The following is a 72,089-nucleotide window of genomic DNA, read 5'->3' as shown; positions in this document are numbered from 1 at the left end:
ACTGAAATCTGCTCTGACATGAGCACCTTCAAGTGTCTGAAAGAATTTCCTTACATATTAAAAGTGTTCTATTTTGCTTTAAAAAAGCTTTGACTTTTGGCTCTTGTTTACTGTAGGTGCTTTAAATCCATTAGGATAAAAACACACCGTGATCTCAGCCCAGGCAATGAGATTTTCATTGCAAGAAGTTATTTAATAGATGTAGTTATTTAATGGTATGAATAAGGAATTTGCAGGCTTGCAATTAATTTGATGAATTGTGGTATTTAAGCTATGAAGAACTGCACAACAAAATTCTAGTAGTGGTTGACAATAGTCTGCTCTGTTCAATCAGGGGATTTTTTAAAAATAAATTTCTAATCTTTTTGCATTTTTTTTTTCTTTTTAAACTTATATTTTTATTAATGTATTTAAGGTTTATTATCCAGTCATCAACACTGATTTTGCTTTCAAATTCACTTGAAATTGCTTATGGGATAATACATCTGCTCGAGCTGTTCTGAGTCTGGTGACAGTTTCTGGTATTTATAATCTTTTTTTCACTGTGACCCTTGGTTTTTCTTCAACACTTTTGTGCGTCTCTCATACCTGCTGCTGTAACTGCAACCACATGAAAATGCACAGACTGCTATCATAAATTCAGATTAGTTTCTCATTTATAACTGCTTAAATATTAAGAACAAATTAATTTAAGCCAGTAGGCAAAGTGATAACAGTTTATCCTCTGGCCATTGCAGCCCTATTAGTGAGAGCAGAACTAAATCTATTCCAATAACCAAAGAAGGTCAACAATTTAAGTGACAAAATTATTTTGAAAAGAAAGGCCAGCAAAACCAGGATTTTTTTCCTTTAGTATCTGCATTTAAAAGGTTGAACAATGAAAAGAATGTTTAATTTAAAAAATTTGCATTCTTTTGAGAGATATTCATTCTTAGTTGTAGCTTTGTTGTAAGCTAGAAATCTCTGTAGTTCATAGAGGATTTTAGAAGAACCTCTTGTATTGAAACTGTAAAGCTCTGTGCTGATTTTAAAAGTGAAAAGTGCTCTCTAAAATACATGAGCAAATAATGGGAAGCTCTATTCCTAACATAGCCAGATTGGTTTGTTCTCTGATGTCAGCTCTGTGCTTATCTCAGTCTTTCTTGAACAAAGATCTTTTTTCTTGTTTATCTGACTGTTTACACTAATCTGTTTTGCAAGCTTTGAATGCCTGTGTCCTTAATGCCATTAATATATTTCTCTAGGTGTCTTTACTGAATTTTTCTCCCATTATTAATTAGAAGTGGGAACAAATCACACTCCAGCTCTGATAAAACACTCGGCCCCACAGTCACTCCTTTTTCTTTTGGTGAGCATTAAGTGATCTGGGAAGAGCCTGCTCAAACCCCCCTGTACCCTGAGACCTTGGATTAACCAGTTATCACATCTGGATTTTGCTGAAGTTAGTTGGATAACCATGAGATCTTGTCACTGCAAAGTTCAGGGGTTAATTGAAATCAGAGAGGCATAACCCATTCGATTGTCCCGTTAATTACACCCGGCTCCTGCCTCCCTCCTGCAGCCACAGGGGACAGCTGCCACCACTCCTGTCACCCAGCTGGATGGCTGGGAGGGAGAGCTGCAATGCCTGAGATGCTGGAACCCATAAAAAATGCCTGTGGGAGGGGAAAGGGGCATGTGCAGGAGGGGAGGGAGCTGGTGGCATGGCCCTACATCCCCCCCAGCACAGGGTTAGCAGTTGGTGCTGAGAGCTGGCAATGCCCTGGGATTTATGGCAGGTGGGCTTTGCCCAGGGCACAGCTTTGGTGGGAGAAAATGGGCAGGCCTTGGCTGGGATCCTGGGAGAATGGCAGGGATTTCTAGCAATGGTTTGCCAGGATGGTCTTTATGCTGCAGAAGTTCATTTTGCATTGGATGAGTAATAATTGATGGTTAAAATATATCAGTTTCCCTTCTTCTGTCACCAAAGGGATATAGAACGGTGGAATTTTTGCTAGTAGCTATTAATTATCAAATGTTGTGATGGTATTGCCCTGGAATTTATGGCAGGTGTGCTTTGCTCAGGGTAGAACTTTTCTTGGGGAAAATGGGCAGGCCTTGCCTGGGATCCTGGGAGACTGGCAGTGGTTTGCCAGGATGGTCTTTATGCTGCAGAAGTTCATATGGCATTGGATGAGTAATAATTGATGGTTAAAATATATCAATTTCCCCTCTTCTATCACCAAAGTGATATGAGCAGTGGAATTTTTGCTAGTAACTATTAATTACCCAGTGTTGTGGAGGAAACTTTCCCCAGGGTTTCTGCAGTCAGCTGTTGTGTACTATTTACCTTACAGTCACCAGAGAAGCAGATTTCCAAAGGGACATTAAAATGTTAAAATAGATCTGAATCTTGTAAATCTAAACCTTGGGGAGGGGGGGAGGGTGGGAAATCGCTGCCCTCAGAGGGAGCTGGTGTGGGTATGGACAAAAAAAAGTTTTCCCACTTGGAGTAATTTTGAAGTTTTGAGAGTAAGGAAAACAGGTTTGAGGCAGATTGGTTAGAGGTGAGTGGAATGCAGGTGCCCTAAAAACTGGGATACTCAGATAAAGAATCTAAAAATCTCACCTTGTATGTTTGTCCATATTTAGCTGATCTAAACCCCAATTTTAATGAATATTAAGCATAGGCCTGCAAGGTCCTTTCTTCCCTTTTCTCCTCACAGCTGCCATTCCCAGCCTCAGCCTGGCTCTCCAGAGTGTCCCAGCCAGCCCAGAGACCCTGCTCCAGTTCCTCATGTTTGCTGTACAATTCCCAAAGCTGTGTCCTTGGGAAATGCAATCTGCAATCAGGACCCTGCTGTCATGTGCTGCACAAACCTGAGCCAAACCCTTGCCTTTATTCCCTGATTTTAATCCCAATTCTTTTTAATCTGGGTTCAGGTGGCTCTTCTCAATCCTAAAGGGTGGCAGTGTGAGTGTTGCAGTCTGGAATTAGGGCAGTGTTCCAATCACAGTGAAGTGTGTAAATCACCAAAATGAGTCTTAGGAGCAGTTCTCCAATCTCTTGTTACTCAGCCCCCAGAAATAACAATATAACAGTCCTGGTAGAAATGTCTTCTTTTTTTTTTTTTTTTTCTGCAAACACATTAAAATGAAACATCTTTTTATGTTCTTTCAACAAGGCAAAAGCAACCCCCAAACTGTTGAAATTTTTTAATGAAAACTAAAAAATTTTGAATTTCACAGCTCTTATTAGTTTTCAAAAAAACAAACAAAAAATCTTCTAAAATTTCTCATTTTTTACAACCAGCAGCAGCATTTTCTGCTTGTTTCTTTAACTAAAAAAAGAAAAAATCAAAGTTACTTGGTTCTACTTGTTTTTAACACACGAATATTACTTTGAAATGTGACTTAGCTTCTGACAAGCAAATAAAAATTATCATTTCTATTCTGTATACACTTAGAGCTAATACTTCATAAAAGCTTCTCCTCTGATGGGGTGACAACATATATAGACTATACACAACCACAAAAGGTTTTTTCTCTGTAATTTATGTGCCCCAGCCACACACTGAGCCCATACACTGCCGAGGAGGAGAAGGTAAATCAATCAAGGGTGATTTCCAGTGAACAGCCATATCACATCTACCACCCATTTGCTCTTGGCTGGCTGAGAAATGAAGCAATTTAAACCTATTGGGTCACGCTGAAATGGGGGCCAAAATCTTATCAATGTGCTGCACACAATGGAGCCTCATTTCATCTTCATTTCCAGAGGTCCATGGGCTGCAGCGTGTCCCTGCAGTCCATCAGTGTCTCTGGCATTGCAGCCAGCCCCTGGCAGCTCAGCTGGTGCCAGAGGTGGGAAAAAAAACTCTTTGGTATGAAAGGGGAGGGTCTAGGTTGGAACTTTTTTTTGATCTACAGAAAAAAATACAGAGGGAAACACAATTAGTGGTCAGTTATAATGCAGATATGAAGATAAGCCAGAGAAATCCGGTACTGGGGTGGGAAAAGAAATGTTCTCCATTCACTTGCTTAATGTTTCATATAATCTTGGAGGTGTTCCACTGCCTGACCCTCATGTTTTCAGATTATTTCCACATCTGTCTCAAAGCTGTACCCTCCTCAAATGGACCAAGAACTAGTTTCTTAGTTAAAATAATGAAAATAAAATGTAAGAGCACCCCAAGCGTGCTGAAGCTCCCCACAGCTCCTGCTCTGTGCAGAGGAGAGCACCTGGAAAGGCTCAGAGCCCGTCCCAAGCCCCAGGCAGGAGTAACCCATGGCATGTGTTCGCCCCTGGCTTTTCCTGTTCCTTGTTGCTTCGTATTAAAAATGAAATTCCACACAGACTTTCCAATGGTTGCTTGGAAATTGGATGTCTGGCACCCCGGAGGGAGGCATTGGAATTCTGCACCTGATTGCATTTCTCCCTTCTGCCCCACAGGAGGAGTCAAAGGTTATGGTCCAGAGGAGAGGGAGCTCCTCAGCAGCAGGTTCTCCTCAAGCTGAGAGGAAACTTCTTCCCTTTAGTACTGTGAGCAGGCTCTGTGTGGATGTAAATGGATTTAGGAATCTGATCCAAAATAAACTGACATGAACAAGAAAGCTGAGGCTGACCTCAAAATATATTGTTCTCATCCTAAACATCGACAAGAGGAGTAAAACAAAGCAAGCAGAAATAAAGAGGCAGTTCAGAGCTAGGCACAAATCTTCATCCAAATCTCTCTTGTTTTTTTAACCTGCTTAAGGAAGAATAAAAGGGCTTCTCTGAGCTATAACACTTCTAAGCAGCTTTTTGATAACTTCAGAAATAAGAATATTTTAGTGTTTCTTGCCATGTTGCTGTCTCCAGTGTGATGTTACCCTTCTCCCAGGGGACCTGGGCTGGTCTGTGCCAGGGTCACACAGGATAGTTCACAGCAAAATCTCTCTGCTGAATCTTCCCCAACACTTCACAGTGCCCTGGGATGCTCGGCCTTGTGATGCCTGCAGGGATGTCACACAGGATGGGCAGGGACAGCCAGTGGCAGCATCTGCTATTGAACCTGGCCTGCTGGAGGTGGCTCTGCACATTATTTCAATGAATCTTTTCTCTCCCATTTAGTTAGGGAGAGAGAAATCTGTCCTTGCACCTGGGTGCTACGTCAAACAATGACAAGCAGCTAACAGCAGTATTTGCAATTCCAACTATTTTGACATCATGAATCAGTTTTCCAAATCTTAGAAATAATGATTGTTTTAAAAAAAGAATATTTCAGGTTATGTCTAATTTCTGCCTTCTCAACTCTTTTGAGTGCAGTTGGTTTACTTGTGAAGTATTTAAACAGAAATACATGGGTTTGAAGCTTGCTTTTAAAAATGACACTCAGCTTCTGACATATTCCTGTCTTCTAGATCTGAGCTTTAACAGCAAGACCAAACATTCTTGGTATATTTATACGTGCTAATAAATGCAAACTCCTTGCCAAAACCATATCCCCCACAATACGCAGAGTGCATCAGAAGTGAAAAGTAAATTAAATCTGTGACTGTTTCCTAGTTCTGTACTAGAGGTTGCACAAATTTAAAGCAAGTGTGGGTTATAGCCAAATTCTGTTGCATGGGTTTCATTTACAGTAACACTGCTGTTGTCAGCTAGCCAGTAACCTCTATTCTAGCCAACAAACATCATCATTAAAAGTTCAAGATAGGTAAGAAATATTTAATACAATCATAATTTTAATTGTCTTCTGCTTTTCTGTAGGGTTTACCTTACATTTTTCCCTCTAAGCTTTGTTTTCATTATTTATTCAAATAGTGACAGCTAAAACTTTGAAAATGAAAGTTGAGATTCATGACAATCACCTAATGGCTGAGGCCAAGGTGGTAATGAAAGCATCAGTCATCTTGAGACCTGTAGTATATTCACAGGAATTAACAAAATCACTTGAGCTGGCAGTGAAGGAGAATTTGTCTTCTCATCAGGTCGTTCTGCCTGTATGTGATTTTATTTTAAGACTGTTGCTGCATTCTTAGGGTGATTAAAGACTGATAGACTCTATATAGATTTTTCTTTTAAAATATGCTCTTTGTAACATATAGGCAGGGTTGTTTGAAAGCAGACAAGCCCAGTCCAGCTCTAGCTTGGTGTTGTTAAAATATGAAAAGTCTTGGGGCTAATTCTCACCTGGCCAAAGGATTGCCCCAGCTGCCCTGTGCTGCAGCCTGGGACATCTGTGTCCCACTGCCCTCAGTGCAGCAGATTCTTCCAGCTCTGGTGGTGGCAAAAATTAAATTCCCTTGACTTCAGCTGTATTTGTAAAACTTTCCAGACACTGAAGCCTTCACCAGTTTTTCTGCATGTGAACTCCTCAGTTTGATGGAGTTTGCCTGCTCCAAGGAGCTGTGCTAATGTTGATAGGAGGGGTTTTAAAAAAGAGTATATTCCAATTGTTACCCTTAATTGACACATAATATTGTAAAAGTCTGTGTAGCTTATTGGCCTGACAGAGCAAACAGCTTTTTGGAAATCCCGATATGAAATATTCCAGCCCTTGTGTATTTCTTGTACACAGAATGCATGGAGAAAATAAGCAATAAAATAGCAGATGGATTTCCTTTGAAACGTAATTACTATCCAGGTGCAGTCTCCACCTTTCATAGCCAAAGATTTCCATCATTTTAAGAATATTCTTTTAAGTTATAGTATCAGCATCTCCTGACCTGAGCTATCAGTCAGTGGAAAAAAGAGAGGCTTCACCTCTCAGTTCTCTTTTATCCCTGGCTTTTTGTCCTGAGAATGGGAATTGAGATGCCAACTGGTGCCCACCTGGGCAGCTGCTTTCAGTGGGGGACACACCAGGCCTGGGAGCTGTACTGAAATTCGTTTCTCTTCACAGAGAGCCAAGCAAGAACATTTTTCCCCCTCCTCTTCTCCTTGCAAAGAAGCAGACCAATAAAATAATAATAACAATAAAAGGCATAACCAGTCTCCCCTCCCGTTCTGACATGTTGAGTGCCAAAACTCAGATCAAGTCTGTAAGGCAAGGTGAGAATGCAGTGAAAACAGGGCCTTTATTTTAATGGCAGAGCTGTGAAGGTTTTAACTCTCTCGGGGCTGCTGGATGTGCCTCCTCACACTGCACACAGCTGCTGAAGGCTTCCAGGGACTCTGGGTGGTGGGTGAGGAAAGGGGAAGTGGGAGTTTAGCTATGCACAATATTTCCCATAAGAAATAAAGCAACAGAGTCTCACCTCACTGCCTGTTTTTCCACATGTATTGAGACGGGAATGTATTTATATAACCCTATTAAAAGGGAACACTCAGTAGCGAGCTGGGTCTTTAAATAGCTACTGTTCTGCATATTCCTGTCTCCAAACTCCTCAATTTCAACTCACACCCACTTACATTCTTTTGACATATTCCTCAGGTTTGGGTTTTTTTTTGTGACTTTGGGGTCAAATCCAAAACTTATTGAAAGCAGTGGAAAGACACTCAGTGAATTCAGTGGAATTTGGATAATACTCTTAGAGCTCAGATACCATGGTGATAAATGCAATAAATTACACAGACAAAGGTGGCCCGTTTTGGGCTAGCTCTGTTTCGACAGAAACAAATTAAACTGCTGCAGGAATTGGTTCTGCCCCTTCCTTGGTGGCATTTAAGCAGCTCTCAAAACAGTTTGCAAACAAGGGGAATATCTTTATCTCCCATTTACAGAATGGAATAAACCGAGTCGCAGAGCCAGGGCTAAACCTGGAAGTAAGGCAGTGCGGAAGAGCTGGAATCAGACCCAAATACCAGTGCCTGGACCACCCAGTGGAAAAAGAGTCTGTTAGCTGCCAGCAGGCTGGCAGAGCCTCCTGGTGCTCCCAGATCCCAGTGGATCCCACAGGAGTGGAGAGGGCAACCAACATCGTCCCGTAAATCCTGGGTGTTAATGAACTGCGCAGCCCTGCAGAAGCCGTTTGTTTTTACCACCAAGATGCATTATTTCATCCTTCCCCACCTCAATGTTCATATTTTCCCTTTGAGTCCTGTTATTTTGGTTCCATTTAGCAAGTTCACTCTTGGGGTTTTTTTTTCCTGCGTCCCTCCAGCCACCTTAGTTTGTCTCTTTTTTTTTTTTCCTTCTTTCCCTTAAAATCTTTTTTTTTCCCCTCATTCAGTGCACTAAGTGGATTTACGACCCATTTAGGCAGCTTACAGTGGCATTGCTTTTACAGTTCAGAGGCAGAAGGGCCATAAAAAGATTTACAGTTACAGCAAGAGTCTGTTGCATGGAAGTTCGAGATCCAAATTAGACAAAGGGTGCGGGGCTGTGTGAGTGGCCAGTAAAAGAAGCTTGGAAACAAAAACAAATTAAACTGCTGTTAGAGGAGGAGACTGGGGTGGGGGCAGAGAAGGAGGAGGAAAAGTTGCCTGTTAACTTCACGTTACTATTGCAACAGCTCTGTTAATTCTGTTATATAAAGCCGTTTTTCCTCCTTTTTTCCTCTCTCCATGTTGTTGTTGGACAGATTTCCTTTGCAAACACAAATCTCAAACTGAAGAGCAGCAGCTTCACACAGTAGTTGAGATTCCAAGGCAGATATTCCCAGGATGTTGGCAGCTGCTTTTGCTGCTGCTGGGACTCCAGAATACAAACAGCAGAGAACAAGCCAAGTGGCTGAAGGAGCAGGACTGGTCAGAGTGGAAGCCTTCAGGTTGCATTGCATGAGGATAGTCAGGAGAGGCTGGAGACAGAGAAATAGATTTGATCCTCTCTGCACCAGATTCTTCCTGCTCATTTCAAAAGAAACAGAAGACCAGGCTTGGCCAGATCCATAACAAGTTGAGGTAGAAGGGAGATATTTGTCACTAAAGGAACAGGTCTGGGCACAGAGTGAGCCCATCACTGGAGTCTGCAGAAGGCTGGGGGCTGCACCTCTGTGGGACTCAGTCATGGGCCCTTCTGTCAGAGCTGTGGGTAGAAAAGGAAAGCAAAGTGTCCTTTTTGGGATCCCCCAGGTGTGTGTGGCTGTGTGGGTGTAGCCTCTGGGTTCTGCTGGGACCTGGGGGCTTTGGGGCAGGTCAGCCATGGGCCAGGGGCTCTGCAGGCTGTGCCATGCCCCTTTCTGAGGGCTCTGAGCCTCCCAGCTCAGGGGAGCTGCAGGGCTGGGCACTGGTTGGAACGCTGCTGGAGCCAGCACAGGTGGTCTGCACTCACCCACTGAGATCCCCTCCGCTGGAGTTCTTGGCACTGTTTGGTTCCTTGGACCTTGTTTTTTGGTGTCCTGCCTATTTACTCACTGTGGGCTCATAGCCCTCCAGTAAAATTAGTGTTAGTGGTGGTGGAGATGCCACTGGGATCCTCTGGATGAAAAACTCCATCAAGACAGACCTTTAATCCATGTTCTTTGCTCCCACGCATTCTCACATGGATGTTCACACTCAGGTTTCTGGATTTCTGTAAGAGGAGAAAAGAAATAATGATGCTTTCCCTAAACCCTTCTAGATCTTGATCTTCCTCCTTCAGAAGAAAAATCTCCTAAGAAGAATGGCCATATTTTAGAGAGTTTTGGCTAGGTTTTTGTTTTTTTTTCCCTAGAAGAAGAAGCAGCAAGAGGTAAGCTTCAGCCCAACCCAGCAGCAACGTATCACTCAGACCCCTATTAAAATCTAGCAGCTAATTGACAATTAATTGCCAGCTGGACATCTTCCCCCCCTTTTCCCCTGCCCAGCCCTGGGACTGATAAATCCAGAGGTGCAGCTGGCCCCTCTCAGGGCTGCACCCATGTGGTGCCTGCTGCTGGTTTTGTTTCCTGGGCCCAGCATCCCTGGGAGCTCTGCTGTGCTGCCAGGGGCTCCCTGCCCAGCTGCTGTCCGTGTGTCTGTCCGTGTGTCCCTAAACCCCAGCTGGCCAGGCACTCGGGACACTGATGGATTTTGGTGGCTCCTGCAGGAGATTTTCAGCAGGACACAGAACTGTTCCCAGTTCTGCTGTGTCAGGGCTGTTCTCTCTCCTCCTTTTTCAATCTCACTTGCTCTCGCTTCTGCCTCATTCCCTTTTTTCTTCTTCAGTGAGAAGGGCCTTGAACTTCTGGCAGAGATTTGACATATGAGAGAAAACACTGAAAAGGAGGAAAGACTGTATTTTATGAGTGATGGTTAAAATGTATTCTTGAAGTACAATTTTTTTTTAAGCTGAGTATAGTTGGGTGGACAATGCAGCAATTTCCATGAAAAATTCTTTGAGTAGCAAAAGGTTTCATTCTTCTGGGGAAAAAATATTTAAAATTAATATAGTCTTTTTACAGACCTACCATTTCTGTATTTCTTGTTGATTTTTCCTATACCCTCTTTTTATTCTTTTCATTTTTCTTTTATATTTATACAAGACATATAACTCCCAGTTATAAAGTTTAAAAAACTCAAACAACCAGTAAACCAGTAACTTTCAGACTTTATTATGATTGTATAAATTTTAAAACCAAATCAGTATTTTTAGTTTCAATCAAAATGGCAAAAACATGAAAGCCATTATGGATCTGTTTTGAAAAAATCTACTGTTCTTTATAGAAATGTGTATATATTTCTAGGGGAAGGTAGAGCAATTCTCTGTTTTTACAAGAAAATAGGAATTTGAAAGGTAAGTTGTAGTGGCCATTGATATCATAGGTCGAAACAGCCAGGATCCAACACTGGCTGGGTCTGAGATCATCAGAAAAGGCAAATTAATTTTTCCCCTGTTGAAATTGTTTTGACTCCTTCCCCTTTTGTTTTACCTTCCCCTCACCACCTGTTCCAGAACAGACAAAGGGCCAAGCAAGGGGCTCAGCTGCCCTCCCCACGCCCTGTGTGTCCCTGATGGATCCTGGGGAGCAGGGGGTTCTGCCATCCCTGCACACACAACCCCAGGGCAAATCCCACATCCCCAGCACTGCTCAGGCTGCTGAGGATCAGAAACTGCTTTTCCTCACTCGAGGAGGGGCCCCCACATCCCCTCTGAGCTGTTTTGGACTCAGAGAGCGCCATGTGCTCCGTAAACAAATAACCTGTGTTTTTTTAACTGGGTCATTATGAGCTGAGTCCCACCTCAGGCACGGGACGTGGGGAGGAAGTGGTGGGACAGGAGCAGGAGGGGAGACAGCAGCAGCCTCAGACCCAGAGGACTGTGAGGAAGCCAAATATGGATGGCTGCCAGAACAAATGCTGAGCCTTTTGGGAAACTGCTCTGAGGTCTGGTGGGAAAGCCAGAGAACAAAGAGGTGCAGGAAGGCACCAGTGATGCCAGACCTCCAGGAGAGCCCTTGGCCGTGGGCAGGTAGCTCCAATCTGTGCTCTCAGCTGGCACATTGCTGTGCTGCTCTGCTATCACAGCTCTGATGAGGCTGTCTGTGGACACTGAGGCCAGAGCCTCTGGACTTCTGGAGTCCCAGAGCATGCAGCATTGCAAAAAGGAATAGAAAAAAAAGGAAAAAGGAGCTTGAAAGTAGCAGCAACTCTCTGAGTCTCTCTGTATGTGGTCTGCCTTTTGGGGCTGGAATGAGTAGCCTACAAGGCACTGAAGTGGCTGAAAGTCAGTGAGGCCCCATCAAAGCACAGTGTTGTGTTAGAGAGAGCAGCATCTGGGGGTTTTCCTGGGTGTGTTTCCTCCCAGGCTTATCTCCTTGAGTTTATGGCTCTCTGTCTTGTTTATTAAATTTTATTTTTGGGTTTAAATTATTGTGAAGACTCATTGTGAGAATAAGGTGCCCATATCAGCTTCTGCTTACTCAAAACTGATTCACAAAACCTCGTATTTTCAGTCCTTGATTTCCCTAGAATTTTAATGCTATGAGTCCCCTTTTTATTCCACGAGTGACTACATTCAGTGAGGGTTTGGAACCTGAAGTTCCAAAGCCTGCAGGCGGCACCCAAGAGCATGGAATATGACTTCTCCAAGCTTTCTGTGTTCCTTGGCCAGACTCTGGTCTCTGTCACCTTACAAAACTTTGCTGGGGATCAGAGACAAGGATCTGACCCCACATTTTTAGTAAAATGAGGCTTCACTGATTTACAGCTGAAAAAAAAAATATCCACCTCAATTTCTTTCATCCTAGAGCTGATGACTTGGTTTTGTTGTTCACTGGTCCATGGAAGGCTTTTTGGGCTGGGATGGTAACAGGGAGTGGCCATAACGAGTGAGGAGCTGCAGAGCCTCAGTTCATTGACAGGAGCAGAAATGACTCACAAACACACCAAAGCAAAATGGGCAGCTGCAGGGATACAAGAGTGGCACAGTAAATAGGATATCCTGCCAAAATGCTGTCTAAGTGGCCATTAATGGACATCTGAGTTTTGCTAAATAATTAATGTGTCTGTTGTGTTTTTTTCCTTATAGATCTTTCAAGGAATTTAGTTTCTGTTCCTTTGCATTTAGGTTCTGTTCCCTGAAATGTTGCTTTTGAGCTGTCTTCTCAAGCATTTATAGTCATGGTCTGTGTCTAAGGCAGGTTTCTAATAGCAGTTCCTGTCTGTTTTGGTCAGAAAACATTTGGCCCCAGGTGTGTAAGGAGGCAAATAGCTCACTTTTGTTCTCCTGGGGTAGTTTGGGAACTGAGGTGCAACCTGCCAAAGTGGGATTGCCAAAGGCAAGCTATAGGTCTCTATGATAAGCAAGGACAAGTCTTGTCCTTTGACTATCACAAAGAAAAACAGTAATGGAGCTCTAAAAACTACTAAAATGAGCTGTTTGAATCCTAGGCCTCCAGGGGTTCTAAATAATACTCTTTTGTTCATCTCTACCCATAACAACATGTCTATTCTGTCGTTGTCTGGACTGAAAATATCAGTGTGTTGCACTGGCTTTGCAATCTCACTTTGCTGACTCCCACAATGCAGAAATATCATCGAACCACAGAAAGATTTGGGCTGGAAGGGACCTTAAAAATCATTTTGTTCCACCCACCTGGGGCAGGGACAGCTTCCACCATGCCAGGCTGCTCCCAGCCCTGTCCAATCTGGCCTTGGACACTTCCAGGGATCCAGGGGCAGCCACAGCTGCTCTGGGCACCCTGTGCCAGGGCCTGCCCACCCTCATAGGGAACAACTTCTTCCTTATATCTAATCTAAACCTACTCTCTTTTGTCCTGTCACTACAAATACCACATGAACTACAATATCATAAAAGTAGTTGGGGGGATAAATACTGGTAAGAACTGGTATCCTCTGCATATAAGTTTTTATGTCCTTTTTCAGATTTTCCTTTGTGTCTTTGTGGTTGGACTGGCTCCCCCAGAAGGCTGTAAGGGGCTTTGTTTCTTGTTTATCACAACACCTGAATATCTGGGGAGTTTGGCCACCTTCATCCCAAATCGTGGCTGTTGGTGGGAGGAGGATGTCAATGGTAACACAGCAACTTACTCTTCTTCTCACCAGCTGTTTTCCCTGAGTACCAATTGACCACTTTGGCTTCAGCTTGCAGTTCTTGAAGGAATGTAAACCAATATAATCAAACATAGCCCAATGCTGGGGGAGTCAGCAGGGCTGAGGTTTTGGGTTGGTCCTTGCTGAAGATGGGGGATGTTCACCAACATCCACTGCAGATGTGGATCCAGGGAGTTTTGAGGCAATTGTTGATTATTGACCACACCAGTCCTAAAAGGTGGATATGACACTGAGTGCTGTTGTCTGCTCTTAAAAATACCAGGTAAGTCACAAATGAAAGCATGAGCTTAGCTCCTGATGATGGTCAATTCCCTGAAACAACCCAAACCTTTCACCATATCCGCTTAGGACAAGGTGTTCTTCCTCTTCTGAAGCACAAAGGAAGGAAATGTATCTTCAGGAAATGTTTATTTTACCCATGGATTGTCTGAAGCAAGGTTTGACAATACCCGGAAAAAAAAAAGTCCCCATAAAATTAATATAAAAATAGGTGGGGTTATTGACAAAATGCAGGATTTTTATGAGCTAGAGGGAAGAAAATGTGCTGCAATGCTCTGTGCCAGCAGCTAAAGCGCAGCCGGGCGGCTGATGTGTGACCCATGGACCCTCCCGACTGCAGGCCAGGTGAGCCAGGGGACAGGTCCCTGTCCTTGTCCTCCAGATGGGCCATTTGCACGGCTGATCACAGCCATTTGAAAGGAGAACCACCGAGGTACTTAATAATAAACACTGGGAGCAGCGATGCTCCTTAACACCTAACCCTGAGGGGTAATTTAACCCTCCAAATCTGCAGGAAGCCTCTTTCTTTCTTCAGATCCCAGGAGAAGCGTTAGGCACATTTCTTCTGAACGCAGAGGCTCAACTGCCCCTCTCTTTTTTACCACATTTCTTTATCCTAGCCATGGAGAGCTGTAGCAGAAATCTTGAAGGCAGCTGGTCTCTGCAAATGAAACCTGTGAGATTTAATGCGAGGAGAGGAGAGGAGAGGAGAGGAGAGGAGAGGAGAGGAGAGGAGAGGAGAGGAGAGGAGAGGAGAGGAGAGGAGAGGAGAGGAGAGGAGAGGAGAGGAGAGGAGAGGAGAGGAGAGGAGAGGAGAGGAGAGGAGAGGAGAGGAGAGGAGAGGAGAGGAGAGGAGAGGAGAGGAGAGGAGAGGAGAGGAGAGGAGAGGAGAGGAGAGGAGAGGAGAGGAGAGGAGAGGAGAGGAGAGAAAAGAAAAGAAAAGAAAAGAAAAGAAAAGAAAAGAAAAGAAAAGAAAAGAAAAGAAAAGAAAAGAAAAGAAAAGAAAAGAAAAGAAAAGAAAAGAAAAGAAAAGAAAAGAAAAGAAAAAGAAAAATATTTAATTTAATTCCCTGCAAGAGTGATCTGCCCAGCGTGCTCCTCCCAGCCTTCCACAGAGACATCCCCCGGTGCTGCCTGCTCCCAGGCTGGCGTGTCCCTGCACCCGCCGCAGACCTGTGACCTCCTGCTCCTCCAGGCTGGCTCCAGCGAGCCACGCCGGGGCTGAGCTGCCTGAAATAGGCACGGAGAGAGCCTTCCACAGAAACCTCTAAATGGGTTTTAATGTCTCCCCGCCGTAGGATTCCCGGAATTAATTTGTGTCTGGCTTTTGAAATCAGGGATGTTGTGTTGAAGAAGATGGATGCTCCTAAGAAGTATTGGAAAGAATGAAGGGCTGACAGGGGTGGTTTATGCAGCGAGCCTGGCCATGGATGCAGAGTAGTAAATGTGGTTGGTTGATTGAGATCAGATTTTTATTTATTTTTTCCAGCGGCGACGCCCATGTAGTTTATTTATTTATTTTCCCCTTTCACTTCATGGCACATAACAACAACGCTGTATTTTATAAATCCCTGTGATTATAAATCTAGTAGGATGTCATTCTTGGTTTCCTCAGAGGCCAGGAGTCTATACCCACAAGAGACAGATGGGAGAAGTAGCTAGCAAACCTTCTATATTATTGCAGAGAATTGCAGGAACTGGTTTTGGTTTACACCGCATGGGGAACTCAGATCCTGCACAGGGCATCTCCATTTACTGCTTCCTCTGCAAGCAGCCAAGGCAGGATTGCTGACACTCCCTCCACACAGTTCCTGGGCAGGGAATGATGCCCTGCAAAAGATGCAAAGCCACAGATTTGCATCAACTCTTTCTGTTATCCTGCTTTGAGGATACAGCCTAAAAAACTTTAAAAGCGCTTCATGCAACTGTGCAAAGCTCGTGTGAAAGTCCAGGAAGGTTCAGCTCCTTTCTCCACTTCCACTCTGTGCCCTGTCCCAGCAGAATTGCTCCAAGAGCTGCATGGAAAAGCATCCCCTTGCTTTGTCTTGCAGGCAGCAGTGGCAGATGAGACTTTGAGTTCTGCAAGGTGTGGGTAGCAAAAAGAGATTGTTGCTGTAGGATGAGTCAGGTTGTGCTGCAATGTTAGGAAGTGTTTTTTCCCACAGTTTAGAAGATGATTTTTAAAAGTAGGGGATTTAGTTTACATTTTTTCATGAGCTACAAGGTCAGTTGTGGAGTGAGAGCTGGATTTAGCCTTAGAGTCATCTCTCAGCTTTGAAGAAAGAAAAAACAACAACAGGCATGTTTGATTTTGGTGCTTTGCTTCATTTTCTTGCTGCCTTGGCCATGGGGCTGCCTGTGGTGTTGTGGGGGCAGCCCCGCAAGGTCTCTGGTCCTTCCCTCCTCTTCCTATCATTCACCTCCTCCCCAGCCCTACCAGAGTAAAATATAAACCTTCTTAAAATGAACACAAGATTCATTCCACTTGACCAGGCCTGACTTCCCAGAAAATAAACAGAGAGAGCAGAGCCAGCCAGCCCCCTCTCCTGGAGCTGCCAGCCTCCAGAGAGCTGGTGGGTGACCAGAGCTGTTCTGGGCTTTTTGCAGTGCAGAAAAGGGTGGAAAGGAGAGAGAGCCCACCTAAAGGATTTCCAGGGTTTGCTGTATAATAGCAAAACTGCTAAGTGTCTTAAATTCACAGTTCTGATTTTATTCTTGTTTCAGTGTCAGTTGGATAGCTGGACACAACTGTTTCCCTGCCCTGGAAATGGACCCAAAGGAATCAGGTCAGTAGGATCTATTGGTGCTATTGATAGAAAAGGATTCTTCAAAACCCAGCACTTAAATCCAAACAGGTCAAAAGCCAATTTCCTTTATGACCATTTTTACCATTATCTTTTGTTTTCGAGGGGCAATGGTTTGAACTTAGAAGGAGAGATTTAGATCAAATGTTAGGAAACACTTCTCCCATGTGAGAGTGCTGAGGCCCTGGCACACAGAGAGTGCCCAGAGAAGCTGTGGCTGCCCCATCCCTGGAAATGTCCAAGACCAGGGTGGATGGGGCTTGGAGCAACCTGATCTACAGGGTGACATCCCTGGGGGGGAGCAAGACAATCTTTAAGGTCCCTTCCAACCCAAACCATTCTGTGATTATTTCTATAAAAATAAATAAATAAAAAAAACCCCAACTCAGAATAAAACCCCATCATCACAGAGGCTGTGTATATTCATTGAAAGAACGACTAAAAAATAGAGAAAAGAATATGCTGAGCAGTTTTCCAGCCCAGTTTTGCCTTCGAGTGGATTGTCTTAGTTTCTGCTAAGCAGAGGACACTCAAGGGTGACCTCTGGGGTGTGGGGAGTGCCAGTGCTGTGCCCTCTGCCCAGGACAATGGACAAGTGAGTGGACACTGGACAGGCTTCAGTTCCTGCTCTCCAGACTCTGGACTTCCCCTGGCCTCTGTGCCAGCTCTCAGCTGCTGGGACACTCTCTCCTTCAGTGCCTGGCAGTGCACTGGAGGCAGTGAAGCTCTGTGGTGCAGCTGCCCTAAAACCACAGGACCAGCCGTGACCTTTTGCACTTGAAGTTCTGTGATTTTTTCTTAGACTCCCAAGCCCGCAGGTGTTATCCCTGCAGTTCCCTGGGAGCAGCTGTGTGCAGGTGATTCTCTCTGAAACAGCATGGGAAAGAAACAAGTGTAGACAAAATAATAAATACACCTGTATAGGCCTCCCTTTCCTTGCAGACAGGGGATGTTTTGGGACCCAGGTCAGAGTTATCTGATACGTCCCGGATCCCCTCTCTCAGCACTCATCACCTCCTCTAAGTGACAATGTTTATCTGCCTTTCTTTTCCCAGGACAGGTATCTTTGATCTCATCTGGTCTCACTGTTAAACACTCTCTCTTGCAATGAGCTCAAAGCATGAGCTTCTGATCCTTTCTAATCCCAAAACATCCTGTGCGATTGAGTCTCTCGACTTTCTTCATCCTACGAGCAATACCTGAAGTTATTAAAAAAATTACCAAAACAAACAAAAAACCCCAAAACAAAACAAAACAAAAAAAGAAAAAAGCCAACAAAAGACCCCAACTAAGTAAGAGAGTCTTTACACTGCAGCAAACCTGCTCTTTATGGGGAAAACATCTTGAACACAGCCAGCTGCAGCATTCCCTCCTGAGAGCTGAGTGCAGAAAGCTGCAGTAGCCACAGTGAAAACTCAGGCACTTTCCTTTGTGGGTCTTCTGCTCTGCCTGTGCTGATACTTACAGGCAGCCTTAAGGAGGACAAATACAGCTAATGAGGATTGGACAATATTTCTGCAAATTACTTATGTGCTGCTAAGGATAGCATTCAAAGTTTAAAAATAAAAAATCAAGGGGAAAGGTTTATTTTTATGTTAGGTTTCAATTTGCTACAATTTTTGTGTCTTTACTATCTGCTGTTTTCCTCTATAAGCATTATCTATTCAAGACAGAACAGATTAAAGCTAATTGTTAGGCCCCTCTGTTTTTCCTTCTTACTGTTTTATCTCCCAAGCAACTTTATTTGGTACAAGACAAATAATCTGAATTCCTGAAGTCAGAAACAAGGAGTGGGAGTCCGGGAAACTGGCTGCTGATCTAATGCAGTTTTTTTGCAAGTGTGGTTATGGTCAGAAATTCTAATTATGGCACCATGTTACTGTACACACGGTGACTGCACCCTGTGTGTCAGGGGCTGAGTCACAGCACTGAAGTTTACTGACAAAAACATGTTTTACTACTCTGGGTACTGAGGAGTCTATAGAGCTGGGAGTGAAAGTGTTGAGCTGGTTGCATGGTCACCAGCTGAATCACAGAATCATGGAAAGCTTTGGGCTGGAAGGGATCTTAAAGACCATCTCCTGCTGCAGGAGAGGCTCCCTCCTGACCTGTTGCAAATGAACCAGCAACAGTTTGATTTTCTCAACTTTTGAAGTCAACTGGCTTGATCTGAATGTTAATGACAGAATCTACATTAATATAATATTTTTTTCTTTAACAAAGCCCCCCCCTTTTTTTAATCTTTTCAATAAGTATCCACCAAAGAACTCAGCTGACATTCCCAAACTATCCACATTCATCCTAACCTTCAGTATTGACTGACTCATGCAGTATGCATCTGCAAGAGTTGTTAATGGAAAGTATTAAAGAAATGTAGTTTAATATTTGGTAAATAGGAGGTGTCTTTATGCTTGAATTCATGTTTCAAATGTCTGTGTTTGTGTTATTTATATTAATATATTTCATGGGCTGCTTAATAATAGTAGCAATTAAGATAATAACAATAAATACTAATAATGCTGAGCTCTTCTGCTTTTCATCTAAGGAGGTCAAGACTCAAGGGTGTACCTCTGGGGCTGGTGTAATGTAGAGCTGATCTCCTCCTGCTATTTCTTCTTGTGGAAAGTTAGGAATATCATGTGAAGATCAGATCACCTCTATTTTGGCCTCTGGAATGTCTCTTAGGCATTATAAATGCCAGTAAGAAACAAAAATCTGGAAAGAAAACAAGGACCAGGACATTGAAAAATATAACCACAAATACTGACCTATTTGGGATTTTTTTTTCTGATTTAGCAGAATGCTATTAATACTGTAATTAAAGCTATTTTGTAGCCTGGGGGCTTGAGCACCTGGCTCTTATTAGAGCTGGATCCATATTGTATGGTGAAAAAAGCCAAGAGGACAAGAGAGAGGAGATGGCCCAAAGGAGAACACAAGAGGGCACAGTGGCACCTGTGGTGCACTTTTTGTTCTCTGGCTTTTTGAATTGTTGAGGGCAGGTTGAGCTCAGAGCTCTGTTTACATGACATAAATAATTACGGTAACAGGGTTCATTAGTGGGAACAGTAAAAATTTAATTTTGTCAACTTGGAGTGAATTATTTACTAGAATTATTTTTTTTTTTTTTTTTTTTTGGTGGCTGAAAGATAGATGTGATGACTGTGTCATATAAGGTCAATATGGCAATAAGCCCCACTGCAAGTTTGACAGAATTAATGTGGGCAGCCAGTAAGAATGTACTGATTGTATTAAATAAGGTACAAAATGCACATTCCAGGCAGGTGTTTCTGCACTTTCCTCATCAATTCCACTGTTCTTGTATTGTATTGTGCTGATGGAAATGAATTCTGTGATTTCAGAAACAAAGGACGCTGATGCTGCTTTTCATCCTTCTGCCCAAGGAGAATAAATGTTTGTGCAAACCTTTTTTCATGTGGCTGCCCAGAAATGACCCAAATGAAGCCAAGAAGTTGAACATTTAGCAACCTCCCCCTGGTGATGCTGCTGAAATGAGAGGTCAATGGTGAAAACTTTCTTCTGGAAGAGTTAATGGTGTAAATAGATATTTGTAAGGAAGCGACACAGAAATAAGCAGGACCCAATCTCAAATGTTGGGTTGGAGCTCAGAGGTCACAGATGTCCTTAGATGTCTCAGTGGGGCAAACAACCTCCCTGTGCCACAGTCACCTGCTGGGGTGGGATTTTGTGGAGCAAGAGCTGGGGAAATAAGCCCAGAAGAGGGTTGCAAACAGCCCTTTTTGGGTTTTTACAGTCACCATTTCTGACCCTGACAGGAGGTTACAGCCTGGGCCTTTACGATGGGAATTGTGGTTGAAAGCTCTGAAGGCTGCAATCCACGACATGGTATTATTTCACAATTACAAATTAACATCTCCCCTTAATTTTTTTTTTCAAAGAAGCCCTTGTCCTCAGCTCTGCCATACATATTATTTGTAAACCAAACTTGTCCTCCCATGCAAAGCAGCCTCTGGGGGTTTCTCTCCCTCCCAGAAGCCAACCAACGCGGCGCTGCGCGCGGAGCCGCGGAAGGAAGGCGCGATCCTACAGCGCGCGCAACAAAGTGCAGAAACAAGATCATTAACATCTTAATATCCTGCCCTGACATCTCACAAATTATTTTAGACTTCATAGCCAATGTAAACAGGTTTGTTTTCAACTCCCCTAATTGCCTGCTAATTGAGAGCAGATGCAGGCCTTAACTTTAGGCAGATAAAGAGCAGCCTCTTCTCTGGGGCTTCGCGTCTATCAGGAGGTCTCTGATGTGTGCTCTGAGCTTCCCTGCTCAGTGATGCCGAGGCAGAGGGGGATTGCAACGGCTCCTCTTGCCTGAACCTCAGTGAGACAGAAGGGAAGACAGAGCTGTGGGACTCATCAGTAACATCATCATCATTATTGTTTCATTTCGTACTCCAGTGCACTTTCTGCAACAGCGCAGGTCTTCTTCTGGGGGGGGAGTTCTCCGAATTATAGATGGGCTTCTCGTTATGATAGAAATCACTGGGTTTATGAAAAATGCATTGCTGTCATATTCCATTATCTACTTCCTCCCATGCTGCAATCCTGTAGCTTGCAAGTCATTAGATTCTTTTTCAGAGTTCCTTTGAAATAATCCTTTCAAAAAACACTATTCATTGGGTATGACCCCAGAGAGATACTGTCTGGTACTAAAGCTCTCTTTTAGTTCTGCGAGGGAGACCTGTAACAACAAGATAAGTGCATGTATATTCCAAGTAATGTCTGCAGTTTGCTGCCTCCCATTAAATGCAATAGGAGCTTGCAGTTCAAATGGTAGAATTTTGCTTTGTAAATGTAGGAGAAAATGGAGTTCAGATATATAGGTAAATTTGCATTTGGTAGTGATTTAATGTTCCATGGTCTGTTTTAGCTCCAACTTAAATATTACATTAAAACCATCAATAAAGAAAAAAAGGAAAGGGAAAAAAAAACCCTGAAAAAACGTGCTAACTGCTGGGTTCAGAAGGAGTGGATGTGATTTTGTTCTTGCTGTCAGTGTGGCAGTGAGCTGCCTTTTACTTTCTCCTCTTCATTTAGCAAGTCAGCAGCAGCAGTTAAATGATAGCCCTCCGGTCTTTCTTCAGGACTGTTTTTGCAAATGAAAGCAGGAACTTCAAATCCTTGTGTTTTTCATATCACTTACAAGGTGTTTTGTGAATTTTAACATTTTTGCATCTATCTGTGAAGGGGATGGAGGTATTTCTGAGTAAGAAGTGCCCTTTGTGCAGGGAGGCTGCATGGCTTTGTACCACTGGGTTCAGGAGCTCGTAAAGGGATATTGAAGAGAAAATAACAGCCAAAAATGAAAACCTTTGGTGGCTTGGGAATGATAAATGGGTTGAAAGAAAAAAAAAAAATGGGGGGGGAGAGTTAACATCTAACCAGTGTCTTTCAGAAATACCTAATATACCTAAAATACCTAATATACCTAAATATAATACCTAAAGCACCTGGTGTCTGGATTATGAAACATTATTCAGTCCCAGAACCACAAACTCTCCAGGTTTTCACTGTGATTTCTTCACGAAGCACTTTTTCTCTCCCAGGGCTGGCTCCAGGCCTCTCTGTGAACAGAGTCACCCCTGCTCACATTATCCCCCTCTGGAAAATTGCCACAGACCTTGCAGAATCCAGTCCTGATCTACCAGCACTGTGAGGGGTTTAATAGGAGGTCAGGGGGCTTGCAGTCAGTAGCACAAGGCATAACAGAATAGAGCAGTGGTCCATTAAATCAGTGTGCTGGGGCCCAGGCATTTACAGTCACACAGTCAGATGTTTCCAGTAATTATTTCCCCACAGCATTTTTATTAGGTGCTCCATAAATAATATTCACTTCCATGCTCTTCTCACGGTCTTTTATTAAAAAAAAAAAAAAATACAGTAGGAGAGAAAAGAAGGGGAATTCTCTTTACTTTCAGCTGGATTTTTCAGGTAATTCTGTCTTTGAGCCCTACTGAAGCAGATATGAACTTGGAATACATGAGCAAATTAGTTTCTGCTGACCAAACATTGTGGCCTACAACAATCATTGGACCACCTTAATGCAAGAATCATGGAACCATCACAGAATCACAGGATGCTTTGGGTTGGGAGAGACCTTAAAAGTCTTCCTGTTCCACCCCAGCCACGGGCAGAGACAGCTTCCACTATCCCAGGGTGCTCCAAGCCCCATCCAGCCTGGCTTTGGACACTTCCAGGGGCAGCCACAGCTGCTCTGGGCACCCTGTGCCAGGGCCTCAGCCCCCTCACAGGGAACAATTCCTTCCTTATAACTAATCTAAACCTGTTCCCTTTCAGTCTGAAGCCACCCCCCCTGTAAATGACCCACTGGTAGGTTTCTATTTCAGATTTACATTTGTCTTGTCATGGACCCTTGCAGACCTAGGATTGACAAGCAGCCAGCACTGGGGCTGGAGTGGGATCCTTTTTCTATGTACTGTTTGTTTGGTGTTCATTTTTTTGGTTGTATTTGCGCAGTTCAAATCCAGGGTCATCACACCAACAAAAGGCCCTGCTCTCTCCTCTGTGCAAGGACCTCCCTGACCAAGAGCTCAGCACTGTCACTGTGTGTTTCATCTGCTCTGTACATGCAGCCCCCATTGCCAGGCTTTTCCATGTAGCTACTGTGCAAAGGTTTTTTCCAGGAAATATCACTGCCTTGTCTCAGTTATAGCATTAACATTAAGCAATACAGCTTCTTTCCTGGCACCAGCACTTGTGTTTCGCAAAGGGTTTTATTCAGATATTTAATGTTCAGCATCAATTTTCTATCCAAAGTAAGATTCCTCAAACAAACTCAAGGATCTGGGGACTTATTTTTGGGCTTACTGGACTGCAATGTTGTAACCAACCCCAAGCAGAATTCAGAGGAGCAGCAGCAAAGGGAAGTAGAGTAAATATACATGGTTCAGGTTTGCTACAAGGGTCATAAACTCTTCCACCTGTGTGTGCAAACCCTCTGAGCAGCAGGAGGTGGGTATTTATATAGATCAACCTGCAAGTGCAACACTTCTGTCTCAGCTGAAAAGCTGATTCAGGGGAGGTTTAGGTTGGATATCAGGACAGAAATTTTCATGCAGAGGGTGAGGACTGGAATGGGCTCCCCAGGGCAGTGGTCACAGCCCTGAGCCTGTCTGAGTTCTAGAAGTGTTTGGACACTGCTCTCAGGCACAGGGTGGGATTGTTGGGGTGTCCTGTGCAGGGCCAGGTGTGAAAACCCAGGGCACTGGGAATATTTCTCTGTCTGCTCTGGGGTGCTCTCACCCCCAGGACAGCACTGACTTTGACCCTCATTCATGGAGAAAGTTTCCCAGACTTCAGGATAGACTGGAATCCACAAAAGTGTGCAATAGATTATAGAGAGCAGTGTGGGTACGGCACTGGGTGAGAAATTGAGGTTTGGGATTTTTGGTGTGTTGTGGATGGCAGCAAGATGGAGGGCACAGGATGTCATCCTGGGTTCCTTCTTCATGCTGCTTCTTCCTCCTTCTCCATGGGTTTGGGTGGCATTTTGCAATTGGGCAGAAAAGTCCCCATTGCAGCTCTGTGGGACCAGTTATTGGCTTAAAAGGGAAATAATCCAGGTGTCAGTTCTTAATTGGACAGTTTAGCCTTAAAAGACCTTGTTCCAAGAGATTGTTGGCCATTTTGTGCCTTCTAATGAAAAACTGCCCAACTCAGAGCAGTGAGACTGTTTTACTGATAAGAAACAATAAACACCTGAGTCCCAACATGAACTGCTGCCTCAAGTGCCTTCAGTCCAGACCCAGAGAAACCCACAACTGGTACTGCCCCAGGCAGGAGTTGGACTCCATGGTCCTGAGGGGTCCCTTCCAAGTGTTCCATCATTCTGTGACATGTGTGGGTGTGTGCACAGGGAGCACAGGAACTGTTCATGGCTGGGCAGAAGAGAGGGAGGGTGGGTTTGCTGCCAGTGCCTGCTCAGGTCAGACGGCCTCGTTCCATGGGTGTCCCCGTGAGGCTCCAGTGGCCCAAAGGAACAGGGCATTTACATCCAGGCTATTGTCAGCGGGCTGCAGGTTTCTCAGCAGCACTGGCTGATGGTTGAGATGTGTGGTGAAGACAGTGGCCCAAGGATAGAGCTAACAGAACCCTCAGACCTTGTCTAAAGAGCCAGGTGAGGCAGTTTCCTCCAGCCCTGGCACAGCTGGAAGCTGCTCTGCTCCATGTGGCAGTGTCAGGGACATGCTGGCAGGAGGATGTGAGTCCTCTGCCACTCAGAAAACCTCACCTCTGGATCATTTCTCAGTTCCTTTTGTTCTCTGTTTCATTTCTGGACTGGGGAAGTTGCAGCCTGAAATGAAATAAGAACCCACTCAATATAAATGTATGTATCTATTTTGTCTTTAGGAAGACTCAGTTCAGTGAACCCAGGCCATTGGCATTTCATAATTTTTTCTTGCTGCAGCAGGTAAGGGATTAACCCATTGTTATTCCTCTCCAAAGAAGACAGAAAAAGATATATTCTGCAAAGACCATGATTAAAAAAAATCCATTGGGTTTTTAAAGAAATATTTTATTGGAACCATAAGGTTTCTTTTTTTTTTTGAGAGAGAAAATTTGAAATCCGGAGTTTATTTTTCCTTCAGTGTCTCTCCTAAGAACCAACAGGAATTGAGATTTTTTTTTTCCTTCTCTCTTGTGTTTGTGCCTACTTATTAAACACACATGTGGCCTGGATTCCTTGCGTAGGTGCAAAAAGGTTCAGGAAAAAAAAAGGAAAAGAAAAAAAGGTGTAACCCAGTCCATTGACCTGTCTCTTTGCCCTTAGGACTCTTTCGAACAGCTGTGAGAAAAAGAAAGGGTGGGGGCAGAGAGGTAAAAAAAAGAGGCAGTTTAACAAGCCAAATCCAGATGTTCATTTCATACACACACCCTGAACAGCTTTTGCATGGTTTATTTCATTTTCTGAAACCATTTTTCACCAGCCTGTTTTCTCAGCTGGGAAACTTCTGGTGTAGTGTTTTCAAAAAAATATTGCATTTGGCATTACAAGAAAACAGAGCCTTTAAGACATTAAAAGGACAATATCCTTGTTTGACTTGGCCCAGGGAAGCAGGGCTATAGGAATTTTAGATTTTTATACCACCCAAAGAATAGGTAAAAGAAATTTTCCACTCTTAAACTCAGTTTACATGGGAATTTGAGAGTTGATTTAGCTTGATTTTTTTTTTCCTTTTAGAGACTTCTCTGTGGACTTTGTGTTGGTGTAGATAGATTTTGTCAGTGGCAAGGAATAAGCAAAGTGACAGCAATTTGCTTCTAGCCCATGGTGCATCATGGTTCAGAACTGATTCTGAATGAACTCTACTTTTATTTTGTGTTATTCACACTCATATCCACATAAGGTAGACAGACAAATCTGAAATTATTTTTCACTGGTACAGTTGCTTTTTATTTACCATTTATACCAAGTGTGTGGACAGCACTGATTGCAGGGAGCATAGTGACAGAACAGGGTGAAAACAGTAAAAATACTGAATTTAGAGATACCCAAAGGCTGGGGGTGATGAGGGACATTAGGGAAGATCAAGTGCAAACCAAATACTGCTCTCACTTGTGAGACCAGAGAATATATTTTGCTCTTCAGAACACTCAGTGCAATACCCCAACTCCACTGAAGCCAGTGGATGATTTGCAGTTTGCTGCCCTTTAGGGCAGTTTAGGTAAAAAAACCTATTTTTCCTAAGCCATGTGACCAGTGCCATTCACCATCACTTATTATTTTAGAGAGAGACTTGGTCTAGATTCCTCCCTGTAAAGAAAGCTCTGTATCTTTGCAACAGCTTTGAGAAATGCTTTGGTGATGTTTTTTTTTCACCTGTTCTAAATAATGAAAAATTGAATATATTCTTATCAGAAATGTCACCACTCTGTACAGACCTGAGACCCCACCAGCTCTGACATAAAGCAGATGATAAGAATTGTTAGTGAGAATTTGGAGACAGTTTAAATGAAATAGACAATGAAAAAGTAGCTCTTGAGCAATCCTGATTTATAAAGCTGAAACATTATTCAAACAAGCAAATAGAACTCTAGAACTAGAGTGGAAATCTGCTGAAAGTTTGGGGGTCCTTTTAAAGCCACTGATTTGGTGCACAGATTGAATAATCCTAGAGAAAACATGCATTGTCTGTCTGTTTCAGGAGACTGGAAATTTGTGATGTGAAACAGGGCCCTGATGTGCTTTTCCCTGCTCCTTTATCTGGAGTGTGCAGTACAAAAACATGTGGGTGTTTCTGGATGAATGTGCATGCAGATTTACCTGTACATTATTAGACACAGCTATAAGAAAGGTGACTAGTTGATTAAAAAGAGCAGTCTGTTTGTGTGAATATCAAATCTAGAACCCAGACATCTTCACATCTGACTTTGGGTTATTTGACCTCTTAATAGCTAATATTTGAGATTAATAAATCCACAAACTTCTGCATAGATATTGTCAAGACTCTGGAATTATTCTGTCAGCCAGTGCATTTACAATGAACTTAGAAAATGTCATTTTAGAGGCATCAGGCTGTAAATTTGTACAAATGCCACTGTCTACATCTCTTCTGGAAGGATGGCACCATGGAAGTGGTGTCAAGGTTGCATCCTGTGCTTGCACAGCATGTGGAGCCTTAGCCTGAGGAAAGACCAGTTTATGTACTGCTCTGAGACAAGTCCATAAAGATGATTCAGGAACTGAGAAGAAAAGGAGGAGGTAATGTTGTTGCATGAGGAAATTTGGGATAACACTGCTCTGTGCCGCCAGCCTGGGTCCTTCCAGTCATGAGAAGGGATAAGAGTAACTCTGGTGAAGTGTGAGGCTCTTATCTCTTTTTATCTTGCAGCAAAACAATGACCCAGGCCACCTGGCCTCCAGAAAATGCCTTATTTTTTTCAGACAAAAATTACACCCTGAAAACATTTCCAGTGACAGCACTGAAATGGTTGCAGTTATTATTATCACAGCCTGCCACAGACTGTGGTTCAGGAGTCTGTTCAGAGAGGGGCTAATACCTGCTCTGGGAACACCATGAGTCCCAGCAGCAGAGTCTGGGGTCTCATCTGGTGCCCCACAACACAGGACAAGCTCACTTGTTACTCCCCACACTCCATGCTCCATCTCCTTTGAGTTTCTCTACAGCTTTAACCCAGCTTTGCCTAATATTTGCCAAAATACAGGAAATATTTCCTCTTAAAATGATCAAGGGAAAATCAGGATATTCCTCTTTGTCTCTCCCTGATACATTTATTTTGATACCTCTTGTTGTCACTGCAGGAAAATTTTGAGTCACCCTTAGTGGTCTTCTCTCCAAACTCCTACCAGTATGGCTCTGCCAGTGAGAAGAAAAGCACTGTGTTTCAGGGGAATTTTTTGCCAATATTGCTGCACTGTTCTGGAGACCTCTTTGTCATAGATGGTAATGATGATGATGGTCACATGGAATTAAAAAACCCTGCCATGAAGGCACAAAGGGCAGGTGGTGCAGACTCTATTTCCAGCAAAGCTTTTCTGGTTTGTAGGAGTGAAAGAAAAAGTTTTCATTTAGAGGAGGACATTAGGGTTGAGGTAAGAGTTGGGGATTTCAGAAGGTGATTGTCTATATCAATGCAGAAATTATAATTGGTACTCTCAGAATCATGGACTAGTTCAGATTGAAACTGGCATTTGTAGATCAACTTGCCCCTGCTTAAAAGAGGGCCAGCTTCAAAGGTAGCTAAGGTTTCTCAGGGCCATGTTCTGTCAAGTTTTAAAAATCTGCAAGGTTAGGTGTTTTACCATCTTTTTGTGCAACCTGTTCCAGAACTTAACTGTCCTCCTTTCAATTTATTTTTTAATGAAGTAGGAATTTGTCTTTTTGCAACTTGTTATCATTGCCTTTCATCCTTTCACAGTATCTGAGAAAAGTTGGACTCAATCTCCTGTGTAGCCATCTATCAGTAGTAGCAGGCACCAGTTAAAGTCCCTTCTTTAACTTTTAGATTTTTCAGGCTGAACAAATTCACCTCCCTCATCCTTTCCTCATGTGTTTCACCATCTTGAGAGTCTACTGCTGGACTCAATTTAATTTGTTGATGTTGTTCTTGCAAGGTAAGCAAAGAAAACCATCCAAAAGTGGAACTGGGCCTCAGTTGTGGCTAATTTTTTGCATTAATTGTCTACTCTGTTGACATCAGATGCTGAAGCCTTGGCCATAACAGTAATAAAATGGCTCTGGTTCAAATGTTGGGAATATCAGGGAGTACCTGCTAGGCCTGCTTGGAAGAGCCTCTCCCCTAACACACTGTACCCAGGTCCTCCTGTCCCATTCCCTTGGCTCTCTGGGATAGCAGTAAAATGCCTTTTTCTCACTGCTGAACTGACTGCTTTGTCCTGGAGCTGCTGAGTTTGTTTTCTTCTTCCACAAAGTGCATGCACTCCTATGGACTTTTACAAAGGAATCAGAAACATCCAGGAAAAAAAGCAGAAGGAGCAGAAAGCCCTCAATTTCTTCCTCTATGAATAATTTAGTGCCAAGTTAACTGAAACATTTGAAAAAGAGATTTTTGGTGCCCAGCTTCATTAAACCCTCTATCCCCAAATGGATCCTCTATCAGTGTCAGCATCCAACACTTCATCTTGTCCCAATCACTGCAAAGGCCTTGTGGAAATAAAAGGCAGAGGAAGGGAGAGGCAAAGCAGATTATTGTTGCCATTAGGCATGTCTGTGTGTGTGCACATGTGCTCTATAAACTCCCAGTGAGGGCAAAAACAGGATCTGTACGAAAAGAAGGAATGAAACCCCAAACCACGTAATCCTTCCAAAACCTGTCTGCTTTTGGGGTGGGCCACACTGTGGCACACTCCAACCCCCTTTCTCTGGAGAAGGAGTTTAAATCAGAGGGTTCTGTTCTCTCTGTTCTCGTGCACTGAGCTTTTACCAGCACAGTGAGTGGGACCCCCTTCTCTTGGCAGAGGTTCCTGTCAGTGATCTGTCTTCTGCAGCTATTTCCGTGGGAAGGCCCTCCATCTGCTGCTTGGCAGGGAAGGGAACTTTCCTCTCAAATGTTTTCTCTCTCTCTCTCTCTCTCTCTCACCCTGTTTAAGGTATACCCTTTGGAAATCTTCAACGTCCAGGGTTTATTTTTGCACAGGGTACATACTTTGCTTTACGTGGTCTGGCTTTCTTTTCTCCTCTCAAAACGCCACCCCCGTGCCCTGCTTATCCTGGCAGAGGGAGAAGAATGCTGTTTGCTTTAACGTTACCTTGGGTCTCAGTATGCAACAGGTCAAAAGATGTGACAAGTACACATGCTAATCCCTTTCCCTTTCAGTTAATAGAATAACACAGATGGGAAAGTTTACATTGGGATCTGACGCTCGCTCTGAGCTGCAGCTGAAAAGGAGACGGGGTTGGACATCACATTTCAGATCAGAGCAGTTACTGCACACACTCACCTTCCCACTCAGCATCAATTGCTCCTGTTATCCTAAACTCCATTTGCTCTGCTGAGAATGTCCCCCTCAGCCTTCTACTCTCCTTTTGAGAGTATATGTGTAGAGTTGGCTGTGTCTCGGAAAGCTTTTGTAGAATAAAATATTCCCCAAGAATCAGTGATGTTCAAGTGAAAAAATGTCAACATTTTCCACTGAAACACCACCATTGGTGACTTTTTAAACATTTGGCATTTCTGAGCGCTGAAATATCACATTAGAAAATCATTCCCACCAGATACCAACCAAATACCTTCTTAGAAATATTAAACTTATTTCAATAAAATTCCATATTTCCAGTTTTGTCACATCTAATCTGACTGCTAATATTTCATTTGATTCTGTTTTCTGTTTCTTTGTGCCCTCCAGAATGCATCCTCTGACACTGTGTGACATAGTTTACCTGTACATTTTCTTGCCTGAACATTTGCCACTCTACATTATTCCTGCAGGGAACACACAGAAGAATAAAACCTAGGGCCACACCTCCACATCACACCAAATGCCACTTTCTTGCCACCAGGTAGGTACCATTTCACAGTGTCTTTCATGAGAACCTTCTGACAGCTCCCCATAATCCCTCAAGATCAAGGTTGTGATTGAGAACTCCTTAAAATAAGGGGTTTGAGGGTATCTGTAATGAGAAGAATATTCAGGATCTGTTCTCAGGTACATGTGGATAAACAAGAAATTGTATTTCCTACTATTTTTTTTTCTAAAAATCCCAACTCTATAAACAAGCCTATATGTTAATTATTGAAAATAAGATTAGATAGGCAATTAAAAACACATTTTAAACTGAAAAAAACACATGTATGCACTGAGCTTGCTAGCAATGACAGTACTCTCTTTGTATTAGGAACTGTGCCTGTACAGTTTGTATAACCACAAATATAATGTTCATGGGAAACACTCAGCGACCTGCTTTCTGATTAGAGAACTAACATTTGGGTTTGAGGATCACTGCCTGCCTGTTTCATCAGGTTTCTTTGGAAATGTGCAGTTTCAGAACTGCTTTTTCACACTTTGTTCACTTCTCCATAGATTTCATGGCAGAGAGGGCGCGTCCCTCTCTCAGCCTGGCAACTTCTGATAACTGTGATAACTCACTAATGATTCAGAAATCAAGAACTCAAACCCAAAATTCAAGATCTTCCTCTCCAACCTGGCAACAGCTCCGAGGTTCATTCACAGGCCAAGCACAGGAGAGAAAAGAGGAAGCTCTGTTTGAAGATGCTCCAAGCCTCAGATTTTGGTGACAGGTCCATCTGGGTCAGTGGAGAAGTGTTTCCCAACAGGGAGCAAGAGGAAGACCAGCTTAAACTGGACACTTATGTTTTAGGAAATAGGATGAGAGGTGAGAGAGATCCTACAATCAGGGCTGGTCTGCAGAGAGCTGTAGAAACACAGGGCAAGGTTCAGGACAGCTCACATTGGGCAGTTTTCTGAAGTTTTAGCACTTTCTTTCTATTGCCATTTGAAATGGGCACCTTCAGGGAAGCTGTGTGTCCCACAGAAGCTCTGATCTGATTTTGGAGGTGCCTTTCCTCCTAGTTTGTAGAAAAACTCTGAAACAGCAACTTATTGATTACCTACATTGGATTAAGTGTGGGTCAGGTGAGTCCAGGTGGCTTTTCCCACGCATGGACCAGCATTCCCACTGGCTCCTTATTTGGAGCAAGGCACCTAAATGCTTTTGTCACCCTGACCTTTACTCCGTTGTAATTTCACTTCTGACTTCTTGGCTGAGATCTCTCACAAGGGAGAGCAATTAGTGCCCATCACAAGGAAAGCTTTTGCAACATGGGTGACTGCCCACAAGAAACACAGTTGAGACCACCAACTGTTTTATTTGTTTTTCTTCCAATTTCTGCTGATTGAGAAGCTCATGAGATACATCTCATTTCCCTGGAGGTCCCCAGGGAAGCAGTGGTCAGACAGTTCTTTTCCATCCTGCTTTGGGCAATGCTGGTGGTACAGCTAAATTCTGCCTAATTGAGGTCTCATCAATGCAACTGGCAGCTTATTTCAGCCACCAAACTCTTATTATTTGATGGTAATTCACTGCTTTTCAGCAGTGAATTTTTTCACTGATTTGGACAAGCTACATGGAGGGAAATGGTTTAGTGTCTTGAGCTACAGATTATAGAGATTTAAACTAAAAACCCCTTTTGGTGCTAGAGGCTCCATTGTGGGTGGGAGCCACTGTCCTATTTGAAAATAGCCTTTGCTCACTGCAGTGGCAGGTGGAGATTCTCAGATCTGTATCTATCTGCAGAACTAAATTAAAAAGCTTGAGATGTCTTTGGATTTCTCTGCACTAAGTTATCATAACTCACAGAATCATAAAACACCCTGAGTTGGAAGGGACACATAAGCACCCTCAATATTCAGCTCCTGGCCCTGCACAGGACAGCCCAGAAACCCCACCCTGTCCCTGAGAGTGTTGTGTGTTGTGCCCACAGGTTTTGCAACAGGTAACATCTAAACTGCATCATCCTTTTGCTAATTTGGGCAGGAATTTCTGTATCCCTTCACATCCCTCTCCTTGCTGCTTCCTCCAGCTTGAGGGAGGCCAGTAATTTGCTGGTGGCTGTTTAACCTCAGGAGGCCTTTTTGCCTTCCCGTCTCCCACCCCACACAGCCTGGGATGCTCTTGGCAGCACGCTGAGCTGAGGCTTGCCTCATTTCCTCCCCTGTAATTCCACTCTTTGCTTGGATGAGAAAGGCACTGAAGAGATTAAATTTGCCTCTTCCTCTGTGGCTGGACTATCTGTGCTTCCTGTGTGTGGGAACAGAGCAAGTCACATTGAGTTCTAGGAGGGATTCAGGTAGAGACAGAGCCCTCACTTTCACTGGACCTTGCATAGGAATATCTCAAAGAATTTAAAAATTCTGTGTAAATGCAACATGCCAACACTTCTATTCTATAAAATTGTCTAGGCTATACTTAGGACTTGCCTCTGCTGATGTTACTTGAAATATTTCCACCAACTTTAGTTTGGGCTGGGTTATCTGAGAAATAATTTTTGATGGAATCATTTATGGTTCTTTGCTGATTTCCTTAATTCAGCCTATTTTCATCTAAGAAAGGTCTTTGCTTCCTAACACAGGAGGTGCAGCACAGGCCAGATCCCTGTAACCTCACAAGCCAGAAACTGCTAAAACATCATGTTCATTACAAGTCATAAAATATTTTTTTTATTAAAATATCTCAATTATCCAGAAAATGTGTTCTCATGATGAGGCTCAGGCACAGCACTTCATGAAAAGTATAAAATTAAATATATGTGTGTGTAGATTATAAAACTGTTTGGGAAAAACAGCCCAAAGATAACCACCCAATGAGTTGTCTGGCAGGATAGCCTGTGTTTATTCTCATTCCAGAGATCCCATATCTGATCAAACCAGATTTATAACAAAACATTCAAAATATAGGTTATTTTTTGGACCAAGGGAATAAAGTTTTCCCCTGCCATGATTCCTATAAAGGGAGCTGGCAGTGCCGGGGAACAAGATGTGCTGGGACTCCTGCTTATCACAGTTGTTCTCTTTCAGAACTCTTTTATTTCTTGCTTGTTTGTCTCTGTCTCTCTCTTGTCCTGCATTTAGATATTAAGCTTCTTGGACAGAGTCTGATTTGGCTTTCATTGTTCCAACAGTCACAGATTTATTGCAGAGGAGCTCTTGATCCGGGACCAATTGATGATGATAATAGATATTGAGTGTAGATCACAAAAGAAAGCTCCACAGCTGAGCTTGATGCAAAGAGTGCAGCATTAGGAAAGGTTTATAAAAGAGCAAAAATCTTGCAGAATCTTGTTTAGTTCCTCTTTCATTCTCTGAGTCTGGGTTTCAGGGAAGAGGTGGCCACACACAACAGCAGAGTTTCCTCCTGGTGATACCTCTGTGAGGACTTGGCCATCCCCAGACATGGCAGGGAGCATTGGGAAACACATTTATGTTTCATGTGACTTTCCTGTGAGTAACATCTCCTTTTGTCACCAGAGCATCCCATCCCATCCCATCCATCCCATCCCATCCCATCCCATCCCATCCCATCCCATCCCATCCCATCCCATCCCAGTGCTCCCTTTCTGAGGATTTGGTTGACTCATCACTCCCAGGTTCTTTTCCACTGGCAAGATTCCCCTTCCCTTCACCTGAAGCCAGCCCTTCTTTATTCCTTGGCTCCACTGTGGTGCATTTATGCATTTGCAGAGCACAAATCCTACACAGAGGTAGGAGAAGAAGGGAGGCCAGAGTGGCACCATTCCTGGAAGACCAGCAGGGGATGGAAAATGTCCATGAATTCACTGCTGTTTCCAGGCAGAATAAATTTTACCTATTTTCTCGTGCCTAATGTTAGCCACAAGATATTCTGGACCTTCAGAGTTGCCAAACCAATAGGAAACTAAAGCTGCAGTAGGAGAATTAGATGGAACACAGCTGTTAGAGGCCACATGAGTCTGTGTCCTTCACAGTCGTGGAGCTTACTGGTGCAGCCAAGGCTGTTTTTATGTTCTGACAATTCTGAAAACATGCAGCAAAATATTTGTGAAGAACTTTTGAGTGCATTGAAAAAAATCTGTCTTTAAAAAGTGTGTGAGCTGAAAAGCTGTCAGTTCCTTCTGGGTTGAATGGGAAATTTATTTTAATTTTTGTTAATTTAATTGATTTTAGATTTAATTTTTAGGTTGAAATTTTCTTTAAAAATCAGTGTTTTAATCTGTTAATGAAAAGTGCAGGTATTTCCTTCTGAAAACTTGAAAACGAAACATTTAAATGTTTCATAGTTTGAGAAGGGTATTTTAAACATCTAGATTTTGCTGAGGAACATTTTGGCTGATGAGAAATGAGATTTTGGTGAAATCTCTGCTTTAATACTTTGAGCAGATCTAGGCATCAATCTTGTCTCTTCTACCTTCCTGAATATGCAAAGACACTACCAAAGACAGGACATGGCTTCACTCAAGACAAGGGCTGTAAAATTCTTTGGTGTTAAGCTGACCTATAAAAATAGAAGTGTCATCATCTCTGTTACTCAGAATTTTTACCTTTTTAAGGGGTTTTAATATGAAAGTTCCCCACTACTGCCAGGAAGGCAAAGGGTCTGAGGAAAAAGGGGAATCTGTGTGTTCTGAATTACATGGGACAGTAATCCATGGGACAGTGTGGCTGATATTCCTGAGAAGTGCAATTGAAGTGTTGGAAGCCAGGATAATACTTGGACCTTCACTTGGAAGTAGGCCAGTAGAAAAGATATAAATGACCACACAGAGTGGAAGGTGAACAATTAAAATTTCTTTAGAACAAGGAGGCTGCTGGTCCTTCTCCAGGAAATCAGGGTCAAGTCCAGGTTCAAGCTCACTGTCAGGCTGTGCCTCACTGTGTAAGTCACCAACTCATCTGGAGAAGTCATCCAATGAAATATAACTTGCCATTCACCTAGGATGACCCACAGATGACATGGGATGTCCAAGAATGCAATACTATTTCTTTAATAAGAGTGAAGAGGTACTGAACCAGCAGAGAGGCATGTTTGGTGCGTGTGATTCTCATGTGCAATTCATATGTGATCTGTTAAAATCATGAAATGTGGGAAAAAATGAACCTGTGTGTCTGGAAAGCAGAGTCAATGTCTGGCAGACCTCAGTTGTGACTGGCACAATTAAGAACTTTAGCTGTGGTGCAGCTGTGGTGCATCTCAACTCTCAGTGCTCTACTGGCTTTTTTTTATTTTTTTTTTTTTTTTCACTTTGCAGAACACCAAGAGGTTCTTTTTCATTTGCAGATTGAGGAAAAATTCTCTTGGAAAGTGTGGTATCAATTAGTTTAAAGAAAATGTTTCTTTAACACCTTTCCCACTCCTTTTTCCTGCTTAATATTTTATCTTACCTTGGTATCATAAAGATCCTGTGCCTACAATCTTTTGATTATACCTACTACAGACTGTAAGCTCTCATCATGATGTGATAATATTTGGCAAGTAGTGACTTGTAAGGGTGCACTTTTAAGTAAATAAAAAAAAAATAAAAATCCTGGGCAAGATTCAGCTTTCAGGAGAGCAGAGCTGTCTCTCCACAATGGTTATAGTGACAAATGTAAAACATTTGTACAAAGGGAATAGATTAGTCACCAGCTGTTATTATAAGCCTTTCACATTATTTAATGACCAGAGTAGGCTTTAGGCAGCCAAGCAGGAGAGTGTATGGCCCCTAAGTGCCTCTTACAGCCTTGTAAAACCAGGGCACGATCTTACCCTCTCTTATCTCTAATGCTACTTGTGAAACAAAACACACTGGTCTTTGGCTTGCTAACCATAGATGCAAACCACTGCAGAGCTTAAGGGTGTTTCATTAGAACTCCATTAAAAATGAACAATCAATTTAAAAAAAAAAAGAATCAGAATCCACAGAGCAAAGCATCACAATATAAAACTAACCAGTCCCCTCAGCCTTTTGAGTGGTTTTATGCGTGTTTTGCTCTTAATTTGTGACCCCTGCAAGTTTTGGGAGTGGCAGAGTACTTTAATTGATTTATCCATGTATTTAAACAGAGTTTTAAAGCCCTGCACAGATCTGGGCACAGGCTTGTGTGAGAGAGATCACAGAGGCTCGGCCTCATGGTGTTTTGCTCTCTTCAGCTTTTAGGTGCAATTTTATCCATTGCTGCAGCTGGCTGTTCCTCCTCTAACAGCCAGGCTCTCCAGACCATGTGCCTGGGGGAGCTTGCAGGTTGCCAGGACAGCCAGAGGTGATTGTGCCTGGCAGAATGTCTGTATGGGCTTGGTGGTAAAGGCAGAGCGTGTGCAGATCTATCAAATGTGCTGAAATGGGAGAGCTGGCTGGAGCCTCGTGCCATTTGTGGTCCAAGGGATGCTGGTTCTGAAGTGATAGTCAGCTTGATAGTGGGGTTTGAAGTGTTTTCCCTTAGAAGTGACGGGTCTGGTGGGTATCTAAAGCAAAGTCCAAGAGAATTTAAGTCAGATGAACTCTGGAACTTTGGTTTGGGGTTTTTTCACTTGAGATTTTTAAGGTGATTATGAGGGTGATTAAATCTGAAAGCTGCTCTGATCTGTGTTCTCACCACTTACTAGTGAGATATCTAGATGTAGCTGCCAAAGATAGGTCAATACCAAGGTGACTAAAAGGAAAATAGTTGCTGAGATCTGTTGAAAGACCAGCAAAGAATTTAAGAGTTTTGGGAGTCTGCACTCAGGAAGAAGATGAAATGCAAGTGAGATGATCTACATGGTGTCATTGAGACCTTGGGGAAGCAAGTGGCAGAAGCTGAATTCATCAGGAAACCAAATTCAGGGCAATGGTTTGAAACAGCACCCATGTTCAGAACAGGGAACTTCAGCCTTGGTCATTCAACAGCTTCAAAATAATTAAAAAGTTTCTTGCCTCAGTAAGCTCCATTTTCACAGAGTGCTCTGTCTCAGTCACACAGCATTCTGCAAACATTTACAATTATTCTGCTCTTCCAAGCTGTCTGTGGAAAGCAGGTAAATACCAAAGTTCATAAGCATTTGTAGTGTTGGGATCTTGGCACGGAGCGACTGAAACCATTTTCCTTTTAGCTGTCTGTGTTTCATCAAGGTGAGTTGAGAATTCAGAATCTCAAAATACTTGGAAAGCAGACAACTTCAGCAACTTTGGGCATAAACTGGCTTAAATATTCTGAAAAACTTTGTTTGATCTTTAGTCTCTAAGGCGCTACTTGTTTATGCATAGACAAATCCGCGTTTTGAAATTAAAAAGTTGGTTGTACTAAGACAAAACCTGGGGATTATGGTGCCTAAGTCTGTTAGCACCGTATTTAATTGGTGATTTGCCTTTTTAATTACCCTTTGCCTGGTTTGGGGAGCCTGTTGCTGGGGGAAGGAGCAGGATGTGCTGTGAGCTCTCCTCGTGCCAGTGGCCAAACGCGCCGGTTTCGCTCGGCGCTGCTGATGAAGTGATCGTGTGCTGCTGGCTCTGAAGTGAAAACAATCACTCTGAAATCTCAGGGCTTCCTTAGAAATGTAAAAAAATGGGGTGGGAGCATAAGTTAATTGTGCTTTTACACACTGTTATACTTGTCAGTGTGCCAGGCTCTACATTTCTTCCAAGGGCGAAATGAAAACTCCAAATTCATGTGGTTATGAAACAATTTCAGTATGAGCACTCAGCAAAGAATTATAAAGTGGGAAAGACACAGTCCTGTGTCACAGCTGCTTGAGAAAGGTCTGCACTGATCAAGGCTTCTTCCAGCTTGGAGGAGCCTTTTGGAGTGTATTGAGACCATTCTGTGTCTGTATGTTGAATGTATATAAGGTCCTACATAAAAGCTGATTTGTTATGACATTTCTTTCTCAGGAGATGAGGCAACTGGCAGAAGGCAGCACCATCATTCCAAGAAATCTCATTTTTCTGCAGCTGGAGATTTAGGATATCTATCTGTTTTGCCCTGATTTACACCAAAATAAATTCATATGTTGGAAACTGGGCGCGGCAAGAAATCTTGGGCACTGCAGGGGATTTCTAGAGAAATAGTGATTGCAGTGGGAGACCAAACAAGGAGCAAACTCCATTTTCTGTGCTGCAGCAGTAGAGCCTGAGGTACCTGAAGTCCTTTGTAAGCTCAGCCCCTCTTAGTTTTAGTCCTGAAACGGAGGGAATGAAGCACCATTTTTAAATCACAGTATCAATCCTTGAGATTTTGTTGTGAACCTCATGTGCTTGATAGAGCCTGAATTTCCAAGGTCAGTGCTGATTTGCATCACCAAGAAGAGAGAACAGTCTCAAATGAGAAATGAGTATCTCATTGGACAAACAGCATTTTGCTCATTTTTGTTATTCGAGTCAAGGGACAAAAGAATGCAGAAGGAGGGGGTCAAAATATCCCCAGGCTAAATCCAAACTGGAGCAAATCCATATTTAAAAAAAATGAATGTTCCTGAAATTAGCACATGCAAATCTACTCTTTTAGCTACATAAACTCAAAACCTTAAAGCTGTGTTGTAGCCCAACTCTCACTTGGATTCTTAGCTCTCATTGATAACACCATGTGCTAATTCAGGCACCCAGGTTTCCATGCACTGTTCTTACCAAGAACAGTTGGTCTTGAGGGAAAACATTTACATAGATGACAGCTATTTTCAGGGAAATGAAAAGTACTGGGTGGAAAAGGAGGTTTTGACATTGTGTGAAATATGGGGTTTACACACAGTAGTTTTTGCTATGTGTTTATAAATTGGTGATTTACCATATATTGATTCACACACCATTTGTAAGTGTCTAATTTATTTATTTATAGAGATGTATGGAAACCATGCTTTGAAAAGCAGTTTGCATAACATCTGGTATGTCAACAATGTAACCTTTCAATTTACTTGTTGGTAAAAATGTCAATATAATGAACCTGAACTCAGCATTGGTTTACACAAATTTCCTGGCAGACAAAGCAGTAATGATTTGCATGTCAGTGTAAGTGACATGTGCCCTCCAGTTTTGAGCAGTTTACACAGCTAAGAGGGATGAAAAGGGTAGAGCACAGGGCTGGCTCCTCATGTAATTAGGCTGGCAGGACAAATCTCATGTATTTGTGTGGAGTGAAACATTTCATCTCATTTTGACTTCTGATTTTTCAAAAGCTGCCTTTGCATTTTCATTGAATCTGTTGAGTTTTGGGGTTTTTTACTGTTTTTTGTTTGTTTCTTTGATTGATTTTTTTTGATACACAGTAAAAGATAGGAGAAAGAAGGCCTGAAGTTCATATTAAGTACTTTCACAATTGATGTATATTCTACAAAGATGTTGCACTGGGATGTGATAGAGGAGTCCAGTGGATTCCTAAATGCTCTTAATACCATGCCAGGAGGAATGACAGCAACAATACATTGTTTATACCTTTTATATTACTGCCTGTACAAAATGGATCATAGAAATCACATCCCTTTTTTTTTTTTTCACTCTGTGACTCATTGCCTAACAATTTTGAAGCAGAAAATAAGAAGTGCTGTTGATATTAAATAGTAAATATAGAATAGTGAAGAACCTTGCTTAAGTGTGATTCAAAGTACATGGATGGTAGCAGGTGTTCATTTTAGGGAGTGCAGGCTTGCCCAGAGAAGTCATTGCCCAGCTCCTCTCAACCAAATACCTGTGTGAAAAGGCAGCAGCCTGGTCTTAGGAAAGTGCAAGTTATCTCCTTCCTCCTCTCCTGCCCTGGCTCTCCACCCCAAAGATCTGGTTGGAGATTTGAATTTCATCAAGTTACCAGAAAAACAAACAAACAAACAAATAAACAAAAAAAATAAGGTGGAAGAGGGAGGGAGACAGTTACTTAGGCACTTGGTGTATGATGTTTTCTTCTTCTTCCTTTCTTTTGTGTTGAGTTTTACAGCACCAGATGCTATCTGCTTCCCATTGTTCTGCCCACTCTATCCTGTTTGGATCTGATTTGGGGGCTGTGTGTGACAGGGAGAGGGTCACAGGGAAAGCTTTGTGCATCTGTTATTATCTGATAGCTTAAAAAAATTTAAAAAGCTGTATTATGGGCCCATAGTCAAAGCTAAGAAAAGGAAATTTTGCCAGTTTTTCCACAGATTGATTTCTAATTATTTTGGTGAAAGATTTCTAGTATCTCAATGAATACACAGCCTGAGCCAATGCCAGCTGCTTGTAAGAGCTTCTAAATTTTTTCAATAATTTTATTCTAGTCACTACATACATTTTCTATTTGCCCATCATTAATATTTCCTTTATACAGTCAAAAAAAACCCTGTAAATTGATATTTTACTTTCACTCCAGTTGGCCAGACTCCACTGTGGGATCCTGCAGCTCATCCAGTGGCCCTGGGTGAGATGTGAGCCCCAGCCCCTGCAGCTCCTGGAGCAGAGCTCTCCCTGACCCCCTCACACCCAGGTTTACTTAAGGAAACAGAGGCCAGAAGGGATCTGCAGTGACTTCCAGCAGGGATCTGCATCACAGTGCCCAGCATGCAGCACCTGCAGGGGGGCACCTTTCCTCTGCAATCTGGCCACATCCTGAGATACTCACAGATTTCATGGGATTTGATGATCTGACTTTTTTAAAATTGCTTTATTCAAAATTTCATTATTAACTCTTTGTGTGACACTTCTGGTTACAAGCCTGTTTAGGCAGAGTTTTTTTACTGATACCTGACAAGCTTTAAGCAAATTCTTTTTTTTTTTGGTCTGGAGATTTTTAGTAAAATGAACAAATTGTGTCTTATCCAGCAGATTAGATGCACCTGAAAGAATTTATAAGAGAACCTCTAAAGAAGTTATGGGGAAGAAAGGAAATGCTGGAGAATATTGGGCAGGGCAAGGCAGATCAGGATAAGTCAGACAAAAAAATTTATGCATTTATACAGAGGTAACACTTAAAAGATCACTAATTACACAAAGGTAACACAGCTAAGGACTTCATTGGCTGTTGGGGATTATTTTACTGTACCTAATAACAAAAACCTATACTATACTATACTATATTATACTATACTATACTATACTATACTATACTATACTATACTATACCTATACTATACTAAACTACAAATATCTGAATGGTGCTGAATTTTTAATATCTATTTATTTATTTCCATGGGACTCCTGCAGAGTTTTCCCTCCAGCTGTGTCGACTCAGGACCCCATCTAGCTGGGACTCTGTGTAATATTCCAGACAACACAGCATCATTTAGAGTCCCAGGCACACTTCCCACCGCATAAAAACCAAATTGAGTTTTCACAGGTCATGTGGCTGGCCTGGCTGGTACAGTCCTCAAAAGGTCTTTCCCCTTTCTCCCTTTTGTTGGGCATTTGCTCTTTTTTTCAGGATTTGTATTGGAAAATGAAGACACAGCTGAGCTGAGGCTGAAATCCCATCAGGTTTTTTGCTGTGTAGCCAAAACCTGCTCAGCCCTCTTACCCTCTCCTGTATTTCTCCTGCTATGTTAACTTTCTCTGCTCCTTGTTCACACAGAGGGAGGAAACACGTTTGGTTGCAAAACCAAAAGCATACCACTGCATCTTCCAACCTTCAGCTCCTCTCATTTCTCAGCTTTAGATTAAATTCCAGATTTCAGCTTCTCAACTTCAGACTCCTGGAAGGACATGCAGCCCTTGAGCCTTGGAAAGACCTGAGCCCCTTGACCACTCTTCTTCATTTTAATGCTTGTTTATCTTTCCTGCTTTTTCATGCTCTGGACTATTAACAAGGCAGGAAAGTATTTCTCAGGCCACACAAACATTGTCATATGTGCTGAGCTCTCCTGATGCACAGGCAGCAGTCACGCTTCTGTGCACCCCAGATGGGTTTTTGGGGGACACTTAGCCCAGTACTCAAAGCCATCAGCACATGCTCATCCATGGAGATCAGAGCTGCTTGCATTTATATTTTCAGCAATGCATGAGGGCTGAAAGCAAAGCCACTGATTATTGTGAATTTGCAAGGAAAGGCCCAGTAGCCACCTCCAAACACCCTGAGAGACTCCTTATGCCATAAAGGAAGGAGAAGTGACTAGGGCAGAGTTTAACTTGACTGGGAATGAGGTGGGAAAGAGAAAAAAGAGAATAACAACAACAAAACAGAAAAGTGTCAAGCAGCAGTTAGTTCAGAGAAGAGGCTCACACAGGGCTGAGCTTCATTTTAAGTTTCTGATTTATCTGAGTTGAGCATGGCATCAGCTGAAATTCAGAATGAAACTAGGACACAAACTTAATTGCAAAACCAGCTGAAACCACAGGATGCAGTCACAGAAAATTCTCACTCATTTGAGGCTGGCATAGGATTTCACCAAGCTTCAGCAGGAGGTTTTGGGGGCCCCAAAATAGATTAAGGGAGTTAAAATTCAGTTGCTTTCCCAAATTCAGCCCTGGCCTAGCAGAAGTAGAGAAGGGGATGATTAGAGAGTATCCACACAAGTAGGAGTGATAGCTGGCTGGCACACGGCTTGTCCATTTAACAAGGTGAGATTTGTAGGGGATGTGTTGTAACAGTTGGTGTAAACAGACAGGGTCATCCTAAAATACCTCTATCCAACACCATGGCCATGACTGACACAGAAAACCAAAGGTCAACAGCTGTTTCTCTTGCAAAAAAAAGTGAACCAAGAACCTCAGAGCTGCGGAGACCAGCCAGCCACAGCTCTCACGCTGCTCTTCTAATTGTCAACTGCCCATGGCCGATTCCTGGAAACAACCAGGCAGAGAGAGCTCTGTGCCTAACATGAACAGACTTGTGGTTTCACTGAAAAGCCAACACGACAGCTCAAAGCCAGTCATTCCAGCAGCATCTCTCCTTCCCCTGACACTGTCTCTCTGCTTCTCCCTCAGAGAATATTTTCTGCAACAGACATTTATCCCACTTTGGATTTCACTCCTCCTGCCGCTATTCTGGTTTTGTCTAGAAAGGCAGATTTTGTCTGGCTCTCAGCAGCCTGGAGTGTATTTTTTCCTGTACTGGATTCAGACAGGAATGCTGTTGGATGGGCCAAGGCTCAGGAAGGTGTTGCACAGAGGGGGCTCCCTCCCATGGGTGCTCACCCTGAGCTGTTGGGGAGTGCCTCCACCTTGCTGTGACTCCCTCTTTGCCACAGGGGACAGACAAGCAGGGGAGGAGCTGCAGAGTTTTTAGTTCTCCATGGTATTTTGGAAAGCAAAAAATATTGGAGATATGGGAGATGTTGCCTTCACCTCTAAACTGTGATTTCCTTGGTTATCCTACAGGCATGGGAAGTTCCTGATGTCTGATGCTGTGCAAGCTGGGGGAAGCTGAGGAACTCAAGCAATGCCTTTTTATTCCAGAGCAGCAGCTCCTGCTAAGCTGAGTGGGGTTGTGGGCAGCAGAGAGGTGAATCCTATTTCTGGGATAGGTGAGCCGTTGAAACATGCAGAATTTTCTGCTGCCTTTGGCTTTTTGAGTTAATGGGTGTGAAACTTCTTTTCACTTCTGCTTTTCGTGTGCATGCTTGGTGCAATGCACGTATGGCGTGCAGTTTTGCAATCAGGAGATTTCCCCATCAAGTTTGGGTTTGTTTCTCTGATTTTTACAAGGGATGAACAGGCTATCACTTCAGGGCAAAGCAGGCATGTAGCACATCAGGGCAGGGAAATCCAAGAAAAATAGTATCTGAATGCTATTTGTGTTGCAAGCACATGTAGGCGTTTATTATTTCTGAGAGCTCTCTCATCAGTCAGACACTGAACAATCGTGACATCTGTTGTAAGTTACTGTCCCCCAGAGTCGTTTTACACAGTTTGGAGTTTGCTTTTTCAAATCCACCACAAATAAAGCCCAGAATTATCTCTCTGTCCCCACAAAGGCAAGTGGGAACCTCCTGGGGAAATGCTGCAGACTGCAAGGAGGTGGAGAGGTTTTGCAGAGGAGGCTGTTTGGGTCCTCTCTGCCTTACCATGGGCTGAGCAATGAACCCCAAAGTTCAGCCCATCAGGGGGACCCCCCTGAGGTCCACAGGAGATGAGACAATGGTCATTTCATAAAAACAAAGACCAAGTGCAAAGGCTGACCTGCGGCTCCAGACTTTCTGAGCCATCATCCTGTGCTGCGTTGGGGATCCCTGTGTTGGTGTTCACAGGTTTGCACTTTGTTTGTGCCTCCCACACTGCTGCTGGGAGCTGGGAAGGCCAGAGCCAAGTCAGCTTTCCCTTTCAGCCCATCTGCCTGTATCGGGGAAGAAATACTGTCTGTTTGTTTAGGTGAGATATTAGTCTGCCCCCGGAGCTCCAGGTCACTGTAAATGTAACACAAGCCCTATTTCCTGTTAGGAAAGGGGAAAAAATATGCCTGTGAATTGTCTCTGATGTGCTGCCAATTGTCAGGGAAGATTCAATTTGGTGGAGAATTACTGTGCTCTTAAAGAGCTGCACCAGTGACGGAGATTTAGGGCAGCTACTTCTTCCAGAAATGGGAGATTTGTCTGATTTCCACAAAATCAGGATTGGGACTGGCAGCCAGCTGCCCGCTCCAGAGGGCTTGGAGGGGAAGCTGAAGCAGTGGCTCAGGTTAAGGGGACCATATTGGAACAAGAAGGGGACACCTGTGCATGGCTGAAGGAGAGCTGGACAGAGGTTTGGGGTGAGGCTGGCAGGTGCTGGGGTAAAGCTTTCTCTCAGTGTTTCACCATGGTAAAGGAAAAATGGTATTTTTGTGCCACCCAACCAAAAGGTCAGACCAAAGGAGACAAGAATTTGCTCTGTGTGTGATGCGTGCATGTGTTCACTTGTAATAAAGTAAATATGTGACCTGTGGAATGACCCAAAGCTGCTACAATAAATAATGTTGTAGATCACTCATGCGTTTCACTTTCTTTTGCATTTCCTGTATCAAGGCCAATTTCAGCTGTTGTCTAAGCAGCCATGTATAGACAGGTACAGTAGAAATCACCCTTGCCCTTCCAAAACTGGCAAAAAATGGGTTTATCTCTCTTTTGATTATGCTTATTGCAAAGAGTAGTATTTCAATTTAAGCCTGGATAAAGGTGCAGTGCACTTATGTAAAGCTGATGTGTTTACATCAAGTTGTTTGGTCTACTCTGTAGGCCTTGTCTCCAAAGACATTCACCCTCCAAAGTTTCCTGTGGCAAAGAAATACAAAAAAGCCTATGGACTATGTCCTGTGAAATTGCCCAGAGGTTAACTGGACATCAGAGGTGCTTTGCAAACTGGCATTGTCGATGTGTCCATGTGCCAGTTTGTTCTCTTCCAAAAAAGAGAAGATCTAAATCATGTTAGCCTTAGTGGCAGAGTAATTGTTAACTAAAAGCTGTATAATCCATAAAAATAACCCTAAAGAGATTTAATTTTTACTCAGCTTGCTACTGCAACAAACAATAGCTTGGTTGGCGGGAGACCAGGAGAAATGCAGAAAATCAATTTTAAGGGATATAAAAGCATGCTTTTTTTGCCATTTGGTTCCTCTCCTAGTTTTAGGGAGCTAGTGGGGCAGTGAGCTGATGGCCAGCAGTGTTTCTTTCCCCAGTGCTTGCAGCTAACAGCTCACTGTGGCCTCTATCTCCCAATCTCTGGGCACTCTCCCTGGTACTGAGTATCTCTCAATCAGCCAGAGCACGCCCAGCACCAGTTAAATTATCATCCCTGCAGCCCTTGGAAATGGGGTAACTCCTGTGCCGTGCTCCAGGCTTCCAGGCAGTCCCTGGAGATGGAACTTGTCCTCTCCAGCCGTTTCCAAAACCCATCAAGGTTTTTCCTGGAGCGCTGGAGCTCAGCAGGGCTGAGCCCTGGGTTGCAGTGCAGTGGTTCACACTCCCAGGGCTGCTCCATGGGGACATGCCCAGCCCTTCCACTTTGTCCAGAGGTTCCCTCTTCTATGGAAAAGGCAGAAACTACTCCTGGTATAAATAAAAATTTTTGTTCTCCTTCTTTTACTGTACCTCTGTGTTTCAGAGTTATGCTGTTGGAGCAAATATTAAAAAATGAAATGGCTCATTCCATGAAAAGCTGCTTGGCAGAGACATGGGGTCACAAGCCAGTGCTGCAGCCCAGACTAAAGCCTGTGGCTGCTCCATCAGCTGCTGCAATCCCTACTGGGACCAGTCTCTCTCCCTGAGCCTTTCTCAAACACTTGCTGAACCCATCCTTGGCTCCTGATAGAGCTGATCAGTTGATGACTTCACTCCTTTTCCTTCAGCCTTCCTCTGGCTGCTTCTCCCTGAATCAGGCTCCTCTTTGCATCTCTGCAGCCATAAACATATGTAATAAATAATAACTACATATGTATTTTGTATTTGTATACTAACAATTAGGGAAGTAAGTGATTTGCAGTTTTGCACTAAATGAAGGTAGGAGGGTATTAATAAGAAATATGTTAGGAAAGCCCCCTCTTTCCATCTCCCTTGTCTATATTCTGAAATTTCCTTCAGAGACTGCTTCTTTTTTCCAGTCATCCTAAATCCTATTAATCCCTTTTTTTCTTTTAGTCAATTGAAAAAAATGCCATTATTGCTATGGAAGTTTGAGATCTACTTAGAAAGAGTAAAATGGATTTAATCTGCTTCTTGTGTGATAAATACATTTTAAGCTTCTTGGTGTGTCTTCATCAAAGTTGTCAAAATGTAATCCTTTAAAATCAACGTGATAGATCCTTTGATACACTTTCTAGCCTATTGCTCTAAAATAATTCCTACATTTTAAAATGTGTATTTACAGGAGACCAGTATTGTTTAGGACATAGGTGGGCATATCTGAAATACCCAGGCAAAAAGTGTCTGCTACTACAGTGTCTTGAACTGTTGGGAAGAATAGCTATTACTCACTAAATGTAGTATCCAGTTCCTGGGGAAAAGGTATTTGCTCCTGAAAACACCTGCAGGGTAAAGTTTATTTCCCTTTTGTCAATCTGAGCAGCAAAGTAAGGATGCTATAATAAATGATGGCAGGGGCTGAAAAAGATGTAAGAGGACAGAAAAGAAATCATTAATCCACAGCACCAACTGATAATAGTCAGCAGATACCAGACTGCCAGCACATCTCTTTTATCTGTGGGTTTATCTCCTCTTGGGCGCTGTTTTATTTGGGGGCTTTTTTGTGTATTTGTTTGGTTTGGGTTCTTTTCCATCCAGCAGTTCTGAATCCTGTCCCCTCTGTGGAGACCCCCAGATACACAGGAGTGCCCATCTTTATCTCCTGCAAAAGTATTTCCTAGAATTCTGCCTCTGCTGCTGCCCTGACTGTGATGGGCTGGGGCTCCGTCGGTAGCCCAGGAAAAACAGCTTAGCAAGGTTACCACAGTGTCACTCTGAAAGTAGCCAGCAACTCCTTGCAGTTTATTATTTGTGCTCTTGAGTATGACCTGGAAATTTGTATCCTTGTATAACCAGATGTCAGTTCCTTCAATTCCTACAAAGCCACTCTTTTTCTCCCCTTCCCCCTCCCTCGCTGGCTATCCAGAGACATGAAAAACCAACAGCGTGGGTTCATGCTCCTGACAAGATGAGCCCTGTCAGGAATATGCAAGCTGTGGTTTTTCCTTTCTGCATCTTGAAAGTGAAGAAAAAAGACCTTTGATTTATCGAAAGTTCTGTTATTCTTTTTTTTTCTGTCTTTGAGCTAATAAAAGGTGTCATTATATTATCACACTTGTGTCCCTTCCATGTTTACCCTGGCCCACATTGCACTCTGCAACAACAAGAACATAAAACATCCCATGAGAAACTCTAGGTTAAGTTTATTTGACTTATTTTTTCTAACCTATGTTGTAATCAGGATTGTTTTGCTAACTTAGTTCACCGAGGTAGTTTTTGGTAAAGCCTAAGATTTGCTTAAGTGGCCAGAAAGAAAATACATATGACTGGTTTATGCCTTGCCACCCTGAATTGTAATGTTTTGTTTATTATGACTTTGGGCATGTTTTATTGGTGAGTGGAGAGGTCACAGCCTCGCATGTGAAACCTGTATTTGTGCTTTATGGGTTCTGGGATTCGAAACCACAGGCAGGCACTGAACTTTTTGGCTGCCTTAGGGAGCTGTGACCAAGTGGCCAGACCAGGTCCTCTCCTTTGTGGTCACTGTCCTAGGAGCAAAAGTGTGACATTGGCCTGGGACTCCAAAAAAGAGCATGAGGCTGAAATAACTGCAGTGTACTTTGCTCTCCTCATTCCCAGCCTCTTGTCATTCTTAATATTCTTAAATTCTGAGATTTCCAGTCAGTCTGTGCTTTTGGAAATAAACGTGTTTGGAAAGAAATATGTGTACCCCATGTAGAAAATATGGCAAAGATACACCCACCTTCTGTAGTGGTAGATCCAGTTATAACAACTCAGTAGAAAAGACTCTTCATTCTACAAATGGAAAAATGGGTTTGGGATGTGGCCAATGCCTTGTACTTCCAAAGAATCCAGTGGTGGAACAAAGGTGCCTTCACTTCAAGGGTTTTAGCCTCAGATTGCTCAGTGAGAGCAGTTGCACTGCCAGGTATTGCCTGGCAATGTGGCGAGTGTGGAAAGATCTGAGGCAAATTTGCTTTAAATCTGTTTAAAGTAAGAGGCAAATGTTTCCATATTCAGTGAAGTGGGGGATGTTCAGGTGTGTGAAGTACAGTCACATGTTAATTGTTTTGCTGTTTGATTTGCAAGCTGAGCAATTATTGTATAAGCACAAACTCGCTGATCTTACAGGTCTTTTCCAACCTACACCACTCCATGATTCCACATTTCTACTGCAGTCAGTGGACTTGCAGCATTCTCCTCTGGATGCTCAGTGTTCAGGATTTTTACTGCCAGGGATTTAATGTACAGCCTGTGTCAGGGGTGTCCAAGATGAGCTCAATCTGATGTCCCCAGCCCTGAAGGTTTCAAGGCCATGCTGGATGGAGCTTGGAGCACTGGTGTCGTAGAAGGTGTCCCTGCAGGGTGGGGGGTGGAATAAAAAGGCTTTTAATGTTCCTTCCAACCCAAACCATTCTATGATTCCTCCATTCTTCACACACATTTTGTGTCCATGGCAGATGCCAAACAAAGAAGCATCTAAGAAAAAATGAGTTCTCCCCAGCCTAATGGATTGTACCTGTTTTACAGTGGGGGAAAATGAGGTCCAGAGAATTCATTGACTGCATTACACCCACAGGAGCTCCCAGACTTATGATCTTCTGCCACTCTCCTAAATTCTAGTCACCTGATGACGTTTTATACCACTAATACTAATGGTGCCAAAGTTCATGTAGCTATTCCCTCACAAAACAAATATTGAAGTGATGCTGCTTTTGACCACCAATAACTGGTAAATTGCTTTTAAATATTTCTGAATTCTGTGTGTCCAGTTTCATCCTTCTGCTGGAAGATTAATTTTATGAATTACATTTTTTTCCAGGCTGTGGTGGGATGGTTAAAAAAGCTGCATTAGTCTATAAAATCACCCAGGGGAGATCTTGGTTCAGTCCTTACCTCCAGTTTTTTTGTATTAGGTAATATGGAATAAGCTACTGAGGACCAGCCTTTTGACTTCTGTCTTTTTTTGTCTTGAAGAAAGTAAACAAAGCAAAATTTTCCTGCCTAAACTGAATGATCTCTTCAAATGGAGAACCAATACATTATAAATACAATGAAAATACACAGGCTTCTTGCCAAAAATAGATATCTTTTCTTCCACTGTCTGTGTTTTCTGATGTTATCTTTGTCATGGCCATTTACTGAATATATATATATATATATATATATATATATATATATATATATATATATATACACACATTCTTCTTATTTACTTCAGTACCCAATCTCAATATTTCTTGTGGTTTGCCCAGAACTACACAAATAATTCATAACTCATCCCTGAGAGCAAAGATGTGGCTGAAGCCACCTGAGGGAAGGGATCACCCACAGACTCCAGGAGGGCAGATATTGATGAGCTGTCAGTGCTGGACACACCAGAGGGGTGTGGGATTGATGAGGAGAATAATGAGTCTTCCAGAAGATATTTACAGATCTTGGGTTCCAATAACTTTGCTGCTGGTCTCACAAGTGCATCAAAAATGAGAAGCAAGCAGTGTGCAGTCATACAGAAAAGTGAGCAGCCACTTTTGAATGAATGAATGCAGGAAATATGGTTAAAAGCAGGACCTTCAGAGAGGGGAAGAGAGGGATCAGACATAAGGACTGCTGTCTCCTCAGAAAATATTTGGGATGCAAAGGAAACACAGTACAGTACTGTGCAGCAGTGAAAGCTTTTTTTGTAGGATTGGGATATTTTTTACATTTGCTCCAGTTCTCTCTGCCTGACAATGGTCCCTTGCCCATCTGCCCGCAGTGGGAACTCCCTCTCCAGCAGTCAGTGTACATTGGCAGTGATTCTGCTTCCCACTCTGAGAACATCCCACTCTGCTACCAGCAGGAGCTGTGAGAGTTTGGCTTTGCTTGTTTTCCTTGCCCCCACTCAGAGGAGGTTGTTCCCGAAAATGTTTGTAACTGATTCTCACTTCAGGTATCTGCTCCTCCCCTGGGCTCTCGAGCTGTGGTCTGTGGAGGATGAGCAGCACCATTCCTGCTGGTGCCCACAATGAAACAGTAGGAAATCCTGCCAGGGTTGGCATCTCAGGGGAGAAGTAACAGAATTGCCCTTTCTTTATCAAACTGAGTGCTGGAGCTCAGCTCTGGCACTTGTATATGGCAGATCAATCATCACTGGGGCTTTCCCCCCTCTTATTTGTGCATACTTATTTATTCCAGCTCTTTTTTTTTCCATTCCCTTCTGGATTTGGTCCTGCCAGAGGTTGTGCAATCAGCCCTGCAGTGTCCAAAAGTGCATGTTCTTCGTGGCAGAGCAGCATCTGGCCCTGGGCTCAGCTGGGCTCTGGTTTCTCCTCGCTGCAAGGCTCAGCTCTCAGCTGTGTGTGCTGTGCAAGGGATGACAGTTTGCTGGCCTGGGAGGGGACCAAGCCCTCGTCCCCTGGGTGAGCTGGCTTGCACGTTAAGTGGAAACTTTCATTATTTACCAACTGGTCAAAATGACTTTGCTATTGACATAGGCTTCATTATGTCAGCCATTCCATTCTTTGAAAACGTGGGCAAAACAGAAAAAGAGTGATGGCAGGGAGGGGGAAATTCCATTTCTTCCTAAATTGAGTGGAAACCTCTTCAGGAAAATTAAAGAAAAACCCGAGAGAAGAAGAGCAAAAGAAATAACTGTGGCCAAAGCCACTTTCCTTTCTCTTTTTCAATCTCTTTTCCAACATGCTCCTGGTAAAATCATTACAAAGGCCGTTTATTTTTAAAATTGAAAGATTGGGGAGAGTCATAATGAGATATTATGTGTAAAAGTTGCACATAAATTTCCTTCTGTCATATTTTGGGCTCACCTAACGCATCCCCTTGGCAGGCCTGAGGGAAGCTGATCACTTTAGTATAGATTGTGTGTGCTTCAATAATATTGCCCAAGGACAGAGCTACTGGGTGGCTGAGTTGGCTACATGCTGATTTAAAAATTAGCTGGGCTTTTATTTGCCACACTAAATTACTCTCCCTCAAAATAAAAAAAAAAAAAAAAGGAAAATAAGAAAGTTTTGTACTGGAATGAAGCAGCAGGTTTGGAGCAAGATCTTTCTTCTTTCCTTTCCTTTTTGAGGAATGCAATTTTTTTACTCATTGGAGAGTTTTGTTGTTTCTCACCTTTATGAAGATCCATATGAGTTTCTCACCTTTATGAAGAGGGAGGGAGGCAAAGGGATTGTGGTGAGTGATGCAGAGATAAGGCCAATGTTCTGGTCTTTCCTTGCAGGCTGCCCTGTGTGGATCTCATGGATCTGGAGCTGGACAGTGTCACACAGCACCCTGGTCCTGCTCTCAGGTCAAACACATCTGTCATCCCCTTTTAAATGTAGTGACACAAGATGCTGTGAGTTTCTTACATAAGAGGCTTGAAATGCCATTTAAAATTGTTTTTATGATTAGGCAAGTTTGACATTTCCTGTCACATCTGCAGCCTGGGGTCTGTGTCTCTTCTCTGAGCCATAGGGGTCATGCCTGGTTTTCCTGCAGAATTTGGTGGGCCCTGATTTTATTACTTTCTTCATATTTTGTTTTTATTGTCCCCATCTCTCTCTTTCTGAGGTTATTGTGCTTCCAGGATCTCAGCTGAGGAATCTCCACAGTTGCCAAGATCTGGGACATTTTCATTTCCTACCCTTTCTTGGTTGAAACCAAAAACTGGTCTTCAAGGAGGCAAAGACCATCAAAGAGCATAAGAATAAATAGTAATTCATAGCAGTCTTTGCTAATATGCTTAATTTAGAGCTCTGGAGTCCAAGTCCTAGCCACATTGCCTCTGTATTCCATTTTCTATGAAACACTTGACCTATTTACTCACTTTTTGACCTAGCAGTCTAAGAAATATAAGATGGTAAAGACATGACCAAAATGAGAGGTTTAAATAAACAGCTTTTAGTGTGGGAAAAGGCCAAATTTATTCTAAATGTAAGCATGTATTTTGAAAATCTGACTACCCTCATACTTTGGGCAAATCTGAGTGACTCTGAGCTTTACATCTAGCCTGTGTCTCAGTCCTGTGCCAAACAAAAACTGGAACTGGAATTTGGAAAGGCAATACTTTAGCTCAGATTCAGGTAAATATGCTCTAACCAAACCTCCCAAGCTTGTCCTATTGGGAATTGTAGTTAATTAAATTAAGATTTCAGTCATCTTCACTGGTATCTTCATCTCTGGGTAGCAGCCTTGGGCAAGGTTGAAAGTGAAGCTTGCTTCCTTTGCTCCAAGGCAGCTTTGTCTAAAATCGACTCTGGAATCAAAAGCTCCATGTGCAGCTATTAAAGCTCCCTCACCACAAGCTGCTCTGCCAGCATTTCTGAATGCCCCACTCCTGCAGGTATCCCAGCAAGCTTTCATCTTGTGTGAACTGTAAAAGGAGGCATGGGGGTTTATTACAGAGTTTGTGCTGCTAACGTGTCATACATCACGCCATTAATTAAGAGAAATTCCTCTTTCCCCAGTTGGGTGGCTGCACGATGCTGCCAGCGTGTATATATTACCCACCCTGGCCTAACCCAAAGGCTGCATGACTGATTGCACCCCAGAGATCTTCCAGCCTCCTCAGGTAATTCCACTGCTGAGGCTCCAAACCCAAGGAATTAAAGCAAGCCCTGCACTGGGCTCTGCTCCCCTTGTAATTAGTACCAGAGTGGGGTGCGGCAGGTCCATGTGTTCCCAATCACAGCCCACACAGTGAAAATGTTTTCTTTCTGGGACAATCTGAAGAAACCTCACGGGGATCTGGGGGTTTTATGTATATATATGTGCATGTAATAATAATAATTATCCTCATTAGGATGTTAGCTCCAAAGCTTGGTGATGTGCTTTAAAAAATTGGTGGGAGAGCTGGAGGATGAGTCGAGGAATCGCTGCCCATGCCCAGCCCCTAACCTCACCCTGGTGTTGGGGAGCACTTGGAGCCTGAGCCCCAGGAGCTGCTGCCTTCAGCAGGAGGCTGATGCTCACCTGCCTTCAGCTGGGGCTGGACAGGTAAGGTGGGGACATCCTTTGTCTGTCTCTTTTCCCCCTCTGTGCGCAGCTGCCTTTGTAAAAATTTTCCGCCCAGCTTTGTTCCTGCAGCAGTTGCGTAGGGAGGGTTTAATTTATCCAGGGTTTAATTTATCCAAAGTTTAATTCATCCCAAGAAGCTGCATGTACTCAACTAACAGCCCCCTAAATTTCTGTGCTTCTCACCAATGCTCCTCCCTCCAGGCTCCTGGGGTTAGGGACACATAATGGGATGCTGGAGCGCTGTTTTACAGAGGATAACAATATTATCCCTCAGACTGAGCCATAGGGTATAATTATAGCTGTTCAGGAATTTTGTCATTAAAAGTCTTTTGGTTAGAAAACGTCAGTTCTTTGAAACAAATTTTTGGAATAAAGGGGGAGGTTTCTAGTGTCAAAGAGGAATAAATTCTGGAATAACCACTAGCCCTGTGTAAAGGAGAGCTGTGTTCCAGCCCAAGTATCTGGGAAAGTGCAGGTTACTAACACAGAGAAACCAGCACTGGAAAATAACAGTGAAGGATTCTGTGCTCTCCTGGTGTTCATGCAAAATGTAAATCAAGGTTTCAAAGAGATCTACCCTGACTAAGGAGGGATTCTTGGTTATTTCCTCTATTTCAGGAAGCACAACCAAGTTTAAGGACTTGATATATAGCTCTCAAACCTGAGAAATATTTCTTTCAAAGGTACTATTGAAAAGTTGTGCAGGAGGGATAACCTTCAGATGAGCTCTTGCTGAAGTGACCCCACTGCTGGTGAGTGCAGGGTCCTCCATGGAACAGTAGAATCATTTAGGTTGCAGAAGAGCTCTAAGATCATCAAGTCCAACACTTCCCCCACCATTGCCAAGGCCAGCACTAAGCCACATTCCCAAGTGCCACTTCCACACGTCTTTTAAATCCTTCAGGGGTGGTTACTGCCTTGGGCAGCCTTTTCCAGTGCTTGACAAGCTTAATATCTTCCCTGGCATGATTTGTTAGGGGGAGACCCAAATCTCTGCAGTCACAGCAGACCTGAATACCAAAAGCACCTTAGGAGTGATTAATGAGCAGCCTGGCACTATCATTGCATTGTTAACTCCGTTAGTAATGCCATTAGCACAAATCCCCCACACACCACTAGCTTAGAACAACATTTCACTCCATCATGAAGAAAGAAAGGTTCTTTTGGATGTGGGATGCCTGACCCAACAAGCCATTATCCAGCTGCCAGGTGAGCATCACCCAGCACCCAGCACTCACTGCAGGTATCTCATCCTGCCCCAGAGGGGCACCCCCAGCATCCCAGTCAGCCCTGCTGCCAGGAGCAGCAGAGCTGCAGGCTCTCCTGGAGGAATATTTCTGTTGAGGTCTCTCTGTGCCCTGGGCTGGATGGGGAAGGAAGGTGCTAGGAAAGCTGTTTGGAAGGCAAGTCAAGTTTCTGTGCATTAGAGGATATAACAAATTAACCAGAGTAGACAACCATGCACCATACTTCATTATGTGCACTGAGCTCACCTCCTGAGCTGTTCAGGAAAGAAAAGGCTTTTTTCATTATTTTAATAAAGCTTTTTGCTGTTGCTCAAGGACTTTGGTTTAATACATGATTGTTACTTCAGTGAAATCTACCTAATTCTCTGAGAAATGCTGGCTTTTATGAACACTCAGGAATTTTGAAAGAAATCATTGAACGAGGACTTTTCAACATTTTCATAAAGAAAGCTGTGTTTCTCATTTGAAAGTGACTTTATAATTTGAAGATGGAATAGTTTTTCTTTAGATAGGAAACAGTCCAATTATGAAATAGCAATGCTCTAAATCTTTAGATGTCTCTATTGACCTAATGATATCATTATGGTATGTATAATTTAAATTTATTATGGCAAAAGGAAAAGGTTTCAGATAATTCCTTCTAAAACAAAAATCTGTTGAGAGAAGTGATTCAGAAATTTCAAAAAGTCTTGAACGTAAAAAAATCTTTTCCCTCCTTTTTCAAGTACCATTTGCTTGGATGCCATTTAATGTTGGTTTTACATTTGGCTGTATTTCCCCTGTTCTAAAGATTTTTAGTTTGCATTTTAAAAAAAAAGCTTGGGAATCCATGTGGTGGCCACTGAGGACTTGCACTACTGGCAAACATTGCTACAAGCTGGAGATCCAAGAAATCAAACATAGGAAATCGACTCCTAGAGACTGAGTATCAGGAAAGTTTTCACACTAAGCCTGTTTTGACTCACATAGATTTTTGCTCTGAATTTGAGTCAGAAACAGAACTCAGTCCCATCTGAAGGAGCAGACAGCTTCTGACTCAGAATCTCAGTCTGCAGCTGATGCCCGTGACTGCGTCCACCCTATCTCAACACCAGACTGCAGCTCGTACCTGAACACCCTCTCCAGCCCAGAACCACCACCGACTTTTTTGCAATAAACCCTCAGCGCTCGGTTCAGCGCATTACTTTTAAACTTGGAAACAAAACCCCCCGAGTTGCACATTCACAGACATGAAAAATGAGACATTTCATGCGCGCAACTTTATTTTCAGGAGTGTTTGTGCACTTGCCCACCCTGTTTTGCGAGGACCTGTGCAGATGGCCAGGTCTGCAGTGCACAGCCACTTTGGGAGCACGCTAACCGCCCCTGAGCCTGTGGATTAGGTGCACTTCTCATGTGCACAATTAACCATTCCGAAATTTTGACGACAAAGGAATCATTATGCTCCTGAAAATGTTTCTTCTATAAATATTGTCCTTTCTGCTTCAGCAGTGTATTATTCTCATTCCTTTTTGTACAGCCATACAGCTTTCCCTGCCCTTGCTTTCCCAAACTGGTGTAACTGGCATGTGGAATGCAACAGCTGGTTAGGTCTGCAATGATCCAAGAGCAGCAGAAGACAAGGAGTGCAGAGGGGGCTGCTGTCTTCTGCCAAGTGTAGAACTAAGCAGCTGCTTTGTATTTTCACACGAGCAAAAATGTTTTGTTAACCGCCTCACTGCCGAGGCCCACGGTGTGGGAAGCTGGGTGTAGCTGCTGGCTTGTGGGGCTCCTCAGCGTGCTGAGTGATTCTCCTTCTGTTCCAAGCAGTGTTTGACAGCATCTCATACAAACCTGTGACAGATGGAATGACTGTAGGAAAGTGTTCAAACAACTTTATCTTCTCTTTATTGCATTAAGGGTGCCCATATGTGCAAGAATCTCCCCTTAAAAGAACATTCTTAAGATTACAAATGCTCAAAAGCTGGGAAATGCCGATGTAAAATATGTTCTCTGACCTTCTTTCATTGGATAAAATAAAATTTATAATACAATGGTGTAGAAGAGGCTTTAAGATGTCATCTAGTTCTCTGTGACTCAAGGCGGGACTGGCTCCATCATCAAACTGTTGTCAAACTTGTTCTTTACTGTCTTAAGTTCTCCTGATTTTTTTTCAAAAGAACAGGGGCTTTTTGAGATCCTAGGAAGGTTGCATTAAACCTGTCTGGAACTGAAGCACTGCACCTTATTATGAAGATGGGAGGGGATTGAGGAAACTACTGGTAATTAAAAGAAAAGTGAGACTCCTCTGTTTTAAATAAGAGTATCAGAAGTGAGACTGAGAAGAGAGCATTTTACTCTTCAAAGAGAATACTGCCTGGAGAAACTGAGATAAGAGTTACAAGGGTAAAAGTTGAACCTTCTGTAGTATATTTACATCCACTGTAAATACTTTACTGGTCCATGAGTGCTGTGGTAAAGGCAATTAGGAAGAGGCTAATCAAGAGTCTTAAGGTGTTGTGTCTGATGTGTGCTCATGTACAAATAAAAGAGGTGGTGTAGGGGGGGTTCAGTTGCAATCTTCAAAAGGGATTCTGGAGGAAGTGGAAAAGATGCACAGCAAATATTCCTGCTCCAGGCTCCATCTACAAAAGGAACAAAGGTCATGAGACTGTGAAGTGCCAGAATCCAGCCCAGGAGAAAGGTGCTGGCAGGTGCAGCATGTGCAGCCTGCAGGTGTGGAAGAAGCCCTGAACTACTGGCAGCTCTGCTCCTTGGCAGCTGGGAAAGCTGGGACAAGAGTCCCTGATGGGGCACAGCACTGGGGCCCTGAGCAGTGTGGAGCACGAGTCTGTGCTCACTGTACTCATGAAATTGAGTAGGAAATTAAATGAGTCCAATTGGGCTGTGAAACACTGTGTGTGTAACTTTGGGTGGCTATGTAACGGGGTGCTGAAAACAAGACCTACAAAGCCAGAAGATTGCAGATGGGAAGGAAACATTTGCTTAAAATATGATGTGAGGAATTGGGACAGCCTTCACCCCCATGGGCATGTGGCAGGGGATCATGAAACACCAGGTTTCAAGCTGAGTATTTGCATTTATCTCCCAAATGTTGCCATGTGCACTCTGATGTGCAGGGCAAGACCTGCTGAATTCTAGACAAAGACAAGGCAATTAGAGAGTGATCCAGCTGCCATGCTAAATGCCTGTGCTCTGTCTTCTGTTTATTCATAGCCTTCTGTTTAAAGTCATCTTAGGAGTTTAACTTGCTAAACAAACCTTTCTTATTCATAAGTCATCCATTCATAAGTCTTGAAGATGGAGAGGGAGCGAAGCAAGGTGAGACTGACAAACAGGATGAACTCTTTGGTGAAGACAGCGAGACTTTTTATAGAAATAGCAGCTTCTCAAGGAATATGGACCCAGGAATGTTTTTAAGGAAGCTAGGACATAGAGAATGATTACAGCCAAGTCTGGGAAAGAGTGTCTTCCATCAGAATAAAGAGAACCAAATGTAGAGAAGCCCAGAGTGGACAAAGCCTCATCCCATCAGTGCCCAGTGGCTGGGCTGCAGCCAGGAGCATTACCAGGAGCCAGGAGGACAAAGCCATGGGACCCTGGGCTCCTCTCCTGGAGAAGGTCCCAAAGCTGTGACTGAATGAGGCTGTGACCAGCACAGGTGGGAAGCAGCTCTCCCAGGGGGCACTCCTGGACCAGCCCCTGCCATGGAGCTCATTTTGTGCAGTCTGAAAGGTCACTGGGGCTCTGGGCCCTCCCCTGCTGGACATGTTGGAGCAGGGCCTTGAGCTAAGAAGTGCCAGTAACTTCAGCTCTGAAAACAACTTCTCCCTTATCTCACCATCAAACTCACAATGACTTATCCTGGTCTTCACCCTTCAGGACCTCAGTGACTTGTCCTAGTTTCCCTCCTTCAGGACCTCATCTTTTCCCATCCTCATCAGATTGCTCTGAGGAAACATCCCTGGGTATTTGAGAAGCATTTGGATGCTGTCCTGATGAGCCTATTGAAAAGCCCACGAGGAAATGAATAATTCTGAACTTGATGAAGGGTTTGAAAAATGTGCCATATATAGTGCATGGGGCCCTGTGTTTAGGCAGGGGAAACACAGAATATGGAGGAGCTGCTCTTTCAGAGAGAGCATCTGACCCTTATCCTCAAAACACTGAGAGGGCTTTGGGGAAAAGCAGTGGGTGACCAGCTGTGCTGCAGCACGTGTGCCCAAGTGACTCAGGGCGCTGCTGTGGATTCAGGAAAATGTTTCCTGTGTTTTCAGAAGAATGGCAAAGTGTGTGTTTAGCCTTGCATATAATGAGAAGCTTCTCTGAGGATTTCACTGCCATTTAGTTCAGATGAAGCACAAAATGACCATTGCCAGCCTCAGGGAGTCAGCAGTGGTTCGGGTGAACTTCAGCCATTGGCTTTGAAGCTCTGGTGAAACTTCAGGTGTTTGTTAGAACTTGGCACTCAAATCACAGCTCCAAGGATCCCCCACAGAAGGGAGGACTTATCACATCCAGATCAGGTCCCCAGCTGAATATAATTTAGAGATTATTTTTGCAAAATCTTACGTGTGGATGCGCTGGATTTTGAGACAGTTTTGGATACTCAGTGCAAACAAATCTCAGTTATGTATCACTAACTTATTTTATGACATGGCTTCAGGAAAATGAGGGAGGAAATGACACTTGAAACATACTTTTTTTAGAACAAACTTCAGTTTTAAGAAAACCCAGATAAATTATGGGCTGATTCTCCTTCAGCCATTCTTTACTAGACGTTTTTAGAGAATATCTATTTATTTATTGTCCTCTGAGACCACTAGAGAGGAAGGAAAATGCAGTTAGGCCATCACTTCAGTGGATAAAGAGGGATGCAAACTCTTAATAAAGTATCGATGGCACCCCAAGGGGACAAGGAGAGATTTGCATCCCCGTGGCCCAGCTGCCAGAGCTCATGAGTTACTGCAGCAGCAGCCAGGCCCTGTCTGACACAGGAGCATGTTGAGAGGAGAGGGAGCAAAACATGATTTGTACTGGCATGCAGCAAACAAGCTAAGCTGTGTAAAAATGAATGCACAAAAATTAGAAGGATTAATGGAACAAGTTAGTGCAGGGCAGCAGGGAAAGTCCCCTGTCTAGGCACTTCTGCCAGGTTCCACCCAGACAGGTTATTTTTTTTTTTAAACTGCTTTCTTTTGTAAGTGAAATTTCACCTGGAGAGCACCTCATGAAGAAAATTCAATTCTACCCTCCCAGCTCCACCTGGATAAGCCCTCTGAGCTTTTCTATTTTTCTTTTATTAAGAAAATCATGGTGGTTTTCACAGAAGCCTGAGATGTTGGCTTGATCTAAGGAAGGCTAATGGCATGTTAGCCATCAGAAATCATCCAGTGAGTTCATTTGCATCGAATGCTCCTCTTAACCTCATGTTGTAAATCACTTTTAAATAGCCCTGCTGCTTCACCCCAGGGCTGGCTGCTGTTCAGGATGGAGCAGAAGAGTTTCTGCTTGTGTTGTGAAGGCCTTTGAAACCACTTGTGATAAAGCTCTAGAGATGTAAGGATTTTACTATTTAAATCACAAAGCAGGGCCTAAATATTTTTCTACAATAGCAGTTTGCTAAGGAGCAGAGTCTGTTCTTTTCAAGCCAGTCCACTCCCACCATCTCTGAAGTTAACCAAATGCTATTTTTGCAGCATTTACCCCATTAGGTCGTTGGGCTTTGGGATTTTTTTAGTCCTGTACTTGGTTTTGATCTTGCAAAAGGCAATTGCAACATTCACAAGATGACTGTCATTTCATGCAATGGAAAGCTGACCAATTGAGGGAAAGGGATGATATTTGGGAATGAAAAACAGAGCTGTGACGTGCAAAATTACATATAAAATGAGCTCTTTTTTACTTTTCTCCTTATAAAATTCTCAACAACTTCAGATGTCAGCCTTTAAACACTGTCAGGTATTGCTTGTATTGCTTGGTGCAGCATCTACAGACCAATAGGGAAATGTCAGATGTCACACAATCCTGACCTGGAGGGGCTGGCATGCACTGAAGAGATGGACAAGTCAGAAAAAGTGAAGAGCAGGAAATATTGGCACTATTTCAGCTCATCTCTTTCTTCATTTAAATATAACTTCAACAAGTTTCAGCTACCTGAGATTAATCAGAATTCAAGATGACATAGAAGTTGGTGCCAGAGATTTAAAAAAACCTTAAAAAGCCAAAAATCTTGCAATGCACAGGTGCAGTAACAATCCCCTCATGTTCTGCTGAGCAGGAAGGAATAACACAGAATAGGCTTGGGCAGCTTCAGTGCCAGCTGTTGTCATTTTTTCTTGGAGGTTTGAAGCTGCATGGACAGACCTGCTCATTTTGGCAGAGAAGCATCATTGTCCTGCAGGTCAGATCTCCTCTCTTACAACCATAATCACTCCTCAACAAGTTGTTGCTGTCCCTGTGTAGCTGGGACAGTTTGGGTCACAACACTTTGAAAGCTGAAGCAGCTTCTCTGCTGGTCTGGGGAAAAGGCAGTTTGAAGGGGGTGCTGCCACACTGGCTCTGACAAGGGTGTGTGATGTTTTAATGGATTTTTAAAATCTGTTTCTATGGCTTATCATTTTTTTCTTGATCTAGAAGAAAACTTAAGTCAGGCTTGGAGGTCTTACATCTCCTTGTGTCTTCAAAACAGACTGGTTTGTACCTACTAAAGGAGATTTATTGAACAGCTTGAGGATTTGTGAGCCTGATGGTCACAGAGTCCTGTCCCAGGAGATACAGCATGAAAACTGAAACAGATCCACTGGGAATGTTAGCTTTTCCCCTACCTAACCTGACAAGGTTTTGTTCAGAAATGCAAATCTTCCTTCCCCTGCTCATCAGCCTTACCCACATTCATATGTCCTGGTGGGAGCACACACAGGCAAGGCCCTGCTTGTGATGAACTTCCCCTACCTAACCTGACAAGGTTTTGTTCAGAAATGCAAATCTTCCTTCCCCTGCTCATCAGCCTTACCCACATTCATATGTCCTGGTGGGAGCACACACAGGCAAGGCCCTGCTTGTGATGAACTTCCCAGCAGGGCTGTCACACCTTCCTATCACCACTGGAATGCAGGGTGGGCAGTGATCCTCCCTGGCCTTTGTCAGAACAGAACTCTTGGTCTGAATGGAAAAAATATTCCAGGAGTTATCCAGTGTAGCAAATTCTAACACAGGAACCCTGCTGCTAGGGAGAATTAAAGTTGGACATGGTCAGAAGGGTAATGGGAATCAGAGGTGGAAGAAGAAAAATATGTATACTTCAAAAATAATGGGGTTTTTTAGATTTTTTTAGATTTTAGATTTAATGTTTGTTTAGATTTAGATTTTTAGATTGTTGAATTGTGGTCAAGGGAATGAAAAAGGGGACAGGGCTGTTGCTGGGAGTTTCCCTGTGGCAGGGAATGTATGTGCAGGAAGATCTGGTATGCTTGGTCCTAACCCTCCAAGTCTTTTACCATATCCTGCCCAGCACTGCTGAAGTAAACCAGGTGTAAGTGGTTTCAACAGAACAGCCAAAACCACATCTTACTCACTAAAATCGTGTCTTGAACATGAAGGCTTTGTTTTCCAGGGCCAGAGCTCCTCTCCCTGCACTGGTAGTCCATGAAAGTGTTTACAGAGGCCAGGAGCCCAAAGGAATTGAATTCAGGATCTTGAAAGCTTTGGCCTTCACAAAATAAACCTTCAAAGGAGATTTAGAACTATCAGCAACAAAATACTTTCTATTCTCATCCATGACAGCCCCCTCCATTCCTGTCCCATGTTTATTTAACAATTTAAAAAATAAATCCATTGCTTTGAGCTCAGGTAATTGATATTTTTAAGGTCTGTGGTGTTATTTTTCCATGTACACTTTCCATAATATTCTATGTTTTCTTTTCCCTTTTGTTATTTTACTTTAACTATCATTTGCTCTTGCTGGCAATTACAACCCTGGCTTTTTTCCTTATACTGGTAATAAGATAGGTGAGGTGAGGAAATACTGATGACAAAATCTCCTACACTCCTCCTCCTCACCTGAGAGGTCCCAATTGATGCTTCTTTTCCACATGGGAGCTTTGGCTTTAAATAGATCCAAAAGGCCATATTTTCAAATATCAGCACTAAGGCTGTTTCTACAGTGCCTGGTCCCTCTGCTGTTAGCACAGTTCAATGTGAGCTTCACAAAGGGTGTCATCAGGAGGCCATTTAAGTTTCATTAAAAAATAAGTAAAACTCAATTCCTGGGATCTATTTAATTGCCCCCTAAACTGGACAAACACCAGAGCAAATCTGAACTATTTGTTACAAATTACTCTTGTGAGTTCAGTGCATTTCTTGCTTACTGGATATCTCAGAAATCAGACCAAATATACAGAGCAGACCTACAATTCCAGAAAAAAAATTGTGAAGCTTTTTTGCTGCATCCAAGTAGTTGGATTTGATAATTATTGCCTGATGAGACTGATTGCCAATATCACATTATGCTGTTTCTATTCCCTCCTTGTGTGGCTGAAGCATTCCAAATGGGAGGTGGGGAGGAGGGGGAAACAAAAACCAAGAGCAATTAAAAACAAACAAAAAAATCCATAATGACCTTTTTAAGCATATTTTGAAAAGGAGTTCCAGCCTGCTATTTTAACTGTGTCTCCTCTCTAACAAACTGCATTATTTTTGCTATTTTTCTCTTTTCTTTTAATGAATGCATAACAGAAAGACCCCTGCATTACCTAGGTTTTCTTCCATGCCCATAAGTGGTTACAGTCAGTCATAAACACCAGAACACCTTAAAAATGGAAACCAAGAGGAAAAAAAGGCCAATTCAAATATCTACCTAACTGGTTCTCATGCCAGCCAAGCCACACTGGAGATGAACCCCAGCAGCTTCCCAACTCCATGTTAAAAGGAGAATAAAGCTTTAAGTTGTCATATCATTGGGGTTTAACTCACTTTTCTCACTCAACAACATCTTGGTGATCAAGCATTGCTAATCCATCTCTGTGCATGAGCTATACAAGTTTTCAATCTGGAACAGTCCCAGCAGGAAACACTTTTCTAATTGAGAGCATCTTCTGTAACTGGGAGCATCTTCTCCTGGCAGTGCAGATGCCAATGCCTTGGCCAAGGCTGCAGGTTTCCCTGGAAGACAAGGCAGCAGTGAAAGATCACATCTCACCAAATCCTTCTGTAGGATGAGGACTCAAAGGGCCTCAGTGGACAATTAGCAAACCCCATCACCCAAAGGTAACTGCTTGAAGGAGATGATGCCCATTGTGTCAGCTGAGAGATTAGTGCTCCAGAAGACATTGAGCCACATCAAGAGACTGAGCAGTGTCCCTGTGCACGAGGCAGAACTTCAGGGTGAGCACACACCTGGCACACACACGGTCAAAGGCTGCTGGCTCCTGCAGCACCGAGCACTGCACACCTCAGCTGCACCAGGGTTTATCAGATTTTCAGAGTTCTTTCCATTTCCACTGACCTGAGAGCAGGAGGAGATTGCAGTAGGGAAAATTAGGGGGAAAAAAAAATCTGCATGGATTAACTTTACTTTTCTCAGCACAGCCACATTATCAGGACTGCAAGTCAAAACTACTGACTACAAAAAAAAAAAGAAAATATGTTAAAAACACTCAGTGGGAAAAGAAGAGAAAGACGTTCTATGCATCAGGGTAGTTCTTACAGCTTATACTCCACTTGTCCACCTCCTTAAAACTAGTTTTACATGGGAGCTGTGCAGGCTGGCCCCATGAGGAGGATGCATGGTGCACCTTGAGGCTGAACGTGTAGGAGGCTCCTCACAGCAGAGCATCCGTGGGTCCTGTGCAGGGCTGAATGTACCACACAGGGCAACTGATTCTCCAACCAGTTCACATGCCATTGCTTGTGCAAAACACGTGTCCAGCCACCAGGCTTGCATAAATTGGCTGTAAATAGTTAATTAAATGCATTTGTACCCCACCACCTGATTTGCATGCAGAATTGTCAAAACAGCCTGCTAAGATTAGACACAATGTACTCCCCGAACACAATTGTACCACTGAAACGGGCTGAAAATCTGGCGCATTGAGTTAAATTTTCACATTGTGCCTTCTTGTGTAATAACAATAATCTCCTCTGCCTTGGAGTATAATCGCAATAAAGAGCTTTTTGTGATTCATTCAGTGTTTATTCACTCAGTAAACAGCCCTTTATTGCTTTTTATACTACAAAGCAAATGAGATTATTGCTTAAATTGTCCGGTAGCGACTAGCTTCTGTCCTCTGGCTTGCTTATTCAGTTTGTTTTTGTGTTGTGGTTTTGGAAAAGAAAACTTGTTTAAAATTAGCTCCCCAATAAATCACAGTAACAATGAAGTGAGAGTTTCTGCAGTGTGACAGATTTGTAGCTTTTTATGTTTGTAATGATGATGATATGTTTTCTATCTTATTTATTCCCTTCTGCCTTTATTCTCCCCAACTCTGAAGTCTACTGCTGTGAAGAAAACTCTTAAGATGCTGGAGTTTGGGAAGGCAAAACTTGCAGTCCTTGGACTGCACAGCTGCCTTTGCAGTATTCCCAGGAGGGAATGGTGCAGGAAAGAACCAAAAAAAAGTAAACAGGCAGGAGTCTGGAGCTCAGAGTCCAGAGGCATCAACACTGATTCACATCCTACCCTGTTCCTAAAAGCTTCAGTGAGTTCTTCCCCTATATAACAAGGTTGGTGATGTTATATGCTTTGAAAAGTGCCCCGAGACCTTTGGATGGCTGGCAATAAACATTTCTGTTTTTCAGTGACTCTCCAATTGTCAGGAGCAGCTGTTCCCAGCACACCATCTCCCCAGGAAGGTGCGTGGTGCAGCAGCCCTGCAGGCCCCAAAGGCTGGAACTCTGCGACGTTCATCACGGAGAGCGAGTCAGCTGTAGCCAACATTTGTTCATTCTCTCCTTTTCTGAGTGTGCAAATGGAGCAGCCCATAATTATTCCTCATCACGAGGCCAAGTGGAGAATTCATCAAGAGAAGGGGAAGGACTATTTCTCTCTTTCAGGCAGTAGCACGTAAATGGCATTTCTTATTTCAGTCCTGCCAGCTTTGAGACGTTAGCAAAGCATTTCCCTGATAATTATTGATCTTCTGTATTTATAGAAAGCTGGAACCCAGCACAATTCAATATTCAGGAGATGCCAATTTTCTATGAATACCTGAGAATGACTTGGTCATTTTCCATTTCTGTAATTGCTTCTGTATTGCTGGGGCATGAATTGCATTCTTTAAAATCCACCTAGAAATGGAACATGGGCAAGGAAACTCTGCATGATTTTCTTTCTCCTCACTGAAGCCAAGCATGTTGTTTTCAATTTAGGCATTTCAAGTATTAATGTCCAACTTTATTTACTCACATCTACTGCCAGCTTCCACACTCAAATGGATACCTTAAATTAATTGATCTAGAATTGCAAACTGGGGCTCTCAACCTGTTAAATATGCAGCTGGGTCTGTATTTTCTCTTATGGACTCTATATTTTCTAGAGGAGTCTTTGAATTTAGCTAGTCTTGACAGCTTTTGAGTGACCATATTTCTTCTCTGGGTAATAGAGTTTCCTAGATTTAGCTTTTTTCCTTCTTCTGGGTTGTTACATTCAGTTGTATTATTAGTTTATAGCACCTATTTTTAGCATGACCTAAGCACTGACATGGTTCATGGAAAGCACAGGCCAAGTCCCAGCTCCACTGAAGTCCCCAGTAAAATCTTTGCCCATTGGCACCAGAAATGAGATGGTACATCCCCATTCCTTGAGCCTGCAGTGTGGCTCCACATCTCAGAGCCAAAGGACCTGATCTTGTTGTTCCAAAGACAAATTTGACATGCGAGCTGGTACCTGAGATTGCTCTCTGTGCTGACTGGGGAATTCTCTGCTGCAGGGGTTGAGCTCACTGGTTGAATGGAAATCTCCCAGTGCTTGAAACTGGGAGCAGGGCCTGGAGTACCCTGGAATCCCAGTTTTGACAGCAAAACCTCCAGAAATTTCTCCTTGGTGGTGCTATAAAAGCTATCCTGACCCTGGGCATGAAAAAAATTATTTAAATCACCCACATATCCCCGACGATAAAATAATAATTAATTTTCAAACACCGCATAGCATCATCTGTACGTATATACACTAAAGGGAGATGTCAGAGTCAGAACTGGCACCAAACTGCCAGGGAGGCTGCTGGATTTGTCCCCTCTGTTCATCCCACAGCAGCAGCTGCTGCAGAGCCCCCAGCCCAGGCAATGCTCTGTGATTTCCAGCTCTGCCCTGGAAATGCTGTGCTCCTGGGCAGGGGGTGCATCCCCTGTGCCTCCAGCAAGAGGTTTCCCCGTGAGATTTCTGTCAGTCCTGGCACAGGCTCCCCTGTGGATGTGGCATGTTTGGTTTCCCTGGGTAGGAGCACACCCTGCCTCATTGCTGCCATGCATAAGGAACTTGCTAAGTGCACGGCCCCATCTATGATTAGATTTTTGTTTCACAGGGCAACAGTGATTTATGAAGCATATTTTCATGTGGTGACCAGAAAATGTTTCCATTTAATGATTGGGCAGTGTACTTCCCTTTATCAAACCTCCTTGAAAACCTTTTATTGTTTTAAGAATCTATTTTCACAGGAGTTTTGCTCCTTTAACCTAATTTCTTTTTAAAGGGGCTCTGCTCTGGTTTGCCAAAGCTCCCAGGTTTCTGGTTAATTGTGTGGTTTGTTGGAGCAAGGTGAGGAAACACAATCTGATTGTCAATGTACCATTTTCTGCTGAGTAGGAAGGGGAACCACAGAATAAGCTTGGGCATCTTCAGTGCCAGCTGTTGTCATTTTTTCTTGGAGGTTTGAAGCTCCATGGACAGTTCTATATCTCCATGCTGCTCCTTTTGGCAGGAGAACCATCACTGGCTTTATAAGGAACTTATATTATTCTTGTGCTTACAGGAATTTATAAGTTCTTCTTCAATTAGTAGCCCTGACACTGAGATTTTGGGTGCCCTTGATCCTGTCACTTTGCTGCCTTGCATGTCAGCTCCTCACCTGAAAAAGAAGAACAGTCCTACTCATTTTCCCTTGCAGTCCCTCAGCCTGTTCATCCCTCCAGACTCTTCATCAGAGCCTCTGCTGCTCACTGGGACTTGCTGGTTGCCCAGCATGGTGAGGGTTTGCAGTCCTGACTGTCACAGGATATTAATTAATCATTCAAATAAATCATGCCAAAGAAATATTAATTAATCATTGCTCCAGAAAAGAGCTCACCACAGACACTCTCTGTGGGCCCTCAGTACAGCCTTGGAGCTGCTGGAAATTCACTGTCTTTCACACAGGCCCCATGGACATGATTAAAAGAACCCCCTCAGATCATCCCAACTTTCTCACTATTAAACAGCACCTACAGCTCCTTCTCTTTTTGATTTTCATTTCTTATTCTTTTTTTTTTTTAACCTGGCAGCCTTAGTCAATAAGCCATAAGCACCAAGCTAAGAAGAACTGCTGTCATCAGACAAAAAGGCCTCCAAGTCCACATCCCTAACAACCTATTTTAATAACAAGAGCAATAACGGGATTTATTATGCATGCGGCTTTCTGCAATCATTTCTGAAGAGAAAATTAGTTTGAAGCCTCAGGCGACAGTTGAACTCTCAGAGGCGCCTAAAATAAAATAAGGAGGGGGGAAGAGGGGATGGGAGGGGGCTGAAAAAATAATAACTGGGGAAAAAAAGTGTGATGGGAAAAGTTATTGGAGCAAGAATGGCAGCAAAGTTTATCTGCGATCTGGTGGTGTCCTCCAGAGGGAGGGAGTGGTGGCTGGGAGCTGGGCAGGGCTGCTGGGCAGGGCTGCTGGGGACACAGGTGACATGAGAGCTGGCAGAGCTCAGTCTGGAGTGGGAGCTGGCAGAGCGTGGTCCATCACAGAGCACCCAGTGGGACAGCCCCAGAGCCTTGTGTACAGGGAAGGGGTGATAAATTCTAGAGGGGATCTGGGTCAAGGAGGTAATCTCAGCTCAGGCAGGGGCTTAAAAGGAAAAGAAAAGATAAAACCCAAAAAAACACAAAACAAAACTAAACTAAACAAAAAAGGAAAGAAGAAGAGGGCTAGGGCAGGTGAGCTGCTGGAGGCAGGAGGTGTCAGGGTCTGGCTGCAGGTTAGGGGCAGGAAGGCAGGGACACTCCTGGGATGGACATCTGCCCCCAGGACCCACAGCCAGCACACCCACACCTGCCCCTTCCCAACCACCAGGAAGGGCCTCTCTTCCCAACCAGCTTCAGCTCCAGCTTGAAACTGAGGGTTTTAGGTGCTGGAAATCATCCTCTGCTGAATGCAGGGAGAGGGAATGCAGTTTGGGAATGGCAGCAGGGAACTGTTCCCATTCCCAACACTGACTCTGTGCTTTTCTCTAACCAAGAAGAGGTCAAACTACACACTGCTTCCTCTCAGACATGCTGCATTTTCCCCCCAGCTTGGACCTGCATGGCCAGGCTCCACCTCAGCCCGTTCCTGTGGCACATGAAGGGATGTGAGGGGCTGGAAGTGGGTGAAGTTTGGGAGCTGGGCTGGCTGAGACAACCTGGAACACAGAGATTACTCCACCAGCATGATTCTGGCAGCTGCTTCCCAAGGGGATTCCCATCAGCCCACCACTGTGCAGGATGGATTCTGGCTCCAGCAGGCATCCAGGGAAAAGCAGGGTATTTCAGGGATGAAGCATCCCCACTTCAGGCAAATCCTTGACAGAGCAGCAGGACTGGATGCAGATCAGCACACAGTTGTTCCTTTTAAAATCTAAATGTTTGTATTTATGTGCATCCTCTTCAAAGAAAGACAAAACCACTTTTGTGTATATAGGACTCATTTAATTAATACAATTTTTTTCCCCCTTCCTGAGGCAATGCCCGAACTTGGCTGTGGAAATGCTGCAGACCCAGCTGAGACCAAGCATGTCAAACCTGCTATTAGATGCTCCTTGCTTTTGGGGCTCTGCTTTGAGGACACATTACTTTAACTCTGGAGTCTGAGGCTGCCCCTTTTGACCTGTAAGAGGTGGCCAAAGAAAATAACATGTGGTTATTGTTTAAAAAGTCACCCTACCAGAAAAGTATATGATCACTTAAAGGCAACATCAGGGAGTGGGGTCTTCTGCTGGCTTCATCCAGGGCCTTGGCTAACCAGCTAATTCCATAGTGATATTTATGGCTTGTTTGTAAAAAAGAAAATGGTCTGAAATCCTGTGGCTGTTTGGTACCCATGTCTTCAATGTCTAACTGCTTATTCATTCTAAAAATTGGGATTTAATAAGACAGTTATTGTATGTTATTTAAATACCAATTGATTATTAAAAACCTCTTTATTTATAACAGCAAATTATAAAGTACTTGGGGAAGTGCAGCCAATCAAATCAGTGAACTGCCTGATGAATATCCTTTTCTAACCCCATCATTTTATATATAGAAAAGAGGTTGACTTATGCAGCAGGAATATAACTAACTTAACTGCCTTTATGGGTCATTTCTTTCTTTGATGAATACTTGTAACTCCCTGTAACTGTAATAGGACCTTTGCTTTCCAACTGAGCAGAAAATAAACAGTCCTCACTGTAGGAGCTCTACTGCCTTTTGGGGGGCTCTGAGCAGGGGTAAGCAGAGGATGAAATGTTCTCTGCTTTAATAATGCATGCCAAAAACACTCCTGAACAAGATCCCCTTTCCCTGTTTCCTGGCAAATGCTGCCCAGAGGGTCCTGCCAGTGCCTGAAAAGAACAAAAACCTCTTCTCCACTCCTTGGTAGTCCCACCAGAAAGCTGCACTGATAATAGATAGAACTTCTGAAGACTTTTGATTAGTTTGAATTCTTTTTTTTTTCTCCTGGTTAAGCTATAAGATTAATGAAGGAGGGAGTGAAAGATTTTTAAAAGGTAGCTCTTCCCTGCCTCCTTTTCCAAATGCAAAGTGCAGCTGCTGATGCAGAGACAGGTTCTGCAGCTCCAGCAAGCGCTCACAGCACAGCAGGCCTGACTCACAGCCAAGAAAGAGAAAATCTGATATGGTATTTATGTCTCTGTTTAGGGAAATTTACCCAAAACAAGGTGGTAGCTGAGAAAGGAGACAATGAAACAGGAGAGAGGAAACTTGTTCTTTAAGAAAATAAAAGAGAAAATAAAAAGGAAGCCGGTTCAAGTGGGCTCCTAAATAAATAACAAGCACTTTGAAATCCTGTATCCTGCTGGTTTTACAAATTAACTTTGCAAGGAAAATGGCTTGTTTGTCCTTTGTGAGCCTCAAAACACCTGAGGGTTAAACACCAAGGTGTCGTATCACCAGCAGGTATCAATCAGCACAACTCCCCTAAAATCAGTGTAACTACACCCACTTACACAAGGTCCAGGCTCAGACACAGCAGACACATCCCTGGCAGGAGTTAAAGCCAGAGCAAGCACCAGAGCCTGCTGCATCAATGTGCTTTTCTTCCCACAGCTCTCTCTTTTTACCTTATTCATGCTTTTAACTTACTGATGCAATTTTCCAAAATGTGTTTTTATTCACCGTTACAAATTATTCACAATTAACAGATCTATTGACTCAATAATTCTTCTATTGTATCTTTTTCCCTTTTAGTGTAGTGAAAAAAAAAATCCATTCCTGAACAAGACAAGATCTTTAAAAAGATCTTCATTATATTTCAATGGCAGTCTTGCTTTTGTTGAAAGAAAATACATCTGTTTATTAATTAAGAGGAATTTGCTTAGGTTAGTTCCACTGAACAAACACTTTGTTTTGCCACATGAGGCCAAATACTTTGAATTTTC

This window comes from Fringilla coelebs, assembly GCF_963513975.1.
Source record: "Fringilla coelebs genome assembly, chromosome: 18".
Classification (NCBI taxonomy): Eukaryota; Metazoa; Chordata; class Aves; order Passeriformes; family Fringillidae; genus Fringilla; species Fringilla coelebs.
This window is presented reverse-complemented; position numbering follows the sequence as displayed.